General features: G+C 40.1%; 2 protein-coding genes and 1 pseudogene across 2 annotated transcripts in view; 1 reads left to right on the forward strand and 2 right to left on the reverse strand.

The window, feature by feature from the left end:
* Positions 1–2,461: 2,461 nt before the first annotated feature.
* LOC145946265 (uncharacterized) lies at positions 2,462–16,721 on the reverse strand. The gene is made up of 4 exons (XM_083055801.1): positions 16,294–16,721; positions 16,128–16,173; positions 4,964–5,188; positions 2,462–2,554 (listed from the first exon to the last, which is right to left on the reverse strand). Exons 1-4 carry the CDS (start codon positions 16,692–16,694, stop codon positions 2,462–2,464), a joined length of 765 nt encoding a protein of 254 aa, XP_082911927.1. The 5' UTR covers positions 16,695–16,721.
* Positions 16,722–28,867: 12,146 nt separating this feature from the next.
* LOC145946266 (uncharacterized) lies at positions 28,868–43,236 on the reverse strand (annotated as a pseudogene).
* Positions 43,237–63,011: 19,775 nt separating this feature from the next.
* The window catches only part of LOC145946267 (uncharacterized), a 14,036-nt gene continuing 4,958 nt past the window's right edge, over positions 63,012–72,089 (forward strand). Inside the window, exons 1-2 of the mRNA XM_083055802.1 lie at positions 63,012–63,439; positions 63,559–63,604. Of these exons, the coding sequence (XP_082911928.1) occupies positions 63,039–63,439; positions 63,559–63,604 (447 nt within the window). The 5' untranslated portion in view covers positions 63,012–63,038. The remainder of the gene's footprint in view (positions 63,440–63,558; positions 63,605–72,089) is intronic.

The raw sequence follows: 72,089 nt of genomic DNA on the forward strand, positions 1-72,089 counted from the left end.
CATTACCGTGTGCAAATATCAGCCGACCAATGTCGAGGATCAAGACACGCAGCGCCAAGTACTGATGCATTGGGATGCGTGGAATAAAATTCGATCGCGACACTTGTTGGAAAATCCTGCGAATCTGTACGTATCGTACGTAACGCGAGATGATCGTACCGTCACCGTTTCCATTAAGAATTTCACCACTATCTCGCAAATGATCTTTCGTCTATTCTCATTACCGTACACATCGTTAAACGGCTCGCGACATTTTGCCATGGTACCGAATTACGGAATTTTCGTCGATCGACATCTCACGTATCAGAATAATATGTGCAGTCTCGGTACTACGTGCCGCGAAGGTGTACAGACATACGGTAACGTGGCGACCGCGACGATCCTTCGTATGGACAAGGATCCTTCTACTTTAGAGAAAACACTCTTGATTCATACTACGAAACGATGCAACAGTACCTACTGTTTACGTACGGCGCTCAATTGGAATACTCCGTCGTTGAATCAGTCGCTGAAGCAGACGATATTTCCTCGTATCGGTGAGACGACGAGCATCGGGGCCGGGAGTGCGAAGACAGCGACGCCGTTAGCATCTATCGTGTAAAGAGCGGAAAATAAAATAATTTTTCACATACATAATTAATCGAATAATCTGCAGTAGTTTTTTTCACCTCCTTCTCATTCTCATCATTAACGATCGATGTATCGTCGCGTTTGCCATTATCGCGTGATTCACTAGCAACCCTCAATAAGTCGGATGACGAGCGAAAGACCGACGAACGAAGGGCAGTCGAGTGACGATCACGTCGCAATTCCGTAAATAATAGCGCTGCCGCTTTAGCACTTTCGATATAACGCAAGGTGCTCGCGTGTCGCGTATTCACTGAATAAACGGTATCTATGTATCGCACAGCAGCAGTCTCGTCTCGCCTAATCGCATTGTCGACATTAGCAAAAGTGACATACGCGTTGTCGTTGAAATTCATTCTTTCGATTATATCTACAGCCGTATATCAATATGTGTTTTTTTCGCGCGAAATAATTAGATAGATTAAAATTTGCGAAAGACAGTTTTTTTTTATCAATGCTGCAGCTTCGCTTCCGTCCGCCTCCCGTTTATACGTTTCGTTCCATTCGACGAGCAAACACTTTGAGAGATAACGTTTAATAACCGAAACCTCGAAGCGATGAGAGAGAGAGTAATGTTTACGGTGGGAGAATCGGTTATATAAAAAACGAATGCGTAATCGAAGCGAGTGTGAGAAATTAACTATCGGGCCAATTAAACTGCGCGCCTCGGGGCCTACAGCGCAATGGAACGGCGTCGATGGCTCGAGTGGAGGGGAGCGAGCGTGTGCGACACGCATCGGACAGACGAGATATAGATATACTTACGACACGCAGATACGCGCGCGAAGCGAGTTTTGTCCATACGAGATAAAGAATAAAAGTCTATTTTTACGAACGAGAATTCAGTGGCTGTTACTTTTAGTATTTCTACGAACTTTCTTACACGAGCGTATAATAGTCCGAATATTTCAACTCGGAAGAAATGTCACTCTCGACGGAAAGAGAAAAATTCTCATCCGAATCACTGATAAGTGTTCGAACATTGTGCTTAAACCACAATATTTATGATCCAATTTTCAAAATCGGCGAATATTATCGCAAAGTATACTTTTGTTTCCCCCATAAAATATCAATTGCGATAAAACTATAATTGATATATATATATTTTTCAGTTCCAGCACATTACAACTCCAATGGCAAATAAAATTATTAATGTAATTTTACGGAACAACAATTGCAGGTCTAAATTTGACGACGAACATAACCCAATGTTCCATTGGTGGAAATCTGAGGAAACAATTACCTTTTGGCAACATGTACATTTTTTATTAATGGGTAAAGAAAAAGTTGGTAGCGACGACCTCTTCTTTCACGACGGCATTGATGCTCAATATATGATTTACATTCTGCCGGTAATTACAAAAGTGTCCGAATCCGTGAAAGAATCATTTTCACGTTACTTGAACAAGTATGAGAGGATATTTTCTTGCGCACAATTACGAGTTCACGATTACGTTTATATAAATGGTCGTTTAATATGGAGAGCGGCAAAAGTTTTACGACCGCATGACGCGCGCGCGACAACTCTGAACGTGCACGATTCATTATTGGATATGCTTTTTCACATCGGCGACTCGTACTATCACATTGGCTATTTGAAGAACCCATTAGCTGCGTATCTATGGTGTCAAAGCAGAACATCTGTTTCCTATCGTCTCGCGATTGAACGAATCCGAGATCTAACGACGAACGAGTGCAATAATTATAATACGTGTGCTATCGTACTCGAGACGCGATTACTGTTTCGCGCCTTCGTTAACTCAATAATACGTCAAAATGGTGCTTCCAAAGAGTTTAAAGAATTAACTACGTCGAAATTCGAGCACAGATGGTATTACATCTCTGCCGACGAATTATTGCGCGACGTATTGATATCCATGGACAACGCAATGTCGATATTATTGAATGAAACATCGAATTCGGATATCTGGCAAATTCGTGGGAAAATTGAGCTAGAAGAATTTAAGCACTGTGCCGAAACCTGTTCGCGAATAATTTCACGAGTACTTTATCATGCGATTATAAAAAACGACATTTCTACCGAAATGTTGAAAATTATCGAATTTTATTTCGTCAGATATATACGAGGGTGGAAGTTTGCGGTGGCGATGCCTTTTAGCTTTTTCGTTTCCGCAATGTGCTTGGAGCGTGAAATTGCATATCTTTTGCACCAAATAGCGATAGAAGATTATCGTCACAACGTTTTACATACAAACGAGAATTTTCTTCACAAGTACATAATGATAGGTTGAAACTTCGCAATATCGATGTACTACCGTGGCCACGAAAGTCCAACGTTTACCGCATTCCACTGATACTTGAATCGAAATGCATGAGTGAAAGAATTATTTTTAATATGACACCCAGTAACACATTTGAGACGGCAAGACGATTAAACATCACGTTTACAACCAACGAGTTCGACGAAAATTTATTATCTGCCGAAATTAGTAGTGACGAGGAAAGAGGATTAATACCTTCAACGCCAGTATTTGCCGAATTAGTTCGCGTAAATCAAATTTATATAGAAAAACGATGGTGTCGCGTAAAAGCGGCCATAGAATCATTTAATCGCTATATAAAAACTCGCGAAGATAAAATATCTAATACGTTGGACGAAACGCGTCAGGCGTTGCTGGATAAAGCCAAAGAGACAATTTTCCCAGATAAGGTTTCAATCGAGTCTGCAGAACTCGAACGTAATATTAAGTTTTTAATTGCTAAAATGTTCGATATCGATATAAGTAAATGCAACGTTTTACACAATATATTCTCTCGACGCGAAATTTTCACGATAAATTCAAACGTTATAATGTACGATGCGTGGCGTATTCACGGTTATCAGCCGGAATTTCACAACAAATATATTCTAGCTGATTTTTTTAAATCATGCGAAACTTTGTATACATATTAAATTTTACGATCAATGTGTAACAATAAATATTTAAATAATAGAAATTATGAGAGTAGTAATACTATGAGAGTTCTAACCCAGGGGCAATGAGGGGGGGTGAGGGGCGAGGGGAACCCAGGGCGCGGGGAATGACGTCACGCGGGGAGGGGGAGGCGTCCGCGGGGAGGGGGAAGCGTCCGCGATTTTGGTACCGGGTCCGCGAGGGGTCCGCGGGGAGGGGGAGGCGTCCGCGGGGAGGGGGAAGCGTCCGCGATTTTGGTACCGGGTCCGCGAGGGGTCCGCGGGGAGGGGGAGGCGTCCGCGAGGTTAGGGTCCGCGAGGGGTCCGCGGGGAGGGGGAGGCGTCCGCGAGGGTAGGGTCCGCGAGGGGTCCGCGGGGAGGGGGAGGCGTCCGCGAGGTTAGGGTCCGCGAGGGGTCCGCGGGGAGGGGGAGGCGTCCGCGAGGTTAGGGTCCGCGAGGGGTCCGCGGGGAGAGAGGAATCCGTGAAAGACCGCATGAAGCTTTATGGGTGAGGAGTCTGCGGGGAGAGAGGAACGCGAAGGAGAGCGCGAGGCGCACGCGAGAGAGATGACGCAAGAGCGAGAGAGATAGCGCGAGATGACGAGAGGTAGCGAGATGATGCGAAGGAGAGCGCGAGAGCTGATGCAGCGAAGGAGAGCACGAGAGGCGGACGCGAGAGAGACTTTTTTTTTTAATAATATTTATAGTAATTTTTAATTAATAATAAGATTTTAATAGGAGGAAGGGGAGAGGACTTATTCTAAAATAAATACATTTATTTAATATTTAAAATAATTTTTATTTTTAAAATGAGTATGTGTGTGCAATTATACAATTTTGTGTGTGTGAATTTAAAATTTAAAATATAATAATATAATATAAAAATATAATAATATAATATGAATATATAAGAAAAAATACAAATAATAAGATAAACAATATAAAATGTAAAATATAAAATGTAAAATATAATACAATAATTATAATATATAAAAATATAAAATATATAAAGCAGCGCGATGGTGGCTGCGAGGTGGTGTCGGCGGTGGCTGTGAGGCGAGGTGGATGCGGTTTCTACATAACAAAAAAAAAAAGTTTTTTTTATTAATTTAATAATTTTTAAATTTTAGAGTAAATTAACATGAATAAAAACTGATACTTACAATGCATACACACCGGACACATGTTGCATAACATTATTTGGTGCAACGGACCACCACAATCGCAACACCATTTTTTTAACATTACACCGTACATATTTGTTAAATGTTCACGTACTGCGTGAATAGATGTAAACAATTCCGCTATTCTTACGAAACAATGTGTACACAGTTTGAGATCATGTCCAGGGGTATAATAATAATATATAGCACACATCTTTATAGTTTCATTCACTGTTAAAATTTCTGATGTGCTTAATACTTGCTGGGATGTTTCAGCGAAGTCTTCACTACATTCACTATTATAGTCTGAATCTATGAAGGGTTCTACATCTGACCCTTCATCTAATCCTTCTATATCACTATTATCAGATTCTTCCGCAATATCTATCATCTCCACCTCATTGTCAATGTTGTCGATTATAATTACATCTTCATCATCACTATCAATCATAATAACTTCTCTCTCCATTTTGTCACTTCTAATCTTTACACCTCAAATATCATAAACTTTATGATGAACATCGCGAAGACAGATCCGTTCTCGGTAGAAACAGTAGGGGGTGTATGACATAATAGCTTGAACGCTTACTCGGCACATAAGATAAGAAAACAGATGGTCCGAGACAAAGATTCCATGATGAGAATAAGCATATGAATAATATTTAAAATTGAAACCACCTTCGAACGTCAATAGAACCATGTTCGAACCACCTTCGAACCACTTTCGAACCATGTTCAAACATCGATCGAACGTCAATCAACCACGTTCGTACCTCGATCAACCACGTTCAAACATCGATCGAACGTCAATCAACCACGTTCGTACCTCGATCAACCACGTTCAAACATCGATCGAACGTCAATCAACCACTTTCGAACCACGTTCGTACCTCGATCAACCACGTTCGAACATCAATCGAACGTCAATCAACCACTTTCGAACCACGTTCGTACCTCGATCAACCACGTTCGAACATCGATTGAACGTTAATCAACCACGTTCGAACATCGATCGAACCACCTTCGAACCTCGATCAACCACGTTCGAACATCGATTGAACGTTAATCAACCACGTTCAAACATCGATCGAACGTCAATCAACCACTTTCGAACCACGTTCGTACCTCGATCAACCACGTTCGAACATCAATCGAACATCAATCAACCACTTTCGAACCACGTTCGTACCTCGATCAACCACGTTCGAACATCGATTGAACGTTAATCAACCACTTTCGAACCACCTTCGAACCTCGATCAACCACGTTCGAACATCGATTGAACGTTAATCAACCACGTTCGAACATCGATCGAACCACCTTCGAACCTCGATCAACCACGTTCGAACATCGATCGAACGTCAATCAACCACTTTCGAACCTCAATCGACTATATTTAAAAAAATTATAACATAAGAATGCTGTCACATGATGAAATTAATACGAGCACGTGTGGACATATAATACTTGTATGCGTATGAGGAAAATGAGCGAACAAAGATAATATTATTTCAATATTAATTTATTCAAAAAAAGGGTGTGGCGAATCATTGTGATGATTTGACCACCAATTAAATATTTTAAATACATTTTCTAAAGCACAATTTTTTACATGTTTATCGCAACGTAGGCTATAGGTAGTATCTAAGTTGTTTAATGCAGGAATATCTTCATAGTTTGCATCCAAGGTCTCAATAATGAAACCGTTTCTCGCATCATCCATTATATTGGTCAACCATTCTCGCTTTTCATGGCCTTTTACGTACACAAGAGAGGATGTCTCTTCTTCTTCTTGTATCATACCAGCGATAGCTGTTGTAATCAAACGCTGAGCCATGCAGTATGGAACGCTTCCATCTTCCCATTGCAATCCATGATGATTTCGAGTCAACCATGAAGCTTGACGCCTCTCCGATTTTATGAGCACACCCCATGGTACGGGGCATGCGAAAAAATAATGTGAAACAACGAATCCTCTTCTCAGAATCGCCGCTTCCTTCACGATAAATCGTTTATTGAGAATAAATCCTTGCAGATCCACAAACTTCGGTACAACCATTTTGTTGCAAGAATGTTGGACGACTGATGCAGATTGTTAAAAATCTCAATCATTTATATTACATCGGAGGAGGGGATAATTGCTGATTATGTAATTTTACGAACTACGTTGGACAAAGGACAATATTCGACAACACGATCATGCAAGATGAGACAATATGCTGTAGTATTTGCCGGTACATCTTCCTTACATTCAAACTCTATTCTCACGTCCACGGTAGAATTTTTGACAGAATCATTTTGTCGCGAACAATCAATAACTGCGAGAGGACCGCAATGTAGAAATTTCGCGATAGTTAGTACATTCTCAATATCACACCCGTAATAAGATTTGCGAAAACGAGAGTACATATCAAACAAGAGTGCGAATCTATTTTTTTCAAAATCTAAATTTAAATCATCATAGGGATAAGATTCAGAGTTTAGATACAGCTTTACGTTGGCTAATTTACAATGATCGAATACAGTAACATCTTTTGTCATAATATTTTTTCTACCAGTCTGCAGTGCAAAGATCACATATCGCGGCTTTTCCAGCTGAGAAGCAGTTTTCACAGTCCATGAATGCTTGGTTGTACTATGTAGCAGAGGAAATTCGTATAGATCCCAAGCGCGAAAACTCATGTTTAAGAATTGCCCGCTTTCCAATGCTCGTAGCAAGGACAGTTTATTAACCTCATTCAATAGTACATGAGGCATACGCCATTGTATCTTGAATAATTCAATAGCAGCTTCAGCAGGTCCATACAAACAATTGTTGTCGTTGCGCGAACGTATCAAAATTAATTCATGGCGAGCATTAATCACAACACGTTTATAATCTTCGCAAAATCCCAATAGCATGTTGAGCGGCACGCAAAAGTTGAACATACAAATTTCATTACATGACCCATTATGTGTCATATCCCATCCAGCATTCTTCAAGATTTTACTTCTCTCGGTTGTTAAAGAAACATAATTTTTCATCGTTGAAGTTATTCCAACGTTTCTGTTGCGATCAATCTCCACACCATTGAGTTCATATCGAATTTCATCAAACATGAACGCAACACAATTATTTGTTAATATCATCGTTTCATTTGCATCTATTTTAGATGTTATCAACTTTCCCTCGACATACAAAAAGCTTTCGCACGGCAACGTGTACAAATCCTGGTGGTGTATAGGTATCCGTATCTCGTCGCTATGTCCAAGCGATGTGTTAGCATATGGATTGTATGTATGTGTCTCAACCTTGACGATACGATCATCAAAGACTGGTTCACCACCAATATTCAAAATATCAATCATCTTTTCGTACGATGAATCCCAATGATTTTAAAAATTCGCGATTCAATGCGCTGAGTTTCTTTTTAGTGTAACGAGATCTCTGATTATTGTCGCTCACTGCCGCAGTTGCTCTCGCAAAAGTATTGTCCCTCGTAATGTCCCTCGTAAAATTATTATCTCTCACGTGCTCCGTATCATTTAGCACGAGCATCACACGCTAATTTTGTCGACGCCGTACGTGCAATCTTACAGTAACTTCCTCTCCTCGAAAATCCAACAATCGTCCTTCTTGATCAACAATGCGTATCGTTAGATCAGTAATGCTCCGTACGACGATCGGGAGATAAATGATCTGTGCAGGCGTTTCCGATATCTTATATCCTGGCGGCACGCTCGGTGAAAATTCATGTATCGTGTGTACGCGCTTGTCATTACTGTACGCACCAGTGGTGACGCTACATTCTATACGGATAATATTCACGCTAATAATATTTATAGGTAAATCCGAATCATACCATTTGTGAGGTTGCAATATACGATTCGATGAGAATCCCAACAACGATCCTATATTGTGTGGTTTATTAAAGTTTATTCTATAGATGCATTTGATTTCGCTCTTTAGAGTATTATGATTGGCGCGAAGCGCTATTGCATCTTCATTCTGCTCTTTATTGGAAGGATATTGTGAAATTGCACGTCTCAGATACTCATCTATAGCATGTATTTCGTATGATCCTTCGGGTATTGTAATTTCCTTGTCATCGTTATCAAAGTAAAATTTATTATTCTTAGAATTTACATTCGGAATCGTATGATAAGTTTCAAAATCTGTTAAACCGAGCTCATAATCACCATTCGATAAATCTATAGCTGGAAAGTAGCTTACAGCGAGAACGCTACTTTTGCCAGTCAACGTTAGTGTTAGCGACATGTTGTCAAACTGAATCGTGATGATGGATTGACAGGTTTTATATCAACCGTTTGAAGAAATCGTAAACACAATTGTCCACAATTATTCTGATTATAATTTTGATAGGATGTGTGATTGTATTCTATTTTCGTAACATTTAAATATTGCACCAACTCTTTGGGTGGTCGTAGATTACCAAAACTATCGAAATATATTGATCGATTTCCCCTCTTTACATATGCTACCCAATGGGTACCGGAACCATCAACGTCATCCAAATTTACAATACCGCTCTCATTTTGTCGCACACCGTTTATTGGTAAATTATTGCGCATGAAAACACCTCTAAAGAATGGTATACGCATACGTCTTGCCAGTTGTTCTAATTGTACATTAGTTGTTACACCCACAGGCATTTTTAGCGTTTTTTTTTTTGACGTTTTTTTTTTTCTTAGTTGAGAATCCCTGTCCACGCTTGTATGGAGCGAGATAAACTCCACGACCTTCCATAGCGCGATTATGACGTTGCATTTCTTCAAGCTGACGTTGCGCAGCCTTGCTATCATTCACAGCCTTTGCGACTCCCGCTGCTCCACCGGCCAACGAACCGAGAACACCCAACAATGGTAAAATTGGCAAGATACCACCACGCTTCGCCACAGACAGTATTCGTTTCTTCTTCTTTTTCAAAGATTTTTTCGTCTTCATCCCCATACCGAATTTTGTCTTTGCTTTCATAGCTGCCCAAACAGTCGTAGCGGCTGCTCTTTCACCAAGAGTCGAATCTCTCGCAGTAATACGTTTTCGCGCTTTCGCAGCGAGTATATTATCAGCAACGTGTCGTTCTCTGAGGGCGTTGCTTTAAGAATATGCAATGTCGTGCTCGCGACACGCGGCATCCAATGGATTAATACCTCGATCACCTCTAGCCAATCGCTTTTCCAAATGAGTCCCCGGACCGCAAAACTGATAGCCGGGGATATGCAATTCGATCGGAAGTGCGTTTATCGCGCGATTAAAGAGACCACTACCTATTTTCGTTGACATTCGCTGCAATCCTTTATCATCGGCGCTGGACCGTCGATGTGCGTTTGCTGCCACGGTCGATTGTAATGTTTGAAACATCGACGACAGGTCTGAATCTCTGGATCCGCCTTTATGTGTTCCGGAAGCTTGTCCCACACGTAGTGGATGTGATTTTCATATCGCAATAAAAATGCTTTTGGTACAAATTGCAGCTGTTCGGCGCTTAAACCGTGAATATCGGAAGCACTTGTTAGCAGAACAAACATTTTTTCAATACTGAGTGATTCATGGTTCCGCACAGCTATAAATAGGCTCTCCATGACTCATTCATTCATTCGAGAGAAAACATGCGGTTCGTTCAGCAATCGACGATAATCAAAGTTACAAATTTCGACGATAAAACACGGTTGATGTCGGATAAAGAAATACGCAGACATGGAAACATACTACCGAATACTATACGCGGAATCATTTGCGGTCCTTCGAATTGTGGTAAAACTAACGCGTTGATTAGTTTGATTGAAAGCCCGCACGGCGTTTGCTTCGAGAACGTGTACGTATACTCGAAATCGCTTCAACAACCGAAATATCGATATTTGGAAAATTTGCTATCACCGATAGAAGAAATTGGTTATTTTACATTCTCTAATAATAGTGATGTCATTCCACCGAGTGATGCGCTTCCGAATTCCATTTTTATCTTTGATGACGTGGCATGTGACAAGCAAGATACGATAAGAGAGTACTTTGCAATGGGGCGACACTCGAGCGTCGACTGTTTCTATCTTTGTCAAACGTATGCCAAGATACCCAAGCATCTTGTACGTGACAATGCAAACTTATTAATTTTATTTAAACAAGATGGGACAAACTTGAAACATGTGTACAACGATCACGTAAATACAGATATGTCATACAATAATTTTCGCACATTTTGTCAGAAATGTTGGCAACATAAATATGGATTTGCAGCGATTGACAAGGACAGTCCGCTGACTAATGGACGATACAGAAAAGGATTTAATGAATTTGCAATACCACAAAGCACTTAGTCGCTTTCGATGCATTGATTGAGCAACGTCTAAATTGTAACATTATGAATAACGATCGTGAAAAGATTGTGTTAGAGATTGCGAAAACGAGCGATTCAATCCGTAAAAAATATCGTTTCTTGAAAACTGGTAAAATGGAGGAGGACGATGCATTGGAGAGGCATTTTAAACCAATCTCTGAACCTCTGAAACAGCTTGTTGAAAATACAGTTGGTGTTGAGTCTGGTGAAGAAAAGATTGAACCATTGAGTATGCTCGGAGAGAAAAAAGAGCTTAAAACAAAGCGATCAAATATATCATTGAGCGGTATAACTTCTACTCCAAAGCGAATCAAAAGCAGGCGAATGCAACAATTATTGGATGCAACTACTTCTACTCCGATACTAGATGTACAGCCAAGGCAATTATTGCATGATAAGACATCTATCGAGGAAATTTTCGAGACTTCACCTCAATCGCTTGTGACATCAATTCAACATTCATTACAAACATCCGATGGTCAAAATTCATTGCGAAATCACCTTGGTCCACTTGCTCAAAAATATGTGGCAGCTATATTGAGTCAAGATAAAAATTCCAAGATGGATTACGTATACGGTGTTAAATTTATCGACAAAGGAATGACGCTCGGTAATAAAAATTTCGATGTGGATAAAAATGATAATATAATTATCGATGGGTCAAAATACGTTGGAACAGCAGGTCTTTACGAGTTGGTTTTCAAGAGAATTCCCGACGATGAAATATATACTGCAAATGACTTGCAAAACTATAAAAGTATATTAATAAGAACAAATGCTCACAGACGAAATGGTAATGTGAATCAGCCTGTATTAGGTAACAAGGGATACAAATATAAATATATAATCGCACCATTATTCTCTGATAAAAAATCTGGAAAAGGTATACCACATGCTATGATCTTAAACAATAATAAGATTGATTACGTGCATTGGAATGATCCCAACGAGTTGGTAGATCGTTTGCGATTGCTCGAAGCTTCACGTCAAGCCGGCAACAACGCCCACAGCAATGAAATATTATCGATTATCGAGGAACTTTACGAAGCTCGTATTATTATAAAATAAGTTATACATCCACGATACGAGTCAGTCTGTCAATATTAGTGGTATCGAAATGTCGATTAATAAATTTGGATTATCACTTGGAACGTCGAATAATAATTCATATTATCAATGGGATGGATTACTAAGAAATTACGTGCGCGATAATACTCTGTGTCTAACAGCCTCCGGCTATGACGCAAGGTCGCGCAAGATACGGCGTGTAGCGCAACCAGAAGATGATAATGATGCAGCCAACAAACGATATGTCGAAGCGAGTGTCAAGCTTTTGAGAGATCAACAGAAAGAAATTGAGAAAAAAATAATCAGGCTTGAAAGGAATATGCAGGCGTTATTATTAACGCTGGATAAAATGGCTGTAACGCAGACTACATCAAAAGATACATAAAGAACTGTACGTGAAAATTATATCACATTATTATAAATATGCCTCGTTCAAACATCTCTGAAAAGCAGCTACTCGTGGAGGAATTGCACGCTCCAGCGAGAAGAAATTTTCCGCGTAGACGTGTCATAGTACATGGATACGACGACCTGTGGCAAGCTGACGTGGTCGAGATGCGTCCTTATGCAAGAGTCAACAAAGGATACAATTACATACTCACCGTCATCGATGTGTTGAGCAAGTATGCATGGGCCCTGCCGCTCAAGAATAAGAGCGGACGCGAAACAGCTGACGCTATCGCTGAGATAATTCGAGATAGCAAGAGATGTCCGAGAAACATGCAAACCGATAGAGGAAAAGAATTTTACAATGCAAATGTGCAGAAACTCGTAAAAAAACACAACATCAATCATTACTCGACGTATTCTGTTATGAAAGCCTCAGTAGTGGAACGATTTAATCGTACTTTAAAGAACAATATGTGGAAAATGTTTACACTTAATGGTAATTACAAGTGGATCGACGCGCTATCCCGACTCGTTGCAGAGTACAATGCGCGAAAACATCGCACTATCGGTATGAAACCTATCGATGTTACTCCGGAGATTGCCGAAAAACTTTTAAATACGGTATACAGTAACATAAAAATTGCTGCTCCAGCAAGATTCAAAGTAGGCTGTCAGGTACGCGTGAGTAAATTCAAGACCGTCTTCGAAAAAGGTTTTACACCAAATTGGACTACTGAAATATTTAAAATTATCAAAGTGCAGAAAACTAATCCTGCGACATATATACTTGAAGATTTGCGCGGAAATTCCGTCGCCGGAGGATTCTACGAGTATGAGCTACATCATGTTGCAAATCCCGATGTATATCTCGTGGAAAAGGTTTTGCGGAAAAAAGGCGATGATGTTTATGTGAAATGGTTGGGACTGGATAAATCTCACAACTCATGGATTCATAAAAATAATTTATTATAAACATTTATTTAAAATATTTGTACACTATTTATTTTACAATATATTTATCTAATAATTTTATAAATACAAATATACATATAATATACATATTTATATAAAATATACATATACAAAATATACAAAATATACATATTTTACAACAAATATTATTTACAAAGGTATTTTATAATGTCCCCATGGTAATGTATCAGTGGTTTCAGGTATGATATACCGCTTGTCATCGTGAGGACTTAGAGCAATTTTCGTCTCGCGAATGGTGTATACTTCATGCAATTTCGATCTTATACATGACTGACTACGAGCCATTTCAATCTCTTCATTCAAATACCGCGTGTAATCATCAAACGTTATCGTTCTCGCGACAACGTTACTCTTGACACCTTTTACTTTTTTGGTATCTTTCTTACCATCCACTCGTAATGCATACATTTTTGCTCTAAGCCCTACAAATTCGGTCATTATCGTACCGTTATTTTCATCTTTCATTAAACCTGGCACTTTTTTATTCACGAGCGGTATACCATACACATTGTCAGCAGCGTAATCGCTCGTATCAAATTTGCTTACGTCGCGCTTTATATTCTTATACACATCTTCACATTCGATGTGGTATATTAGGCTGTCTGTGTCTGTGTACATTACCCTGCATCTGTCGCGATATAGCGGTGACATGTACTCGTGATGAAATTCGTATAAACATGTTTTGGAGATGTCGAGTATGCACATGCCAACATAGATTGGTTTGTAAAATTTTACTTCGAGTTTACGTAATTCTACAGCGATTAGATTTTCTGAAAAGATGCTTCTACTGTGGAAATTTGGTTTCGCAATCATTGCCTCTGCACCGTATCTTCCTTCCCAATGTGTAATAAGTTTTACATCAACCCGATTACGCACATTTTCCATCGTTTTGCCGAATACTGCGTTATTCATCAATTTATATAAATTTTTTTCAAAATCATTTTTCGCGTGTGTTCTAAATTGCGTATTAAGTTCGATATAATTTCGAAGCCATGGAGATTGCGCGAATTGTAATATGCGATGTATTTTTGCAACGCGAAGGCCGTGACGCGTACATTGCTGCAGGTTGCGGTAGTGTATCACATATCGCTTCTTGTTGTATAGCGTTGCGAGAAGCTTATCTTCCCGCTTGCCTGGTGGTTTGTCGCGTGTCGGGCAAAACGGTAGGTCAGTGTGCGCATCGTGAAGACATTGTGGATATTCTAAATCTACTTCAAGGATGTAACCTGTATGCGAATCGAGCGCGATAGATGATAAATTGAAACTAGACATGTCATCGACCCATTGAAAATCAGCATAAGGCAATGGTTGACACATTGCCCATCCATACAAATTATTTACATCGAAATACATTAGATATGAAGATGGTTTCAATGGATCGTACGACTGCATATACTTGTTATTAGCGTGTGCATATCTGTTTGAACATTGACTCAGACCACCGCGTATACCCCGTTCTATAAACATTACCATGTCGATATCGGTAAGCAATTCAAACGTAATATTTGTATGTTTTAGCATCGCATCCCACGTATACCCGGGGAGAGTATAATAATACGCAGGGTCGAGCCCATAACTCTCGATGCAAGTGTCGCGGAAATTTTCAAAAATGTCGGCTAATAACAAGACATCAGTTTTTAAATATAAGTCGCTATATTCGCCCAGCGTTCGAATGGAGAACCGCTCCCATACGTTTTCAGCGTGCGCGTAATCGTTCTCGGATACAGTGTCGCCGGTCAAAGAACTGTAAAATGATTCGCGCGGCGGTAAACACGTATCTTGCAACTTGTCGACACAGTCAATGTATTCATATGGAAAGACACCTTTCCGTGTTAATAATTCGAAATTTTCGGTGGATAAATTTTGAAATTTCAATTGTAAATTTTTGAGTTTATCTTTACTTAGAAATGATGCCAATTTATCGAGACTAGTATTGAGAAATTTATATGAATCGATAAAACGTAATTTAATATTTCTGGATTTGTCTTCGGCAATTTGAACATTTTTTGTAAATGATATATATTTTTCTTTAGTTATTGGAAGTAATTCGATTCCTCCTTCGAACGCTGTAGCTATTTCCTTAATTATGAAATGTGAGTCGTAACCGGATAAATTATGAAATACTATTGGAATGCAAAAAGAGTTTTTATAATTTAAGTTGCAATTTGAGTGTGCTGGACCTCGGTACCGCCCGGTCAGATGGCAATGATCGCGTACGCGTGTATCGTCATCTTGCGTGAATGGTTTCTCACATATATGACAATGTGTCGCGCTATGAAATTTTTCCCACTCGTCTGATGTTAAATTTACCATGGGGACGTTAGTTGCTAAAATATTCTTTACGCGTATCGCTAAATTTTGTAGTTGTTCGGAAAACCACGAAACGCAATCTACACTACGACGAAAATAATACTCGGATAATGAATCGTTATATGAGCAATGTACATAATATGCTATACTAAATACTTGGTGATGTTGAAAGTTTTTTTCTTCTTCCGTCTTTGCTAGCACACATTCGAGATCTGCGTATACGATAAAAGGAAGTCGCTCTTTGCGATTAAAGTTGTTGAACGCGAGCCACTTGTCCTTATCGCTCGGTAACCGGATAGCGCAGTCATTCATCTTTCCGCAGTCTACCATATGTGACTGCAACTTGTCTTCCGAATGGAAGTAGTGTAAGCATCTGTAAAACAAATAATTAGTTTTTTTTTTCCACATATATAATTATATATATATATATATATATATATATATTACATTTTTATATATTTTATATATTGCGTTTTTAATTAAATATACGTACCGATCGCAGATATATTTTTGACCATTATGTTTGCCCAATTGCGAGCTCACGAGACGGGAGAGATTCTTGATCCATGTGAAATGTCCAATGTTGTTGCTGTCTTCCACGTACAGCAAGTTGACGTGTCTGTCTTTCTTCTGCTCACTGAGACGTATCGAGACAATATTCTTTTCTTCGATGCTGTACACATTTATCGAAATGTTGTTTGATAGTTCAAACTTTTTGATTTGATTCACAGTCACTGGAAACTCAATGTCTTGGAGATTCAGCACTGTCGAATAATGGGGATATGAAGATTCTCGTTCCACTTTTCTATCGGCGGGGTACAGAGCAGCGACCACCGCCCACGCGAAACATGCATTGTCTTTTGATTGCACATTAACCACTGCTCTTTTCATCATTATTTCTCGCGGTAATTTAACATGGCATCCCGCACGCATTGGATTATACTTGTTTATATTTACAGTTAAATTGTTTATTCGCGATAATGCCCAACCACTATCGCGTTCTTGAAACTCTTCTAGCGATGCTAGTGTGGGATCGATAACGCGGCGTTTGTACCAATCATGTAAATCGGAGGTGCGAAAGATTTCAAAGTTTTTCATATTGATACTTTTATTAGCACGCTTATCACCCGACACGAACTCGCCATTAAATATAGTGTTCACTTTCACACTAGTGTGTTTTTGCAACACTTTTTGCACGTGTCTGATCACAATGTCTTTGGCCTCCTCTAGAAATTGACGAGGTTCAATGTGATTATAGTTTATTACCGCACCAGTCAAGATGCGGCTCTCGAATGCCGTATCAATCTCTCGCCATATGAGTCCGATGTCTCGCGAACTGCTTCCGGCACCTGCATGTACAAAATGTCTACGTACCGAATTCTTCAACCCTTCGAGACGCGCGATTTGGGAGACAAGCGATTGTCGAACTCCGATCGGTAATCGTGGTCGTTTTATTCTACTTTGTTCTTCCAGTGATTCGATGTATTCGTCACATTGCTGCTCCCACACAATATATTCTTCCACCGAATTCACCCTTGCGGCTTGCTCCAACAAACTTGCTTCCAATTGTGCCATTTTTGAGATGCTCTTGCTGAACCTCTGACAATGATACTAACATGGTATGCCTCTTTACCATCCTTTTTATTTAATCGTAGAGATCATTGGCACTCGAGTATGTTGCACTTTGTGATTTTGTTACGTACGAATGATGCATCGACCTTGAAATTGATACATTTTTTGCACATTTCGCGAGATTCATCTCAAGATGAGAGCGGTCGTACATTGGCGCTCGAAAATTTTAATTATGTTGCATTTTCTTGTGATTTTGTTACATACGTTTTGAACACCTGGGGATGATATCATAGCAGCCGTACATTGGCGCTTGAAATTGATACATTTTGCACATTTTGACCTTGACAATAATTCTAACATTTCATTTGAGGATGATGTCATAGCAGCCGTACATTGGCGCTCGAAAATTTTAATTATGTTGCATTTTCTTGTGATTTTGTTACGTACGTTTTGAACACCTGGGGGATGACAGCAGCCGGTGCATTGACATTTGAATATGTTACATTTTGCACATTTTGACCTTGACAATAATTCTAACATTTCATTTGAGGATGATGTCATAGCAGCCGCGCATCGGCGCTTGAAATTTTGAATATGTTGCATTATTTTACATTTAATATTTCATTGAGGATGATGTCATAGCATTCGTACATTGACGCTTGAAATTTTGGATATGCTGCATTTTGCACATTTTGACCTTGACAATAATTCTAATATTTCGTTGAGGATGATGTCATAGCAGTCGTACATTGACGCTTGAAATTTTGGATATGTTGCATTATTTTACATTTAATATTTCGTTGAGGATGATGTCATAGCAGTCGTACATTGACGCTTTGATTGGTTGAAAATAATTTTGTGTCAGCAATAATCCCCACCCTATTGCTTTGTATCAATAAAAACTTGTAATAATGATTTAGTATTGTATCAATCACTTATGTGAAAGGTTCTTTTAAAAATGTACTCCGCCAGCATGAATTATTACGTTCCAGTACAAGAGAGCAATGTTTTGTACAAGAAGAAATGTGACAAGTAAGTTTCAATATTATCTGTTAAATGAATTTTTCAATAAACAACTTTTTTTTTTGTTGTTAAATAATTTTTGAAATATTGTTCTAATTATTTTTATAGCATTCAGCGTGCGACTCGTATACTTGGGCGAAGATATGCTCTAACCGCAACATCCTATAAATATTTGGAAATAGGAATCAGCGTTGGAGCTGTATCATATGTGGAATTAGCTCTTGGTGATAATCGAGGCAACCACATAATATTGCCTATTGAAACATGGATATCACTAATGCGGAAACGTGCGGACATTGAGCGATTTTTACAATCATCTCAAACTCCATTACGGATTCGAGATCTAACAATAGAAATTGTTAAAATATCGGATTCAAAAATTGTAAAATTAACATTATCCAATAATTTTTTATATATGAAGCCATCGACTCTATTACATTTATTTGAGTTTGAAAAATGTATAGATCATGTGTATTTCTGGCTATGTGAAAATACTCATCTTGTGAATGAAAAATTTAAACAATTTGCAACTATTTTACAACGCAATAATATTACTAATGTATGTGATGCTGTAAAAGCGATACGCGAAAGTGATGCATACGATAGTGAATCACTCATAGATTGTGAAATATTAACATGTGCTGTAAATGATATTCTTCACGATGTTTGTAACAAATAAAATATTTTTTATTGTTAATCTATGTTTAATTATTTCTTTCCCAATAAGATATAGCTAACAAAACTATTTCTTCGTTCTCTGGAGATTTAAAAAGTGATGAGCTAGCTGAGACATGATACTCCAGTTAGAACAAGAGAGATGTAGAATTAAAATCAAGAGGGGAGCAACATTATAATATGTGTCCCATCATAAAGTTTCAGATAGTCTTGAATGTAAAATGGGTAGAGAAGTTGTGATCGTGTCATAGAGTAGCAGACTTATACTCACATGCTCGTGCTGTGCGGTTGCATGAAACTGTAAGATATACTCTAATTGAAGGGAAAACGTGTTGTAAAGATGTTAACTCTGGAGGAATACATTGCATCGCTGGAAAAATATGTGTTAGAATTTGCTGCTCGGTTTGAAGAAAAAAATTTTGTAGGGCGTCCGACTGAAAGTGATAAAGTGAGTTATAGTAAATGGGAGTTGGAGTGCGATGGATGTATCGACTTGTTAGAAGGAAAATGCCCACAAGAACTAATGAGAATTTTCGTAATGAAAATCAACCCAAAGAAATTATTAATTGGAAATTTGCAGTCACGGATCGCTCGAATCGCGCGACTTGAAGAAATAAGAAGATCGCTACGCAGACGTTACTTAAGCGTAGATACCAATGTTCCAGCACTATCGACAAACACTCCAGTAAATTCAATCGTGCAGGCAATACACGTGAAATAGGTTTTAAAAAACGTCACACGAAAAACCTGTATGATTGCATCTTTACGCATAATTTGTATCATTCTCCACTCGACTATTTTGAATGGCGAGTTCAAAATTTCTGTGTAACAGAACTCAATCCTGGTTGTATGGCAAACAAGTTTTGTTTTTGGTAAGTCTCATTAATTTTATAATAAATAAATTAAATATTTAAAAATTATTAAATTAATAAAAAAACTTTTTTTTTTTGTTATGCAGAAACCGCATCCACCTCGCCCTGCAGCCTCGCAGCCACCGCCCCACCGCCACCTCGCAGCCATCACCTCACGCACCGCCTCATACCACAAGTGGTGATACATGGGTCAATCGTCATGGAATATCGACCCATGTGGTTCGATCATCATGGCGCTGCTTTATATATTTTATGTATAAGTATATGTATAAGTATATAATATTTTAAATTTTAAATTCACACATACACACACACAAACATTTTGTAAAATACACACACACACACACACACACACACACACACACACATACACATACACACAAACATTTTGTAAAATACACACACACATAGTTATATAATAAAAATTACTTTAAATATTTAAAAAAAATGTATTTATTTTAGAATAGGTCCTCACCCCTTCCTCATCCTAAAAATATTAATTTAAAAAAATATTTAAAAAATTCTCTCTCGCGTCCGCCTCTCGCGCTCTCCTTCGCTGCATCAGCTCTCGCGCTCTCCATCGCCGCATCGTCTCGCAACATCTCTCTCTCGCTCTTGTAATATCTCTCTCGCGTGCACCTCGCGCTCTCCTTCGCTGCATCAGCTCTCGCGCTCTCCTTCGCGTCATCTCGCTACCTCTCGTCATCTCGCGCTATCTCTCTCGCTCTTGCATATACGCCTCGCTGCAACACCTCGCACTCTCAATCGCCGCATCATCTCGCTACCTAACCATCTCGCACTATCTCTCTCGCTCTTGCATATACGCCTCGCTTGCGTCATCTCTCTCGCGTGCGCCTCGCGCTCTCCTTCGCGTTCCTCTCTCCCCGCAGACCCCTCACCCATAAAGCTTCATGCGGTCTTTCACGGATTCCTCTCTCCCCGCGGACCCCTCGCAGACCCTAACCTCGCGGACGCCTCCCCCTCCCCGCGGACCCCTCGCGGACCCTACCCTCGCGGACGCCTCCCCCTCCCCGCGGACCCCTCGCGGACCCTAACCTCGCGGACGCCTCCCCCTCCCCGCGGACCCCTCGCGGACCCGGTACCAAAATCGCGGACGCTTCCCCCTCCCCGCGGACGCCTCCCCCTCCCCGCGGACCCCTCGCGGACCCGGTACCAAAATCGCGGACGCTTCCCCCTCCCCGCGGACGCCTCCCCCTCCCGCGTGACGTCATTCCCCGCGCCCTGGGTTCCCCTCGCCCCTCACCCCCCCCCTTATTGCCCCTGGGTTAGAACTCTCATAGTATTACTACTTATGAGTAAAAATCGATACTTTCTATACCTGCTTGATAATAAAATGTCATTAAATTAAGAAAAATTATTTGAACAAAAAAAGAATGCTATGTCGGAGAAAAAATTAGCACGATTATTTGTTTTGTCATTTATAAAAATTTATTTCATTAATGAATTATATTATTTTGTTTGAAAAAAAACACTTATCGAAATGAGGTTAGTGATAAAAAAATAAATGTCACAGAATAAACATTACGAAAAATGTATATAAAAACAATACTAACTGAATATAGTTTAATTATTTTGCGACGATCGATACGAAAGTCGAAAAACGGATATAAAATTTAGAATGAAAAAAGGTATACGCTATGTAACAAAATGCACTCATCTTCATGTTCTTATAAAAATTATACAGACGCGACAATTGTGCGTCGACGGTCTGTGTGCGTTTGAGCGATATTATTGCAATCTAAAGGTCTAAATATCAGAATGACGCCAACTATCTATCCCCTCCGACCATATCGCTGTGCTGCCATCTTAGAATCACACATACACGATAAATCGTAATGGTGGGTAGTAATAGTGTGTGACAGTGCTCTGATATTGTTGATCGATTTGAATTGCGTAAGCCCGCCTACCAATCAAAAAAGCGGCACGAGTAGACACCTCTTTGATGTAAATGGAAGACCGCGACCATATTGGAATCATGACGTCAGAGGCGAGAAACAACACGTTGAGATTTCTTAGATTCCGACACGGTCGACAAGGTACCGGGAGCCTTAATAGCATTGGGCGTGGCTTGTATACACACTCCATATAGTTTTGACTATTCGTTACTTATTCTCTCGCCTATAGGCTTACAGCTCTCCCCTCTCTCACATCTCCTCACTACTCCGAGATATTGGCCCGCCCGCGTTTCGTCTTACATCACACTCTTTCGTATAGATCTACCATCTTAGAACATATAGAAATGGAGGGGGGATGCCTATCGTTTTCGGCAGAGAAACGAGTCCGAAGGAAGTGAGAAAGATAACACGATTCTCTCTCTCTCTCTCTCTCTCTCTCTCTCTCTCTCTCTCTCTCTCTCTCTCTATTTCTCTCATGATTCAGTTAGCGCACAATACACTTTGGAACAGCGTAACTCACGCGCAGAAAGAGAGAGAGATTACAATTTTTTTTCTTACCTTCCTCGGACACACCGTTTCAGCTTCCGATTATCAGTCCATTTAGTATATTCGCTATTTTCACCTATTTATAAATGTTATAGCCCTCAATAGCTATAATTACTTAAGTTACATCCGCTTGTCAACGCGCTGGCTACGAAAAAACTGCATACGCAGCGAGTCACGCGCGAAATATTAAAATTGCAAAAATGCAAGCGAAGCGAAGAAGACTTCGAATTTCCTTCGCTTGCACCCGGGACTTTGACCAAGAGGGCCTGTTACCAGGCACCCCCTCCGATCAAAAGACTCCAAAATCCGGCTATAAAACCGAATAATAGACGCGCTCGAGCAGTCGCAAATTAAGAACCGAATTAAGTGTAACGCCGTCGCTAAGATTATAATATACGCGACCCGCCTAACGTTCTAAACTATACGAACGTCACGGAACGACCGTAATCCTAAACCATTCAAGGATACGACGCGAGCGCGAGTACTCTAACTAAGATAAGAAAAGTGTAAACAGTTGAATTAAATAAAAGTGTAAACAGTTGAATAAAATCAAGTATATTTCTATGAAGATCTACAAGTTTATTTATATCCCGGACCGGACAACCCTGACATCCAGAGATCCCAATCTCAATTTCGACGCGACCCCTGTGCCTTACCCGAGGCACACAACATTATTGGTGGCAACGGTGGGATCGCGCCGAAGGACCGCCAGGATCAACCGGAACCAGAAGACCTGAAATAATACAAAAGTGTTAGAAATCAGGCACGTCGAAAATAATCGACGGAACAAGGACAACACAGAAGGCAGCATACTAAGACCTGCAACATATATATATACAATGTGTAGAAGCAGGCACGTCAGATAACAAAACAGCTGACGGACCAAGAGCATCGTACCGTACGTGCACCACGGTACGTCTCACACACACGGACAACGTATCAAGCAGAGTAGGCCGCCGTCCAAGGACCAACGCGACCTACGACACACCGAGGAGATCGCAGCGCAATCGAGCAACGACCCGCCGTATCAACTTACAATGCCGGGCCGCCAGCCATATCAACGCCGACGAGCAATGACCTGCAGCGTCAGCAGTCGAGCAGCACAGCGCACGATCATGCTAGCCGTAATACTGTAAGTCCGAAAATAATTACTGTAAAAATATTGCGTGAATGTCGGAAGGGAACAAAACACCCCCAAAACCGATAGCGAACAAATTTTGGCTACATAGCGACTCAGCCAAACAAGCGATTCAAGCGTTACCATTAACTGTAGAAAGACTCGAGCGAGTTCGAAGAAAATTAGAGAACGAATATTCAAGCGAAAGCGAAGTCGAATTACCCGCGAACGTCATCGTTAAACGCGAGTTCCCCTTCGATAGCTTTGACGAAAGCATACTAAAAGCGCGAACTGACGGTAATAACAAAAATAAAGAGGAAATTAAAATACGCGTGAGCAGATCCCCTAGCAACGCGTCGCAGAAAAGCGGATGGTCAACTACGTACGATAGTAGTGAATTTGATTCTAACGGAGACAGAATGTCGGTAATGCACACTCCACCCAATGGTGCAGCTGACGTATCCGAGGTGCTGTCGACCGCGAAATTGGTCACCTACGCGAAAATATAGCGCACGAAAACGCACAATGCGTAGAAGTTGACGTACATAGGACACCCGCCGAACATAGGATACCCATCGAAAACAACGCGAAAGAGGAAAACCCTTTGATGCGCGACGTATTACAAGGCCTACGAGACTTACGAATTGAAATGCGGACAGAAATAAACAAAATACGCGATTCGAGGTCACGCGGGGAGACATCAGACGACAGTCGTCGCAGCTCCCGCGAACGCACGCGAAATGGGGATACAAATAGACATCGCGATAATCGACGAAATCTCCGTGAACACACCCGTAATCAAGATGCGGAAGAGAGATATGACAGTCGGCAAGATTTACGCGAACTCACTCCCGAGCGAGACGTGGACAGACACAGAAATAATCAAAGGGATCACCGCAACCACCCTCGCGATCGAGACGCAGGAGATCGACGGAATTTACGCGGACATACACGCGAACAAGGAGCAGATAGGCGCTGCAATAGGCAGAGAAGATCCCGCGAACGCGATGGTGATCGAGATTCGGCCGAAGAACACGAGCCTCGTATGGCTTACGGACGAACCGAACGTGACATACGAAACCGGCGGAATCCCGCACAACGCTACATGTCATTAAAAGAAGCGCGAATAATGATACCGGAATTTGACGGTACAACGCGAACTCGATTACAAGAATTTTTAAATTCCTGTACTTACGCGATTAAAAATATTCATCCAGATGACGAGGAAGCGTTAATTCAGGGAATCTTATTTACGAAATTACGGGGAAAAGCCATGCAAGACTTCGAGACGCGAGATATCCAAACGTTCGAAGAATTAAGGAACCAACTCGAAAATTCTTACCAAAGTAAGCGGAGTACAGCGCATTTGCAAATCGAGTTCAATTCACTCAAACAAAAATTTAACGAATCAGCGCAAAGTTTCGGACAGCGCGTCGATAAATTCGCTAGGAAACTATATGGTTCGATGATTGAGGGAGAAAACCGTTCGAGCACGTATAAGCGTGCTATATTAGAGACCATACAAAGCCAAGCGTTACTGAATTTCCAATTCGGGTTACGCGACGAATTGAAAATACTTGTGCGGTCACAACGATATGCAACTCTCCAAGAAGCGATAACAGGCGCAACCGCGGAAGAAAAGCTTATGGGGCCTAACACGTCGCGAACAACAAATGCCTCGCAAAATAAAAACGGGCAACAACCGCGACAAAGTCAACGAACCAGCACGCAATGCTACAAATGCGGCAAATCAGGTCATTATGGGCGCAATTGTCATAGCAGCAAATACGCCCTACCGAAACCCGAGAAATCTTCCCGCGTAACCGCCATTGAAAAATTCTGTGACCATTGCAAAAAACGCGGACACAACCGTGAAGAATGCTGGTCTTTAAACGGGCGACCGAAAAGAAATACCGCGGAGAAAGCAAAGAAAACAAACGCGAAGATAGCCCAGATAGAGTCGGAGAAGGACGACCGAAAGAAAAGTAGGCCGCGACAAAATACATCCGACACCGAGAGCAGTAGCAACGAGGAAGACACGGGAGAGGAGACTCCGGCGCGCGCGATCGAATTTAGAGTATCGCACGTACGACGAACACAACAAGAGAGCGCGGGGTTAGATCTAATTACACTGCCGATGCGCGAAGCCCGAAATGGCACAGTTAAAATGCTGTTCGACTCAGGGGCCACAATATCATTAATGAAAGTTAAACATTTAAAAGACGATACACTAGTACATAGAGAAAAAATTACATAACAGGACATAAAGCACAGACAATAGGAAAAATACATGCAACAATCAACTTAAACAAGAGGAAAATAAAACATACAATTTATGTCATCAAAGATGACTTCCCCATGGAATATGAAGGAATTCTCGGGATGGATTTTTTGCGGAAACAGGGAGCCACCTGCGATTTTAAGAAACGGGAACTCACCATAGGAAACGCCGTGTTAAACCTACAACCGTACGATAAGATCCGGTTACAACCGCGCAGCGAAACGATAGTACGGGCCGCTACAAATCTAAATAGCATAGGAATCGTAAGAGCCGAGGAAATCACACCTAGAGTCTATATAGGGCGATGCTTAGTCGAACCGAAAAATTTTGAATGTCCGATTAGCGTCATTAATACCATCGACGAGATCGTCGAAATCAGAACACCATTAGTAACAATAGACGACATAAACATAACATCAACGCACGAAATAAATGATATAGGAACAGAAACTCCGAAGTATTCGTCCGAAAGAAACAAAAAAATATGACAATTACTAAGGACAGAGCACCTCAACTCAGAAGAACGAAAGGCAATACATGGGATATGCGAAGAATATAGCGATTTATTTTTTTTGAGCGGAGAGTCACTGAGCTGCACCGCGAGTGAAACACGAAATAGCCACGCGCGCTGACACATCATCGGTCAATGTACGACCGTATCGTCTGCCAGAGAAACACAAGGCGGAAGTAAACAAACAAGTGCAAGAAATGTTAGAGACCGGTATTATTCGGACAAGCGTTAGTCAATGGAACGCGCCATTACTAGTAGTACCGAAAAAAGCAGATACATCCGGAAAACCGAAATTAAGGGTAGTCGTAGACTTCAGGCGGTTAAATAATTTAACAATAGGCGACTCATTCCCGCTGCCAAATATCACAGATATATTAGATCAGCTGGGAAACGCCAAATATTTTACCACCTTGGATCTGGCATCAGGATACCACCAGATACAGATGGCGGAACAGGATAAAAGCAAGACAGCCTTCTCAACCCCCTACGAACATTACGAATTTAACCGAATGCCGTTTGGACTGAAGAATGCGCCAGCAACTTTCCAACGCCTGATGAATTCAGTACTTACTGGAATACAAGGGCTCAGATGTCTAGTCTACTTAGATGACATCGTTATCTACGGATCTAGCCTGGAGAATCATAACCGAAAACTCGTAGAAGTCCTGCAGAGACTACGAAGACACAACCTGAAGCTACAACCGGATAAATGTGAATTTCTGCGCAAGGAGGTAATATATCTGGGACACATTATCTCCGAAAATGGAATATTACCGGATCCATCAAAATTAACAGCGATAAAAGACTTTCCGACACCGAGAAAAGCAAAAGACATCCAGTCATTCATTGGACTAGCCGGATATTATCGTAAGTTTATACAAGATTTTTCAAGAACCGCGAAACCTCTAACAAAATTAAGAAAGAAAAGTGAAACATTCGCGTGGAATAACGAACAACAAATAGCATTCGATATATTAAAAGAAAAACTAATGACAGCACCAGTATTACAATATCCAGATTTCAATAAAGAATTTAATGTGACCACAGATGCTTCCGACTATGCAATCGGAGCTGTGCTGTCACAGGGACCGATAGGCAACGACCGACCCATCGCTTACGCAAGCAGAGTATTATCTCGCGCGGAGCAAAATTACAACACAACAGAAAAAGAATTACTAGCGATCGTATGGGCCGTGAAACATTTTAGACCATATGTCTATGGAACAAAATTTAAAATTATTACGGATCACAAACCCCTGATATGGCTTTTCAACGTAAACGATCCCGGATCAAGATTAATCCGCTGGAGGTTGAAACTAGAAGAATATGATTATGAAATCATACACAAGGCCGGACGAGCGAACGCAAACGCCGACGCGCTAAGTCGAAACGTAACCAGAGACGCCAACCAAAAGGAACAGAAAGAAGAGATCCACAAGTTAGAAAGGAAAGAAGAAAAAGACGATTCCGATAACGAAAAAGTATACACAGAAAAAGAAAAACGACAAATACTTTACGAATATCACAACGCGCCCATTGGAGGACATCAAGGAATCGAAAGAACAATTAAACGAATTCGCCTAAACCACAATTGGCCGGGTTTAACAAAAGATGTTGAACAATATATCGCAAAATGCGAATCATGCCAAAAAAAATAAATTATCACGAAAAAATAAAGTACCGCTAATAATTACGGATACGCCTAATCAACCGTTTGAAAAATGCGCGTTAGATATTGTAGGACCATTAACAGTAACTACAAATGGAAATAAATATTTGCTGACCTTTCAAGACAGTTTAACAAAATTCAGTAAAGCGATCCCGATACCGAATCAAGAAGCCGGAACAATCGCAAAAGAATTTGTAACCAAAATAATTTGCGAACACGGAATTCCGGATAGAATTTTAACAGACCAAGGGACGAATTTTCTCAGCGAGATATTTAAAAATACATGTAAACTATTAAAAATCGAAAAATTACAAACGACCGCGTATCACCCAGAAACAAACGGAGCGCTCGAACGATCACACAGGACGCTAGCCGAATACCTTCGTCATTATATTAACGCCGATCAGACTGACTGGGACGAATGGACGCCTTACGCAATGTTTGCATACAACACAACCCCACACACGGCAACGGGATACACACGTTTTGAGCTAATCTATGGACATAGAGCCGAACAACCGACGGCATTGACAAAACCACCGAGAACAACATACAATTACGACGACTACGCCCAAGAACTCAGGGAAAGATTGAGGGCCACCCAGAAGATCGCGAAGGACCGCATAAAGGAAGAAAAAATTAAAGCGAAAAAATATTACGATAAAGATACGAAAGAGACAAAATTCAAAGTCGGCGAAAAAGTGCTAATGCATGATGAAACGCTACGACGCGGACGGTCAAAGAAACTTGACGCGCTATGGACGGGACCGTACACGGTAATCGAAAAGAACTCCGACGTCAACTATACCATAAAAAAGGGAAGACGGACGATACGCATACATGCAAATAAATTAAAACCGTATATAGAAAATTAAGAAAGTAAACTTAAACATACCCATCCGCTGGTTCGTCCTGGACAACCGCTAGCTCCTCCTTGCAGCTGGCATGAGCGGAAGAAAGCAACACCCGCAGCAGGACCATGGACCAAGCATCCTCTGGCACAACCGGAGACAATCCTTCATAGGGGAGCAACGACGACGGCACACCCCCGTGATAAGGGAAGGATCGACCCTCCTCAACAGCCTGTAAGGCGCACCGAAGAGGAACATCGGCCACCCTCTCCCTGGGCACAGGCACAACTTCCTGAACCACACGTTCACCAATGGTAACGTCAAAGGATATACGTAACGAATACGGTGTATCGGAACATCGATACACCGCTTCGCAGGCCCGTAACATAGGGTCACTCGGCAACTCAGGCCCCACCACAGGCTTGCGATAACATAACTCACAAAGGGGAGTACACTGCCCCTCACAGAGAGATACGCCACACTCACAACAGGAATAAAATGAGCACATGATGCGATGAATAGTCAAGAAAAGACTAAGAAAAAATTTTCGCAGTAATATCCCATGAGGCGAAAAGAAATTGAAAACGCCCCACTTAAAACCAGTAATAGGATCCCATATAAAGATAGAATAAGAAGAATTATATCATTACAGGATGCTCATATTCAGTGCCAACGCAGCGTTAATAAGACAGCCAGAACAAGAGCAGGACTATGAAATCGAAAAATTCATCAACAACCCAGGAGTGTATTTTGAAAAATAGGTCAGTTACATCACTCCACAAAAAAATGGAAGTTAGTAATAAAATTGGACTTAACAACAATAAACCGCAGACAGGAACAAGTAAAGAATTATTTACAACAAACAAAAACATTATGCGACACAATGGAATTTCAAAACGAATATCATAAAGAAACTTGCATCAATTTAAATAATATTATAAAAAGAGAATTGACGTACTTACAAAATATTATGACGCAAATAAATTCCATATATAAAACGCCAATTAACAGACGCAGAGGACTGATAGACGGAATAGGTACAATAGCAAAAACATTATTCGGAACAATGGACGCGAACGACGAAAAACATTAACGAACAGCTATACATACTTCAAACACAACAGCAAATCACTCAACACGCAGTACGAAATAAGAGTATTAAATGACACAGTATCATCTCGATAAATTAGAAGATATAATTGACCGAAACGAAAAATTATTACAAAAACGCGTAACCGAATATATAAATCACGAGGAAATCATAGAACATTTTATAACCATTATAGCAATTATGACAGACCTAATACGAGACATAGAAAATATAATAGAATATCTCACGTACATACGTAAAGGGATGTTACATCCAAAATTAATGCCAATCGATAGTATCATTATTTATTTAAAAGAAGCATCAACTCAGCTATCGCAAGGAGAATATTTTCCGTTTAGAATTGAAGAAACAGGGAAGATTGGTTAGAAATAGAGGAAAATATAGTAATAACCGCATACTGCGATAAAACAAATGTATATACTATTTTAAGCTTTCCTATAATTACGCAACCTACATATGATATAATAAAAACGATTGAATTCCCCACACCTTCATATAAAAATGTATTTAGTCATATAGAAATTAATAATAAGATAATCGCGATAGATAAGGAAAAATTAACGTATTTAGCCGTAATAGAAAACGACTTACAAAAATGTAATAAAATAAACTCACATTATATATGCGAACAAAGTACGCCAGTATATCGAATAAACTCGAATGCGCCATGCGAAGTACAAATATATACACAACAATCGAAATATCAGCACTTTTGTAATATAAGACATTACGCTTCGACCCATATGATATGGATCACATTACAGCAACCCCAGACTTGGTTATACTCTACCGCCACGGAACGAACAATCCGAAAAAAGAGAAATAATAAAAAATACGGGTAAAATTACTCTAAGAGGGGAATGCAAACTAACAACGACAGACATGACGATACAGACAAAGAAGCAAACTATGGAATAAAAATAGAAACCTATTTACCCGAAATTAATATAACGTTAACACAGGACAATAACATGACAATATACGAACATGACAAATTAGAAAGTACACAATACCATGCAGAATTAGTAAAACTCAAGGCCAAATTAGAAAATATAGACAACGATCTACAAAACAATGAACAAAACTTTTATACACAAAAACAATTTATTTACCCTATGGCGTCTAGTGGAATAATCATAGTGTTAATAACAGCATTTTTAATATGGATTATTGTTAAAAGTAAGAACAAACAAGAAAATAAAATCGGGAAGCGACCATCTGTCGTCTTCGATGACGAGTGAAGAGTACCAAGATCCATATTGAAAAGAAGCCAAAGCACGCGTTTCTAGAATTAAGAAACGATTATAATTATATTGTACACGGGAAAATATATTGTATATTATATTATTAAGCGAAAAACTACGTAACTCCGTTTTTCTTTTCCAACGGGGGAGGGGTGTTATAGCCCTCAATAGCTATAACTACTTAAGTTACATCCGCTTGTCAACGCGCTGGCTACGAAAAAACCGCATACGCAGCGAATCACGCGCGAAATATTAAAATTGCAAAAATGCAAGCGAAGCGAAGGAGACTTCGAATTTCCTTCGCTTGCACCCGGGACTTTGACCAAGAGGGCCTGTTACCAGGCACCCCCTCCGATCAAAAGACTCCAAAATCCGGCTATAAAACCGAACAATAGACGCGCTCGAGCAGTCGCAAATTAAGAACCGAATTAAGTGTAACGCCGTCGCTAAGATTATAATATACGCGACCCGCCTAACGTTCTAAACTATACGAACGTCACGGAACGACCGTAATCCTAAACCATTCAAGGATACGACGCGAGCGCGAGTACTCTAACTGAGATAAGAGTTAAATAAAAGTGTAAACAGTTGAATAAAATCAAGTATATTTCTACGAAGATCTACAAGTTTATTTATATCCCGGACCGGACAACCCTGACATCCAGAGATCCCAATCTCAATTTCGACGCGACCCCTGTGCCTTACCCGAGGCACACAACAATAAAAAAAAATTTTTTTTCTCTAAAACGTAAAATAAAATTTAAGCTCTTTTTTTTTATTATTGTAAGGATTTGAAAAAAATAACGATACGTTATTTTGAGTAACATATATCTTTATTCAGTGTTTCGCATTCGAAAATGTTTCACATTTGCAAATGCAATAGCCAAAAAATAAACAATGCGGACATACAATTCTCTCTTCGTAACTCGATCCGTGTAATATCATACAACGTATTTCGCAACAATGTGTAACAGATGATACATCAGTTGTCAACAAGGGTACAATATGTTCCTGAGCAATACGTAACTTCTCTTCCATTGGCTTCTTGTACGACATACATTTGCAGTGGCAAAAAGAATAGGTGAGACATTTCGAGCACGCTCGTCCATCTACTTGACTCTCCGGAACGATGAAACATCTCTTCTCGCAACAAAATGTTGGAAGCCCCTTTTTCGCCATCCAGGTTATGCACGAGCAACGGCAATAGCAATACGATTGACAAATATTACAAGCCATTCCGTCGACCATGGTACGCGGCTGCAGCATACATCTTCGTTCGCAGCAATGTACGCCCAATGAGGAATAGCTTTGAGCCGTATGGGACATTTTTTTACGAATTATCTAAAACGCATATTAATTTGTAATTAATTGCTATTTTTATGACAACGAACAAAGTTGAAGAGATAAGAAAAAAAATTAGTATCGACGATCGTCGTAGTATACATTCTGCTCGCGCCATATGCTCGAAGGCGTTATAGCGACGATATCACATTTCGCGAAACATTCAAATTATTAGATTCAATGTTAGTATTTTCGGAGAGAATACAAAAGATTACGGTTATGTAAATTATATACTACGCGATAATTGGAGCATACTAAAATGTCGTGTATAAAGGTATGGAAAACTCACCGCGTTATCCGTTTAAAAATATTTAGCTATCCTTCCTTCGATCTGCAATATACAATGTGCAGTATCTTTACGATGAATTCTCAACACTATGGTAGACAAAGCTTGACCGCGCGCGTAACACTGATCGCAAAAAGTAGTTATAACCTCGCTCAAGCGTAACTCGATTGCTAATACTGAAAGAAGTGGGGATCGATGAAGAAATAGGGAGGAGAGAGAATGAATAAAGCGAATATATAACGTCATAGATTTATATATCAATATCTCTACAGTATCGTTTCACGCCGAGGTTTCTTCGTTATTATATTCTTAATATCGTATAAGCATTTTATATCGAGTAGAAACACAAAGGTGGGAGAATGAAGTAATAACAGTATACGCACGAGTATTTATCACATTCTGTCACGTTACGTATAAATACGGTGAACGGTCTTCGATAAATAGTAGTAATACTAGGCCGGTTCTAACTCAGGGGCAATGAGGGGGGGGGGGGGTGAGGGGCGAGGGGAACCCAGGGCGCGGGGGGATGACGTCACGCGGGGAGGGGGAATGACGTCACGCGGGGAGGGGGAATGACGTCACGCGGGGAGGGGGAATGACGTCACGCGGGGAGGGGGAAGCGTCCGCGATTTTGGTGCTGGTCCGCGAGGGGGAGGCGTCCGCGAGGTTAGGGTCCGCGAGGGGGCCGCGGGGAGGGGGAAGCGTCTGCGATTTCGGTGACGGGTCCGCGAGGGGTCCGCGGAGAGGGGGAAGCGTCCGCGATTTTAGGGTCCGCGAGGGGTCCGCGGGGAGGGGGAGGCGTCCGCGAAAGACCGCATGAAGCTTTGTTGGTGAGGGGTCTGCGGGGAGAGGGGAATCCGCGAAAGACCGCATGAAACTTTTTGGGTAAGGGGTCCGCGGGGAGAGAGGAATGTGAAGGATAGCGCGAGGCGAACGCGAGAGAGAGAGATGTCGCGAGAGAGACGTTCGCGAAAGAGAGATAGCGGTAGCGAGATGATGCGGCGATTGAGAGCGCGAGGTGTTGCAGCGAGGCGTATATGCAAGAGCGAGAGAGATAGCGCGAGATGACGAGAGGTAGCGAGATGACGCGAAGGAGAGCGCGAGAGCTGATGCAGCGAAGGAGAGCGCGAGGTGCACGCGAGAGAGATATCACAAGAGCGAGAGAGAGATGTTGCGAGACGATGCGGCGATGGAGAGCGCGAGAGCTGATGCAGCGAACGAGAGCGCGAGAGGCGGACGCGAGAGAGACTTTTTTTTTTTAATAATATTTTTTTTTAATTAATATTTTTAGGATGAGGAAGGGGAGAAGATCTAATCTAAAATAAACTATATATTTTTAATATTTAAAATAATTTTTATTATATAACTATGTGTGTGTATGTGTGTATTTTACAAAATGTTTGTGTGTGTGTGTGTGTGTGTGTGTGTGTGTGTGTGTGTGTGTGTGTGTGTGTGTGTGTGTGTGTGTAAAAATATAAGAATGAAAATATAATAATAATATAAAAATATAAAATGTATAGGGGGATGTGGGGCGGTGTTGAGCGATGGTGATCGAACCACATGGGTCGATATGATATTCCGTGACGATCGACCCATGTATCACCACTTGTGGTACGAGGCGGTGCGTGAGGTGGTGGCTGCGAGGTGGTGGTGGCTGCGAGGCGGCAGGGCGGAACTCCTGCATAACAGAAATTTTTATTAAATATATTTATTTTATTAATCAATTTATTATTTTAATAATTTATAAATGAAAAGAAATACTTACATGTATTGCACACTGGACACATATTCCGTGTGAACATTTGGTCCAGCGGGTTATTGCACTCGCTGCACCATCTCCCCAAAAGTTGTTCAAATCTCCCGGTCCTGTGAATGCGGACGACGTCAATCTCCACATACAGATCTCGCAATCTAATGAAACACCTTGTACACAACATGAGTCCATCCCATGGACAATAATAAATATGTATCGCACACATTCTAGTACTATCATCCATGGCGATGATGTCAGCTGTGCACAAGCTGTGCACTCTTGTATCGCGAGTAACGTCGTCGCACTCACTATCATAATCGGAATCGGTCGCGGGCTCAATTTCAACGTCCGAGCCCATTTCAACGTCTGATATATCATCAACGTCTGATATATCATCAATCACCATCATCTCACCATCATTCACCACATCATCATCATCCACCACATCTTTTCTATCCATCACAACTTCTCTACCCATTTTACATTCAAGACTATCTGAAACTTTATGATGGGACACATATTATAATGTTGCTCCCCTCTTGATTTTAATTCTACATCTCTCTTGTTCTAACTGGAGTATCATGTCTCAGCTAGCTCATCACTTTTTAAATCTCCAGAGAACGAAGAAATAGTTTTGTTAGCTATATCTTATTGGGAAAGAAATAATTAAACATAGATTAACAATAAAATAATTTATTTGTTGCAAGCATTATAAATAATTTCATTTATAGCACAAGTTATCAATTCACAATCTATAAGTGATTCGCTATTAAACATATTACTATCACGTATCGCCTTTGCGGCATTGCTCACATCGTGGATATTATCACATTGTAAAATATTTACAAATTGCTTAAATTTTTCATTAACACTATGAGTATTCTCACACAGCCAGGAATACATATGATCAATACATTTGTCGAAATCGAATAAATGTAGTAACGTTGATGGTTTCATGTACAAAGAATTATCAGATGAAGTAATTTTTATAATTTTTGAAGTATACATGTTAACCGCTTTGAGTGTTAGATCACTAATCCATAGCGGAGTTTCAGTTAGCTGCTCAATGTCTGCTCGTTTCCGCATTAGAGATTTCCATGTTTCAATGGGTAATATTATTTGATTGCCTCGATTATCACCGAGAGCCAATTCCACATAGGATATTATTCCGACGCTGATTCTTATTTCCAAATATTTATAGGATGTTGCGGTTAGAGCATATCTTCGCTCAAGTATACGAGTCGCACGCTGAATGCTATAAAAATAATTAGAACAATATTTAAAAAATTATTTAAAAATCATTATTTAAAAATCTTTATTTTGACAAAAAAAAGAATCGAAACTTACTTGTCACTTGTATTCTTAGACATTTCTTGTTTTGGAACGTAATAATTCATGCTGGCGGAGTACATTTTTAAAAAAACCTTTCACATAAGTGATTGATACAATACTAAATCATTATTACAAGTTTTTATTGATACAAAGCAATGGGGTGGGGATTATTGCTGACACAAAATTATTTTTAACCAATCATCAAAGCGCCGATGCACGACTACTATGACATCATCCTCAATGAAATATTAAATGTAAAATAATGCAACATATCCAAAATTTCAAGCGTCAATGTACGACTGCTATGACATCATCCGCAATGAAATATTAAATGTAAAATAATGCAACATATTCAAAATTTCAAGCGCCGATGCATGGCTGCTATGACATCATCCTCAATGAAATATTAAATGTAAAATAATGCAACATATCCAAAATTTCTAGCGTCAATGTACGACTGCTATGACATCATCCTCAATGAAATATTAAATGTAAAATAATGCAACATATTCAAAATTTCAAGCGCCGATGCATGACTGCTATAACATCATCCTCAATGAAATATTAAATGTAAAATAATGCAACATATCCAAAATTTCAAGCGTCAATGTACGACTGCTATGACATCATCCTCAATGAAATATTAAATGTAAAATAATGCAACATATTCAAAATTTCAAGCGTCAATGTACGGCTGCTATGATATCATCCCCAGATGTTCAAAACGTATGTAACAAAATCACAAGAAAATGCAACATAATTAAAATTTTCGAGCGCCAATGTACGGCCGCTCTCATCTTGAGATGAATCTCGCGAAATGTGCAAAAAATGTATCAATTTCAAGGTCGATACATCATTCGTACGTAACAAAATCACAAAGTGCAACATACTCGAGTGCCAATGATCTCTACGATTAAATAAAAATGATGGTAAAGAGGCATACTATGTCAATATCTTTGTCAGAGGTTCAAGAAGTACATCTCAAGTAAAGAAATATGGCACAATTGGAAGCAAGTTTGTTGGAGCAATCCGCAAGGGTGAATTCGGTGGAAGAATATATTGTGTGGGAGCAGCAATGTGACGAATACATCGAATCACTGGAAGAACAAAGTCGAATAAAACGTCCACGATTACCGATCGGAGTTCGACAATCGCTTGTCTCCCAAATCGCGCGTCTCGAAGGGTTGAAGAATTCGGTACGCAGACGTTTTATACACGCAGGTGCTGGAAGCAGTTCGCGAGACGTCGGACTCATATGGCGAGAGATTGATACGGCGTTCGAGAGCCGCATCTTGACTGGTGCGGTGATAAACAGCAATCGAACCTCGTCAATTTCTAGAGGAGGCCAAAGACATTGTGATCGGACACGTGCAAAAAGTGTTGCAAAAACACACTAGTGTGAAAGTGAACATTATGTTTAATGGTGAGTTTGTGTCGGGTGATAAACGCGCTAATAAAACTATCAATACGAAAAACTGTGAAATCTTTCGCACGTCTGATTTGCGCGAATGGTACGATCAACGCGCTATGGAGACCACGCTAGCATCTCTCGAAGAGTTTCAAGAACATGATAGTGGTTGGGCAGTGTCGCGAATAATCAATTTAATTGTAAATATAAACAAGTATAATCCAATGCGTGCGGGATGTCACATTAAATTACCGCGAGAAATAATGATGAAGAGAGCAGTGATTAACGTGAAATCAAAAGACACTGCATGTTTTGCGTGGGCTGTGGTCGCTGCACTGTATCCCGCTGAAAGAGACGCGGATCGCAAATCTATGTATTGTTGTGCCTCTCAGGGTACAACGGGATTTGTAGGATACTTTGAGGGGTCCGTTCGTCTTAGGAGTTAGGACTCCGAGTGTCGAGGGTGATGAAAAGAACACTTTGGTCACAAGAGAAGAGTTTATTACAACTCACGTGTACAATTCTTTGGTATGTCGAATCGCAGCGCGTCCTCACAATAGATTAGCTGTAATTACTTGTCGCCCTCGGTTCGGAATACGGCCCCGAGGAGTTAATCAGGCGCGCTTATATTACCCGAAAGTAGGTTTTGTTTTTCGGTTAATGTGTCGCCTGTATGCAATCGGTTTTGCATCGTCTGCGTTTTACGATCTCGAATATGTCGCGATGTCTTAACGCGTGTATGCAATCGGTTGCGTTTTTGATTTCGAGGCGCGCGCTATATCTTTTGAAATGCTGATTCTGCGTTCTCTTTTGTGGGTTTTTAGGTCGTGGTTGGGTCATAGTGTTTACGGTTACAACAGTATCCACATTACACAACAGTGCTGAATCTCCAGGACATTGAGTTTCCGATGACGTTGAACCAAATTAAAAAATTTGAACATCATAATGACATTTCGATAAATGTGTACAGTATCGAAGAAAAGAACATTGTCCCGATACGTCTCTCGGAGGAAAAGAAAGACACATCAACTTGTTGTACATGCAAGACAGCAATAGCGTTGAACATTTCGCCTGGATAAAGAATCTATCCCGGCTTGTCAGCTCGCAATTGAGCAAACATGGTCACAAGACATATATCTGTGATCGGTATGTATATTTATTGCAAATTATATATTAAATAATATTTTATTACTCTGTATTAATACTCTGTATTAATTCAGTCTTATACTGATATCTCCTAACCCTAACCTCCTACAAGCAATGACGCTATTCGTTAATTCGCGCTTGCGGACGAATGTAACAATCCACCTTCGAACCTCGATCAACCACCTTCGAATCACTTTCGAACCACGTTCGTACCTCGATCAACCACTTTCGAACCACTTTCGAACCACCTTCGAACCTCGATCAACCACCTTCGAACCACTTTCGAACCACGTTCGTACCTCGATCAACCACCTTCGAACCACTTTCGAACCACGTTCGTACCTCGATCAACCACCTTCGAACCACTTTCGAACCACGTTCGTACATCGATCAACCACCTTCGAACCACATTCGTACCTCGATCAACCACCTTCGAACCACTTTCGAACCACGTTCGTACCTCGATCAAGGCGATGATGTTTATGTGAAATGGTTGGGACTGGATAAATCACACAACTCATGGATACATAAAAATAATGTATTATAAACATTTATTTAAAATATCTGTACACTGTTTATTTTACAAATAATATATTGTAAAAACATCTAACGCATAATCTTTATAAATAATACAATTTTATATTTTACATGGTATACATACTAATATACATATAATATACATACATACAATATACAGTTTTTACATATTTTACAAAATATACATATTTACAAAAATATATATCTATTATTTACAATAGTATTTTATAATGTCCACGGTAATGTATCAGTGGTTTCAGGTATGATGTACCGCTTGTCGTCGTACGGACTTAGAGCAATTTTTGTCTCGCGAATGGTGTATACTTCGTGCAATTTCGATCTTATACAAGATTGACTACGTGTCATTTCAATATCATCATTCAAACACCGTGTATAATCGTCAAACGTTATCGTTCTCGCGACGACGTTACTCTTGACACCTTTTACTTTTTTTTTGGTATCTTTCTTGCCATCCACTCGCAAGGCATACATTTTTGCTCTAAGCCCTACAAATTCGGTCATTATCGCGCCGTTGTTTTCATCTTTCATTAGACCGGGTACCTTTTTATTCACGAGCAGTATACCGTACGCATTGTCCACAGCGTAATCGCTCGTATCAAATTTGCTCACGTCGCGCTTCATATTCTCATATACATCTTCGCATTCAATGTGATATATTAGGCTGTCTGTGTCGGTGTACATTACCCGGCATCTGTCACGATACAGCGGTGACATGTACTCGTGATGAAATTCGTATAAACATGTTTTGGAGATGTCGAGTACGCACATGCCGACATAGATTGGTTTATAAAATTTTACCTCGAGTTTGCGTAATTCGACAGCGATTAGATTTTCAGAAAAAATGCTTCTACTGTGAAAATTTGGTTTCGCAATCATTGCCTCTGCACCGTATCGTCCATCCCAATGTGTGATGAGTTTTACATCGACATGATTATGCACATTTTCCATCGTCTTGCCAAATACCGCATTATTCATTAATTTGTATAAATTTTTTTTCAAAATCATTTTTCGCGTGTGTTCGAAATTTTGTATTAAGTTCGATATAATTTCGGACCCATGGAGATTGAGTGAATTGTAATACGCGATGTATTTTTGTAACGTGAAGGCCGTGTCACATACATTGCTGCAGGTTGCGGTAGTGTATGACATAACGCTTCTTATCATATAGCGTTGCGAGAAGCTTATTTTCCCGCTTGCCGGGCGGTTTGTCATGTGTCGGGCAAAACGGTAGGTCAGTGTGCGTGTCGTGAAGATGTTGTGGATACTTTAAATCTACTTCGAGGATATAGCCTGTATGCGAATCGAGCGCTATTGACGAGATGTTGAAATTAGATACGTCGTCGACCCATCGAAAATCTGCATATGGCAATGGTTGGCACATTGCCCATTTGTATAAATTATTTACATCAAAATACATGAGATATGATGATGGATCGTACGACTGCATGTACTTGTTATTAGCATGAGCGTATCTGTTGGAACATTGACTTAGACCGCCGCGTATACCACGTTCGATAAACATAACCATGTCGATATCGGTTAGCAATTCGAACGTAATATTTGTATGTTTTAACATGGCGTCCCATGTATACCCGGGAAGAGTATGATAATACGCGGGGTCGAGTCCATAGCTTTTGATACAACTATCGCGAAAATTTTCAAAAATATCTGCTAATAACAAGACATCAATTTTTAAATATAAGTCGCTATATTCGCCTAGCGTTCGAAGGGAGAATCGGTTCCAGACGTTCTCGGCGTGCGCGTAATCGCTCTCGGATACTGTGTCACCGGTCAAGGAACTGTAGAATGATTCACGCGGCGGTAAACACGTATCTTGCAACTTGTCGACACAGTCTATATATTCGTACGGAAAGACGCCCTTCCGTGTTAATAGATTGAAATTTTCAATCGGTAAATTTTGAAATTCCGAATGTACAATTTTGAGTTTGTCTTTATCCAAAAAAAGATGTCAATTTATCGAGACTTGTCGTGAGAGATTTATATGAATCGATGAATCGTAATTTTATGCAAGCTTTCCAATCTTTGTCATCGTTGGTACTATTGACAGTTTTTGTGAATGATATATATTTTTCTTTAGTTATCGGAAGTAATTCAATGCTCCCTTCAAACGCTGTAGCTATATCCTCGATAATGAAATGTGTGTCATAACTTGATAAATTGTGAAAAACTATCGGAATACAAAAAGATTCTTTATAATTTAGATTACAATTTGAGTGCGCGGGACCTCTGTACCGCCCGGTCAGATGGTAATGATCGCGTACGCGTGTATCGTCATCTTGCATGAATGGTTTCTCACATATATGACAATGCGTCGCGCTATGAAATTTTTCCCACACGTCAGATGTTAAATTTACGATGGGGACGTTAGTTGCTAAAATATTCTTTACGCGTATCGCTAAATTTTTAAGTTGTTCGGAAAACCACGAAATGCAATCTACACTACGGCGAGAATAATACTCGGATAACGAATCGTCATATAAGCAATGTACATAATATGCTATACTAAATACTTGGTGATGTTGGTATACATTCTTTTCTTCTTCCTTCTTATTCGTCTTTGTCAGCACACATTCGAGGTCTGCGTATACGACAAAAGGAAGTCGTTCTTTGCGATTAAAGTTGTTGAACGCGAGCCACTTGTCCTTATCGCTCGGTAACCGGATAGCGCAGTCATTCATCTCTCCGCAGTCTACCATATGTGTCTGCAACTTGTCCTCATACCCGAAATAATGCAAGCATCTGTAAAAGATAATAGCAATTATAAACACTTTATAATTATTTTATGATTATTTAATATATAATTTGCAATAAATATACATACCGATCACAGATATATGTCTTGTGACCATGTTTGCTCAATTGCGAGCTGACAAGCCGGGATAGATTCTTTATCCAGGCGAAATGTTCAACGCTATTGCTGTCTTGCATGTACAACAAGTTGATGTGTCTTTCTTTTCCTCCGAGAGACGTATCGGGACAATGTTCTTTTCTTCGATACTGTACACATTTATCGAAATGTCATTATGATGTTCAAATTTTTTAATTTGGTTCAACATCATCGGAAACTCAATGTCCTGGAGATTCAGCACTGTTGTGTAATGTGGATACATAGATTTGCGATCCGCGTCTCTTTCAGCGGGATACAGTGCAGCGACCACAGCCCACGCAAAACATGCAGTGTCTTTTGATTTCACGTTAATCACTGCTCTCTTCATCATTATTTCTCGCGGTAATTTAATGTGACATCCCGCACGCATTGGATTATACTTGTTTATATTTACAATTAAATTGATTATTCGCGACACTGCCCAACCACTATCATGTTCTTGAAACTCTTCGAGAGATGCTAGCGTGGTCTCCATAGCGCGTTGATCGTACCATTCGCGCAAATCAGACGTGCGAAAGATTTCACAGTTTTTCGTATTGATAGTTTTATTAGCGCGTTTATCACCCGACACAAACTCACCATTAAACATAATGTTCACTTTCACACTAGTGTGTTTTTGCAACACTTTTTGCACGTGTCCGATCACAATGTCTTTGGCCTCCTCTAGAAATTGACGAGGTTCGATTGCTGTTTATCACCGCACCAGTCAAGATGCGGCTCTCGAACGCCGTATCAATCTCTCGCCATATGAGTCCGACGTCTCGCGAACTGCTTCCAGCACCTGCGTGTATAAAACGTCTGCGTACCGAATTCTTCAACCCTTCGAGACGCGCGATTTGGGAGACAAGCGATTGTCGAACTCCGATCGGTAATCGTGGACGTTTTATTCGACTTTGTTCTTCCAGTGATTCGATGTATTCGTCACATTGCTGCTCCCACACAATATATTCTTCCACCGAATTCACCCTTGCGGATTGCTCCAACAAACTTGCTTCCAATTGTGCCATATTTCTTTACTTGAGATGTACTTCTTGAACCTCTGACAAAGATATTGACATAGTATGCCTCTTTACCATCATTTTTATTTAATCGTAGAGATCATTGGCACTCGAGTATGTTGCACTTTGTGATTTTGTTACGTACGAATGATGTATCGACCTTGAAATTGATACATTTTTTGCACATTTCGCGAGATTCATCTCAAGATGAGAGCGGCCGTACATTGGCGCTCGAAAATTTTAATTATGTTGCATTTTCTTGTGATTTTGTTACATACGTTTTGAACATCTGGGGATGATATCATAGCAGCCGTACATTGACGCTTGAAATTTTGAATATGTTGCATTATTTTACATTTAATATTTCATTGAGGATGATGTCATAGCAGTCGTACATTGACGCTTGAAATTTTGGATATGTTGCATTATTTTACATTTAATATTTCATTGAGGATGATGTTATAGCAGTCATGCATCGGCGCTTGAAATTTTGAATATGTTGCATTATTTTACATTTAATATTTCATTGAGGATGATGTCATAGCAGTCGTACATTGACGCTAGAAATTTTGGATATGTTGCATTATTTTACATTTAATATTTCATTGAGGATGATGTCATAGCAGCCATGCATCGGCGCTTGAAATTTTGAATATGTTGCATTATTTTACATTTAATATTTCATTGCGGATGATGTCATAGCAGTCGTACATTGACGCTTGAAATTTTGGATATGTTGCATTATTTTACATTTAATATTTCATTGAGGATGATGTCATAGTAGTCGTGCATCGGCGCTTTGATGATTGGTTAAAAATAATTTTGTGTCAGCAATAATCCCCACCCCATTGCTTTGTATCAATAAAAACTTGTAATAATGATTTAGTATTGTATCAATCACTTATGTGAAAGGTTTTTTTAAAAATGTACTCCGCCAGCATGAATTATTACGTTCCAAAACAAGAAATGTCTAAGAATACAAGTGACAAGTAAGTTTCGATTCTTTTTTTTGTCAAAATAAAGATTTTTAAATAATGATTTTTAAATAATTTTTTAAATATTGTTCTAATTATTTTTATAGCATTCAGCGTGCGACTCGTATACTTGAGCGAAGATATGCTCTAACCGCAACATCCTATAAATATTTGGAAATAAGAATCAGCGTCGGAATAATATCCTATGTGGAATTGGCTCTCGGTGATAATCGAGGCAATCAAATAATATTACCCATTGAAACATGGAAATCTCTAATGCGGAAACGAGCAGACATTGAGCAGCTAACTGAAACTCCGCTATGGATTAGTGATCTAACACTCAAAGCGGTTAACATGTATACTTCAAAAATTATAAAAATTACTTCATCTGATAATTCTTTGTACATGAAACCATCAACGTTACTACATTTATTCGATTTCGACAAATGTATTGATCATATGTATTCCTGGCTGTGTGAGAATACTCATAGTGTTAATGAAAAATTTAAGCAATTTGTAAATATTTTACAATGTGATAATATCCACGATGTGAGCAATGCCGCAAAGGCGATACGTGATAGTAATATGTTTAATAGCGAATCACTTATAGATTGTGAATTGATAACTTGTGCTATAAATGAAATTATTTATAATGCTTGCAACAAATAAATTATTTTATTGTTAATCTATGTTTAATTATTTCTTTCCCAATAAGATATAGCTAACAAAACTATTTCTTCGTTCTCTGGAGATTTAAAAAGTGATGAGCTAGCTGAGACATGATACTCCAGTTAGAACAAGAGAGATGTAGAATTAAAATCAAGAGGGGAGCAACATTATAATATGTGTCCCATCATAAAGTTTCAGATAGTCTTGAATGTAAAATGGGTAGAGAAGTTGTGATGGATAGAAAAGATGTGGTGGATGATGATGATGTGGTGAATGATGGTGAGATGATGGTGATTGATGATATATCAGACGTTGATGATATATCAGACGTTGAAATGGGCTCGGACGTTGAAATTGAGCCCGCGACCGATTCCGATTATGATAGTGAGTGCGACGACGTTACTCGCGATACAAGAGTGCACAGCTTGTGCACAGCTGACATCATCGCCATGGATGATAGTACTAGAATGTGTGCGATACATATTTATTATTGTCCATGGGATGGACTCATGTTGTGTACAAGGTGTTTCATTAGATTGCGAGATCTGTATGTGGAGATTGACGTCGTCCGCATTCACAGGACCGGGAGATTTGAACAACTTTTGGGGAGATGGTGCAGCGAGTGCAATAACCCGCTGGACCAAATGTTCACACGGAATATGTGTCCAGTGTGCAATACATGTAAGTATTTCTTTTCATTTATAAATTATTAAAATAATAAATTGATTAATAAAATAAATATATTTAATAAAAATTTCTGTTATGCAGGAGTTCCGCCCTGCCGCCTCGCAGCCACCACCACCTCGCAGCCACCACCTCACGCACCGCCTCGTACCACAAGTGGTGATACATGGGTCGATCGTCACGGAATATCATATCGACCCATGTGGTTCGATCACCATCGCTCAACACCGCCCCACATCCCCCTATACATTTTATATTTTTATATTATTATTATATTTTCATTCTTATATTTTTACACACACACACACACACACACACACACACACACACACAAACATTTTGTAAAATACACACATACACACACATAGTTATATAATAAAAATTATTTTAAATATTAAAAATATATAGTTTATTTTAGATTAGATCTTCTCCCCTTCCTCATCCTAAAAATATTAATTAAAAAAAAATATTATTAAAAAAAAAAAGTCTCTCTCGCGTCCGCCTCTCGCGCTCTCGTTCGCTGCATCAGCTCTCGCGCTCTCCATCGCCGCATCGTCTCGCAACATCTCTCTCTCGCTCTTGTGATATCTCTCTCGCGTGCACCTCGCGCTCTCCTTCGCTGCATCAGCTCTCGCGCTCTCCTTCGCGTCATCTCGCTACCTCTCGTCATCTCGCGCTATCTCTCTCGCTCTTGCATATACGCCTCGCTGCAACACCTCGCGCTCTCAATCGCCGCATCATCTCGCTACCGCTATCTCTCTTTCGCGAACGTCTCTCTCGCGACATCTCTCTCTCTCGCGTTCGCCTCGCGCTATCCTTCACATTCCTCTCTCCCCGCGGACCCCTTACCCAAAAAGTTTCATGCGGTCTTTCGCGGATTCCCCTCTCCCCGCAGACCCCTCACCAACAAAGCTTCATGCGGTCTTTCGCGGACGCCTCCCCCTCCCCGCGGACCCCTCGCGGACCCTAAAATCGCGGACGCTTCCCCCTCTCCGCGGACCCCTCGCGGACCCGTCACCGAAATCGCAGACGCTTCCCCCTCCCCGCGGCCCCCTCGCGGACCCTAACCTCGCGGACGCCTCCCCCTCGCGGACCAGCACCAAAATCGCGGACGCTTCCCCCTCCCCGCGTGACGTCATTCCCCCTCCCCGCGTGACGTCATTCCCCCTCCCCGCGTGACGTCATTCCCCCTCCCCGCGTGACGTCATCCCCCCGCGCCCTGGGTTCCCCTCGCCCCTCACCCCCCCCCCCCCTCATTGCCCCTGAGTTAGAACCGGCCTAGTATTACTACTATTTATCGAAGACCGTTCACCGTATTTATACGTAACGTGACAGAATGTGATAAATACTCGTGCGTATACTGTTATTACTTCATTCTCCCACCTTTGTGTTTCTACTCGATATAAAATGCTTATACGATATTAAGAATATAATAACGAAGAAACCTCGGCGTGAAACGATACTGTAGAGATATTGATATATAAATCTATGACGTTATATATTCGCTTTATTCATTCTCTCTCCTCCCTATTTCTTCATCGATCCCCACTTCTTTCAGTATTAGCAATCGAGTTACGCTTGAGCGAGGTTATAACTACTTTTTGCGATCAGTGTTACGCGCGCGGTCAAGCTTTGTCTACCATAGTGTTGAGAATTCATCGTAAAGATACTGCACATTGTATATTGCAGATCGAAGGAAGGATAGCTAAATATTTTTAAACGGATAACGCGGTGAGTTTTCCATACCTTTATACACGACATTTTAGTATGCTCCAATTATCGCGTAGTATATAATTTACATAACCGTAATCTTTTGTATTCTCTCCGAAAATACTAACATTGAATCTAATAATTTGAATGTTTCGCGAAATGTGATATCGTCGCTATAACGCCTTCGAGCATATGGCGCGAGCAGAATGTATACTACGACGATCGTCGATACTAATTTTTTTTCTTATCTCTTCAACTTTGTTCGTTGTCATAAAAATAGCAATTAATTACAAATTAATATGCGTTTTAGATAATTCGTAAAAAAATGTCCCATACGGCTCAAAGCTATTCCTCATTGGGCGTACATTGCTGCGAACGAAGATGTATGCTGCAGCCGCGTACCATGGTCGACGGAATGGCTTGTAATATTTGTCAATCGTATTGCTATTGCCGTTGCTCGTGCATAACCTGGATGGCGAAAAAGGGGCTTCCAACATTTTGTTGCGAGAAGAGATGTTTCATCGTTCCGGAGAGTCAAGTAGATGGACGAGCGTGCTCGAAATGTCTCACCTATTCTTTTTGCCACTGCAAATGTATGTCGTACAAGAAGCCAATGGAAGAGAAGTTACGTATTGCTCAGGAACATATTGTACCCTTGTTGACAACTGATGTATCATCTGTTACACATTGTTGCGAAATACGTTGTATGATATTACACGGATCGAGTTACGAAGAGAGAATTGTATGTCCGCATTGTTTATTTTTTGGCTATTGCATTTGCAAATGTGAAACATTTTCGAATGCGAAACACTGAATAAAGATATATGTTACTCAAAATAACGTATCGTTATTTTTTTCAAATCCTTACAATAATAAAAAAAAAGAGCTTAAATTTTATTTTACGTTTTAGAGAAAAAAAATTTTTTTTTATTGTTGTGTGCCTCGGGTAAGGCACAGGGGTCGCGTCGAAATTGAGATTGGGATCTCTGGATGTCAGGGTTGTCCGGTCCGGGATATAAATAAACTTGTAGATCTTCGTAGAAATATACTTGATTTTATTCAACTGTTTACACTTTTATTTAACTCTTATCTCAGTTAGAGTACTCGCGCTCGCGTCGTATCCTTGAATGGTTTAGGATTACGGTCGTTCCGTGACGTTCGTATAGTTTAGAACGTTAGGCGGGTCGCGTATATTATAATCTTAGCGACGGCGTTACACTTAATTCGGTTCTTAATTTGCGACTGCTCGAGCGCGTCTATTGTTCGGTTTTATAGCCGGATTTTGGAGTCTTTTGATCGGAGGGGGTGCCTGGTAACAGGCCCTCTTGGTCAAAGTCCCGGGTGCAAGCGAAGGAAATTCGAAGTCTCCTTCGCTTCGCTTGCATTTTTGCAATTTTAATATTTCGCGCGTGATTCGCTGCGTATGCGGTTTTTTCGTAGCCAGCGCGTTGACAAGCGGATGTAACTTAAGTAGTTATAGCTATTGAGGGCTATAACACCCCTCCCCCGTTGGAAAAGAAAAACGGAGTTACGTAGTTTTTCGCTTAATAATATAATATACAATATATTTTCCCGTGTACAATATAATTATAATCGTTTCTTAATTCTAGAAACGCGTGCTTTGGCTTCTTTTCAATATGGATCTTGGTACTCTTCACTCGTCATCGAAGACGACAGATGGTCGCTTCCCGATTTTATTTTCTTGTTTGTTCTTACTTTTAACAATAATCCATATTAAAAATGCTGTTATTAACACTATGATTATTCCACTAGACGCCATAGGGTAAATAAATTGTTTTTGTGTATAAAAGTTTTGTTCATTGTTTTGTAGATCGTTGTCTATATTTTCTAATTTGGCCTTGAGTTTTACTAATTCTGCATGGTATTGTGTACTTTCTAATTTGTCATGTTCGTATATTGTCATGTTATTGTCCTGTGTTAACGTTATATTAATTTCGGGTAAATAGGTTTCTATTTTTATTCCATAGTTTGCTTCTTTGTCTGTATCGTCATGTCTGTCGTTGTTAGTTTGCATTCCCCTCTTAGAGTAATTTTACCCGTATTTTTTATTATTTCTCTTTTTTCGGATTGTTCGTTCCGTGGCGGTAGAGTATAACCAAGTCTGGGGTTGCTGTAATGTGATCCATATCATATGGGTCGAAGCGTAATGTCTTATATTACAAAAGTGCTGATATTTCGATTGTTGTGTATATATTTGTACTTCGCATGGCGCATTCGAGTTTATTCGATATACTGGCGTACTTTGTTCGCATATATAATGTGAGTTTATTTTATTACATTTTTGTAAGTCGTTTTCTATTACGGCTAAATACGTTAATTTTTCCTTATCTATCGCGATTATCTTATTATTAATTTCTATATGACTAAATACATTTTTATATGAAGGTGTGGGGAATTCAATCGTTTTTATTATATCATATGTAGGTTGCGTAATTATAGGAAAGCTTAAAATAGTATATACATTTGTTTTATCGCAGTATGCGGTTATTACTATATTTTCCTCTATTTCTAACCAATCTTCCCTGTTTCTTCAATTCTAAACGGAAAATATTCTCCTTGCGATAGCTGAGTTGATGCTTCTTTTAAATAAATAATGATACTATCGATTGGCATTAATTTTGGATGTAACATCCCTTTACGTATGTACGTGAGATATTCTATTATATTTTCTATGTCTCGTATTAGGTCTGTCATAATTGCTATAATGGTTATAAAATGTTCTATGATTTCCTCGTGATTTATATATTCGGTTACGCGTTTTTGTAATAATTTTTCGTTTCGGTCAATTATATCTTCTAATTTATCGAGATGATACTGTGTCATTTAATACTCTTATTTCGTACTGCGTGTTGAGTGATTTGCTGTTGTGTTTGAAGTATGTATAGCTGTTCGTTAATGTTTTTCGTCGTTCGCGTCCATTGTTCCGAATAATGTTTTTGCTATTGTACCTATTCCGTCTATCAGTCCTCTGCGTCTGTTAATTGGCGTTTTATATATGGAATTTATTTGCGTCATAATATTTTGTAAGTACGTCAATTCTCTTTTTATAATATTATTTAAATTGATGCAAGTTTCTTTATGATATTCGTTTTGAAATTCCATTGTGTCGCATAATGTTTTTGTTTGTTGTAAATAATTCTTTACTTGTTCCTGTCTGCGGTTTATTGTTGTTAAGTCCAATTTTATTACTAACTTCCATTTTTTTGTGGAGTGATGTAACTGACCTATTTTTCAAAATACACTCCTGGGTTGTTGATGAATTTTTCGATTTCATAGTCCTGCTCTTGTTCTGGCTGTCTTATTAACGCTGCGTTGGCACTGAATATGAGCATCCTGTAATGATATAATTCTTCTTATTCTATCTTTATATGGGATCCTATTACTGGTTTTAAGTGGGGCGTTTTCAATTTCTTTTCGCCTCATGGGATATTACTGCGAAAATTTTTTCTTAGTCTTTTCTTGACTATTCATCGCATCATGTGCTCATTTTATTCCTGTTGTGAGTGTGGCGTATCTCTCTGTGAGGGGCAGTGTACTCCCCTTTGTGAGTTATGTTATCGCAAGCCTGTGGTGGGGCCTGAGTTGCCGAGTGACCCTATGTTACGGGCCTGCGAAGCGGTGTATCGATGTTCCGATACACCGTATTCGTTACGTATATCCTTTGACGTTACCATTGGTGAACGTGTGGTTCAGGAAGTTGTGCCTGTGCCCAGGGAGAGGGTGGCCGATGTTCCTCTTCGGTGCGCCTTACAGGCTGTTGAGGAGGGTCGATCCTTCCCTTATCACGGGGGTGTGCCGTCGTCGTTGCTCCCCTATGAAGGATTGTCTCCGGTTGTGCCAGAGGATGCTTGGTCCATGGTCCTGCTGCGGGTGTTGCTTTCTTCCGCTCATGCCAGCTGCAAGGAGGAGCTAGCGGTTGTCCAGGACGAACCAGCGGATGGGTATGTTTAAGTTTACTTTCTTAATTTTCTATATACGGTTTTAATTTATTTGCATGTATGCGTATCGTCCGTCTTCCCTTTTTTATGGTATAGTTGACGTCGGAGTTCTTTTCGATTACCGTGTACGGTCCCGTCCATAGCGCGTCAAGTTTCTTTGACCGTCCGCGTCGTAGCGTTTCATCATGCATTAGCACTTTTTCGCCGACTTTGAATTTTGTCTCTTTCGTATCTTTATCGTAATATTTTTTCGCTTTAATTTTTTCTTCCTTTATGCGGTCCTTCGCGATCTTCTGGGTGGCCCTCAATCTTTCCCTGAGTTCTTGGGCGTAGTCGTCGTAATTGTATGTTGTTCTCGGTGGTTTTGTCAATGCCGTCGGTTGTTCGGCTCTATGTCCATAGATTAGCTCAAAACGTGTGTATCCCGTTGCCGTGTGTGGGGTTGTGTTGTATGCAAACATTGCGTAAGGCGTCCATTCGTCCCAGTCAGTCTGATCGGCGTTAATATAATGACGAAGGTATTCGGCTAGCGTCCTGTGTGATCGTTCGAGCGCTCCGTTTGTTTCTGGGTGATACGCGGTCGTTTGTAATTTTTCGATTTTTAATAGTTTACATGTATTTTTAAATATCTCGCTGAGAAAATTCGTCCCTTGGTCTGTTAAAATTCTATCCGGAATTCCGTGTTCGCAAATTATTTTGGTTACAAATTCTTTTGCGATTGTTCCGGCTTCTTGATTCGGTATCGGGATCGCTTTACTGAATTTTGTTAAACTGTCTTGAAAGGTCAGCAAATATTTATTTCCATTTGTAGTTACTGTTAATGGTCCTACAATATCTAACGCGCATTTTTCAAACGGTTGATTAGGCGTATCCGTAATTATTAGCGGTACTTTATTTTTTCGTGATAATTTATTTTTTTTGGCATGATTCGCATTTTGCGATATATTGTTCAACATCTTTTGTTAAACCCGGCCAATTGTGGTTTAGGCGAATTCGTTTAATTGTTCTTTCGATTCCTTGATGTCCTCCAATGGGCGCGTTGTGATATTCGTAAAGTATTTGTCGTTTTTCTTTTTCTGTGTATACTTTTTCGTTATCGGAATCGTCTTTTTCTTCTTTCCTTTCTAACTTGTGGATCTCTTCTTTCTGTTCCTTTTGGTTGGCGTCTCTGGTTACGTTTCGACTTAGCGCGTCGGCGTTTGCGTTCGCTCGTCCGGCCTTGTGTATGATTTCATAATCATATTCTTCTAGTTTCAACCTCCAGCGGATTAATCTTGATCCGGGATCGTTTACGTTGAAAAGCCATATCAGGGGTTTGTGATCCGTAATAATTTTAAATTTTGTTCCATAGACATATGGTCTAAAATGTTTCACGGCCCATACGATCGCTAGTAATTCTTTTTCTGTTGTGTTGTAATTTTGCTCCGCGCGAGATAATACTCTGCTTGCGTAAGCGATGGGTCGGTCGTTGCCTATCGGTCCCTGTGACAGCACAGCTCCGATTGCATAGTCGGAAGCATCTGTGGTCACATTAAATTCTTTATTGAAATCTGGATATTGTAATACTGGTGCTGTCATTAGTTTTTCTTTTAATATATCGAATGCTATTTGTTGTTCGTTATTCCACGCGAATGTTTCACTTTTCTTTCTTAATTTTGTTAGAGGTTTCGCGGTTCTTGAAAAATCTTGTATAAACTTACGATAATATCCGGCTAGTCCAATGAATGACTGGATGTCTTTTGCTTTTCTCGGTGTCGGAAAGTCTTTTATCGCTGTTAATTTTGATGGATCCGGTAATATTCCATTTTCGGAGATAATGTGTCCCAGATATATTACCTCCTTGCGCAGAAATTCACATTTATCCGGTTGTAGCTTCAGGTTGTGTCTTCGTAGTCTCTGCAGGACTTCTACGAGTTTTCGGTTATGATTCTCCAGGCTAGATCCGTAGATAACGATGTCATCTAAGTAGACTAGACATCTGAGCCCTTGTATTCCAGTAAGTACTGAATTCATCAGGCGTTGGAAAGTTGCTGGCGCATTCTTCAGTCCAAACGGCATTCGGTTAAATTCGTAATGTTCGTAGGGGGTTGAGAAGGCTGTCTTGCTTTTATCCTGTTCCGCCATCTGTATCTGGTGGTATCCTGATGCCAGATCCAAGGTGGTAAAATATTTGGCGTTTCCCAGCTGATCTAATATATCTGTGATATTTGGCAGCGGGAATGAGTCGCCTATTGTTAAATTATTTAACCGCCTGAAGTCTACGACTACCCTTAATTTCGGTTTTCCGGATGTATCTGCTTTTTTCGGTACTACTAGTAATGGCGCGTTCCATTGACTAACGCTTGTCCGAATAATACCGGTCTCTAACATTTCTTGCACTTGTTTGTTTACTTCCGCCTTGTGTTTCTCTGGCAGACGATACGGTCGTACATTGACCGATGATGTGTCAGCGCGCGTGGCTATTTCGTGTTTCACTCGCGGTGCAGCTCAGTGACTCTCCGCTCAAAAAAAATAAATCGCTATATTCTTCGCATATCCCATGTATTGCCTTTCGTTCTTCTGAGTTGAGGTGCTCTGTCCTTAGTAATTGTCATATTTTTTTGTTTCTTTCGGACGAATACTTCGGAGTTTCTGTTCCTATATCATTTATTTCGTGCGTTGATGTTATGTTTATGTCGTCTATTGTTACTAATGGTGTTCTGATTTCGACGATCTCGTCGATGGTATTAATGACGCTAATCGGACATTCAAAATTTTTCGGTTCGACTAAGCATCGCCCTATATAGACTCTAGGTGTGATTTCCTCGGCTCTTACGATTCCTATGCTATTTAGATTTGTAGCGGCCCGTACTATCGTTTCGCTGCGCGGTTGTAACCGGATCTTATCGTACGGTTGTAGGTTTAACACGGCGTTTCCTATGGTGAGTTCCCGTTTCTTAAAATCGCAGGTGGCTCCCTGTTTCCGCAAAAAATCCATCCCGAGAATTCCTTCATATTCCATGGGGAAGTCATCTTTGATGACATAAATTGTATGTTTTATTTTCCTCTTGTTTAAGTTGATTGTTGCATGTATTTTTCCTATTGTCTGTGCTTTATGTCCTGTTATGTAATTTTTTCTCTATGTACTAGTGTATCGTCTTTTAAATGTTTAACTTTCATTAATGATATTGTGGCCCCTGAGTCGAACAGCATTTTAACTGTGCCATTTCGGGCTTCGCGCATCGGCAGTGTAATTAGATCTAACCCCGCGCTCTCTTGTTGTGTTCGTCGTACGTGCGATACTCTAAATTCGATCGCGCGCGCCGGAGTCTCCTCTCCCGTGTCTTCCTCGTTGCTACTGCTCTCGGTGTCGGATGTATTTTGTCGCGGCCTACTTTTCTTTCGGTCGTCCTTCTCCGACTCTATCTGGGCTATCTTCGCGTTTGTTTTCTTTGCTTTCTCCGCGGTATTTCTTTTCGGTCGCCCGTTTAAAGACCAGCATTCTTCACGGTTGTGTCCGCGTTTTTTGCAATGGTCACAGAATTTTTCAATGGCGGTTACGCGGGAAGATTTCTCGGGTTTCGGTAGGGCGTATTTGCTGCTATGACAATTGCGCCCATAATGACCTGATTTGCCGCATTTGTAGCATTGCGTGCTGGTTCGTTGACTTTGTCGCGGTTGTTGCCCGTTTTTATTTTGCGAGGCATTTGTTGTTCGCGACGTGTTAGGCCCCATAAGCTTTTCTTCCGCGGTTGCGCCTGTTATCGCTTCTTGGAGAGTTGCATATCGTTGTGACCGCACAAGTATTTTCAATTCGTCGCGTAACCCGAATTGGAAATTCAGTAACGCTTGGCTTTGTATGGTCTCTAATATAGCACGCTTATACGTGCTCGAACGGTTTTCTCCCTCAATCATCGAACCATATAGTTTCCTAGCGAATTTATCGACGCGCTGTCCGAAACTTTGCGCTGATTCGTTAAATTTTTGTTTGAGTGAATTGAACTCGATTTGCAAATGCGCTGTACTCCGCTTACTTTGGTAAGAATTTTCGAGTTGGTTCCTTAATTCTTCGAACGTTTGGATATCTCGCGTCTCGAAGTCTTGCATGGCTTTTCCCCGTAATTTCGTAAATAAGATTCCCTGAATTAACGCTTCCTCGTCATCTGGATGAATATTTTTAATCGCGTAAGTACAGGAATTTAAAAATTCTTGTAATCGAGTTCGCGTTGTACCGTCAAATTCCGGTATCATTATTCGCGCTTCTTTTAATGACATGTAGCGTTGTGCGGGATTCCGCCGGTTTCGTATGTCACGTTCGGTTCGTCCGTAAGCCATACGAGGCTCGTGTTCTTCGGCCGAATCTCGATCACCATCGCGTTCGCGGGATCTTCTCTGCCTATTGCAGCGCCTATCTGCTCCTTGTTCGCGTGTATGTCCGCGTAAATTCCGTCGATCTCCTGCGTCTCGATCGCGAGGGTGGTTGCGGTGATCCCTTTGATTATTTCTGTGTCTGTCCACGTCTCGCTCGGGAGTGAGTTCGCGTAAATCTTGCCGACTGTCATATCTCTCTTCCGCATCTTGATTACGGGTGTGTTCACGGAGATTTCGTCGATTATCGCGATGTCTATTTGTATCCCCATTTCGCGTGCGTTCGCGGGAGCTGCGACGACTGTCGTCTGATGTCTCCCCGCGTGACCTCGAATCGCGTATTTTGTTTATTTCTGTCCGCATTTCAATTCGTAAGTCTCGTAGGCCTTGTAATACGTCGCGCATCAAAGGGTTTTCCTCTTTCGCGTTGTTTTCGATGGGTATCCTATGTTCGGCGGGTGTCCTATGTACGTCAACTTCTACGCATTGTGCGTTTTCGTGCGCTATATTTTCGCGTAGGTGACCAATTTCGCGGTCGACAGCACCTCGGATACGTCAGCTGCACCATTGGGTGGAGTGTGCATTACCGACATTCTGTCTCCGTTAGAATCAAATTCACTACTATCGTACGTAGTTGACCATCCGCTTTTCTGCGACGCGTTGCTAGGGGATCTGCTCACGCGTATTTTAATTTCCTCTTTATTTTTGTTATTACCGTCAGTTCGCGCTTTTAGTATGCTTTCGTCAAAGCTATCGAAGGGGAACTCGCGTTTAACGATGACGTTCGCGGGTAATTCGACTTCGCTTTCGCTTGAATATTCGTTCTCTAATTTTCTTCGAACTCGCTCGAGTCTTTCTACAGTTAATGGTAACGCTTGAATCGCTTGTTTGGCTGAGTCGCTATGTAGCCAAAATTTGTTCGCTATCGGTTTTGGGGGTGTTTTGTTCCCTTCCGACATTCACGCAATATTTTTACAGTAATTATTTTCGGACTTACAGTATTACGGCTAGCATGATCGTGCGCTGTGCTGCTCGACTGCTGACGCTGCAGGTCATTGCTCGTCGGCGTTGATATGGCTGGCGGCCCGGCATTGTAAGTTGATACGGCGGGTCGTTGCTCGATTGCGCTGCGATCTCCTCGGTGTGTCGTAGGTCGCGTTGGTCCTTGGACGGCGGCCTACTCTGCTTGATACGTTGTCCGTGTGTGTGAGACGTACCGTGGTGCACGTACGGTACGATGCTCTTGGTCCGTCAGCTGTTTTGTTATCTGACGTGCCTGCTTCTACACATTGTATATATATATGTTGCAGGTCTTAGTATGCTGCCTTCTGTGTTGTCCTTGTTCCGTCGATTATTTTCGACGTGCCTGATTTCTAACACTTTTGTATTATTTCAGGTCTTCTGGTTCCGGTTGATCCTGGCGGTCCTTCGGCGCGATCCCACCGTTGCCACCAATAATGTTGTGTGCCTCGGGTAAGGCACAGGGGTCGCGTCGAAATTGAGATTGGGATCTCTGGATGTCAGGGTTGTCCGGTCCGGGATATAAATAAACTTGTAGATCTTCATAGAAATATACTTGATTTTATTCAACTGTTTACACTTTTATTTAATTCAACTGTTTACACTTTTCTTATCTTAGTTAGAGTACTCGCGCTCGCGTCGTATCCTTGAATGGTTTAGGATTACGGTCGTTCCGTGACGTTCGTATAGTTTAGAACGTTAGGCGGGTCGCGTATATTATAATCTTAGCGACGGCGTTACACTTAATTCGGTTCTTAATTTGCGACTGCTCGAGCGCGTCTATTATTCGGTTTTATAGCCGGATTTTGGAGTCTTTTGATCGGAGGGGGTGCCTGGTAACAGGCCCTCTTGGTCAAAGTCCCGGGTGCAAGCGAAGGAAATTCGAAGTCTTCTTCGCTTCGCTTGCATTTTTGCAATTTTAATATTTCGCGCGTGACTCGCTGCGTATGCAGTTTTTTCGTAGCCAGCGCGTTGACAAGCGGATGTAACTTAAGTAATTATAGCTATTGAGGGCTATAACATTTATAAATAGGTGAAAATAGCGAATATACTAAATGGACTGATAATCGGAAGCTGAAACGGTGTGTCCGAGGAAGGTAAGAAAAAAAATTGTAATCTCTCTCTCTTTCTGCGCGTGAGTTACGCTGTTCCAAAGTGTATTGTGCGCTAACTGAATCATGAGAGAAATAGAGAGAGAGAGAGAGAGAGAGAGAGAGAGAGAGAGAGAGAGAGAGAGAGAGAGAGAGAATCGTGTTATCTTTCTCACTTCCTTCGGACTCGTTTCTCTGCCGAAAACGATAGGCATCTCCCCTCCATTTCTATATGTTCTAAGATGGTAGATCTATACGAAAGAGTGTGATGTAAGACGAAACGCGGGCGGGCCAATATCTCGGAGTAGTGAGGAGATGTGAGAGAGGGGAGAGCTGTAAGCCTATAGGCGAGAGAATAAGTAACGAATAGTCAAAACTATATGGAGTGTGTATACAAGCCACGCCCAATGCTATTAAGGCTCCCGGTACCTTGTCGACCGTGTCGGAATCTAAGAAATCTCAACGTGTTGTTTCTCGCCTCTGACGTCATGATTCCAATATGGTCGCGGTCTTCCATTTACATCAAAGAGGTGTCTACTCGTGCCGCTTTTTTGATTGGTAGGCGGGCTTACGCAATTCAAATCGATCAACAATATCAGAGCACTGTCACACACTATTACTACCCACCATTACGATTTATCGTGTATGTGTGATTCTAAGATGGCAGCACAGCGATATGGTCGGAGGGGATAGATAGTTGGCGTCATTCTGATATTTAGACCTTTAGATTGCAATAATATCGCTCAAACGCACACAGACCGTCGACGCACAATTGTCGCGTCTGTATAATTTTTATAAGAACATGAAGATGAGTGCATTTTGTTACATAGCGTATACCTTTTTTCATTCTAAATTTTATATCCGTTTTTCGACTTTCGTATCGATCGTCGCAAAATAATTAAACTATATTCAGTTAGTATTGTTTTTATATACATTTTTCGTAATGTTTATTCTGTGACTTTTATTTTTTTATCACTAACCTCATTTCGATAAGTGTTTTTTTTCAAACAAAATAATATAATTCATTAATGAAATAAATTTTTATAAATGACAAAACAAATAATCGTGCTAATTTTTTCTCCGACATAGCATTCTTTTTTTGTTCAAATAATTTTTCTTAATTTAATGACATTTTATTATCAAGCAGGTATAGAAAGTATCGATTTTTACTCATAAGTAGTAATACTATGAGAGTTCTAACCCAGGGGCAATAAGGGGGGGGTGAGGGGCGAGGGGAACCCAGGGCGCGGGGAATGACGTCACGCGGGAGGGGGAGGCGTCCGCGGGGAGGGGGAAGCGTCCGCGATTTTGGTACCGGGTCCGCGAGGGGTCCGCGGGGAGGGGGAGGCGTCCGCGAGGTTAGGGTCCGCGAGGGGTCCGCGGGGAGGGGGAGGCGTCCGCGAGGGTAGGGTCCGCGAGGGGTCCGCGGGGAGGGGGAGGCGTCCGCGAGGTTAGGGTCTGCGAGGGGTCCGCGGGGAGAGAGGAATCCGTGAAAGACCGCATGAAGCTTTATGGGTGAGGGGTCTGCGGGGAGAGAGGAACGCGAAGGAGAGCGCGAGGCGCACGCGAGAGAGATGACGCAAGCGAGGCGTATATGCAAGAGCGAGAGAGATAGTGCGAGATGGTTAGGTAGCGAGATGATGCGGCGATTGAGAGTGCGAGGTGTTGCAGCGAGGCGTATATGCAAGAGCGAGAGAGATAGCGCGAGATGACGAGAGGTAGCGAGATGACGCGAAGGAGAGCGCGAGAGCTGATGCAGCGAAGGAGAGCGCGAGGTGCACGCGAGAGAGATATTACAAGAGCGAGAGAGAGATGTTGCGAGACGATGCGGCGATGGAGAGCGCGAGAGCTGATGCAGCGAAGGAGAGCGCGAGAGGCGGACGCGAGAGAGAATTTTTTAAATATTTTTTTAAATTAATATTTTTAGGATGAGGAAGGGGTGAGGACCTATTCTAAAATAAATACATTTTTTTTAAATATTTAAAGTAATTTTTATTATATAACTATGTGTGTGTGTATTTTACAAAATGTTTGTGTGTATGTGTATGTGTGTGTGTGTGTGTGTGTGTGTGTGTGTGTGTGTGTGTATTTTACAAAATGTTTGTGTGTGTGTATGTGTGAATTTAAAATTTAAAATATTATATACTTATACATATACTTATACATAAAATATATAAAGCAGCGCCATGATGATCGAACCACATGGGTCGATATTCCATGACGATTGACCCATGTATCACCACTTGTGGTATGAGGCGGTGCGTGAGGTGATGGCTGCGAGGTGGCGGTGGGGCGGTGGCTGCGAGGCTGCAGGGCGAGGTGGATGCGGTTTCTGCATAACAAAAAAAAAAAGTTTTTTTATTAATTTAATAATTTTTAAATATTTAATTTATTTATTATAAAATTAATGAGACTTACCAAAAACAAAACTTGTTTGCCATACAACCAGGATTGAGTTCTGTTACACAGAAATTTTGAACTCGCCATTCAAAATAGTCGAGTGGAGAATGATACAAATTATGCGTAAAGATGCAATCATACAGGTTTTTCGTGTGACGTTTTTTAAAACCTATTTCACGTGTATTGCCTGCACGATTGAATTTACTGGAGTGTTTGTCGATAGTGCTGGAACATTGGTATCTACGCTTAAGTAACGTCTGCGTAGCGATCTTCTTATTTCTTCAAGTCGCGCGATTCGAGCGATCCGTGACTGCAAATTTCCAATTAATAATTTCTTTGGGTTGATTTTCATTACGAAAATTCTCATTAGTTCTTGTGGGCATTTTCCTTCTAACAAGTCGATACATCCATCGCACTCCAACTCCCATTTACTATAACTCACTTTATCACTTTCAGTCGGACGCCCTACAAAATTTTTTTCTTCAAACCGAGCAGCAAATTCTAACACATATTTTTCCAGCGATGCAATGTATTCCTCCAGAGTTAACATCTTTACAACACGTTTTCCCTTCAATTAGAGTATATCTTACAGTTTCATGCAACCGCACAGCACGAGCATGTGAGTATAAGTCTGCTACTCTATGACACGATCACAACTTCTCTACCCATTTTACATTCAAGACTATCTGAAACTTTATGATGGGACACATATTATAATGTTGCTCCCCTCTTGATTTTAATTCTACATCTCTCTTGTTCTAACTGGAGTATCATGTCTCAGCTAGCTCATCACTTTTTAAATCTCCAGAGAACGAAGAAATAGTTTTGTTAGCTATATCTTATTGGGAAAGAAATAATTAAACATAGATTAACAATAAAAAATATTTTATTTGTTACAAACATCGTGAAGAATATCATTTACAGCACATGTTAATATTTCACAATCTATGAGTGATTCACTATCGTATGCATCACTTTCGCGTATCGCTTTTACAGCATCACATACATTAGTAATATTATTGCGTTGTAAAATAGTTGCAAATTGTTTAAATTTTTCATTCACAAGATGAGTATTTTCACATAGCCAGAAATACACATGATCTATACATTTTTCAAACTCAAATAAATGTAATAGAGTCGATGGCTTCATATATAAAAAATTATTGGATAATGTTAATTTTACAATTTTTGAATCCGATATTTTAACAATTTCTATTGTTAGATCTCGAATCCGTAATGGAGTTTGAGATGATTGTAAAAATCGCTCAATGTCCGCACGTTTCCGCATTAGTGATATCCATGTTTCAATAGGCAATATTATGTGGTTGCCTCGATTATCACCAAGAGCTAATTCCACATATGATACAGCTCCAACGCTGATTCCTATTTCCAAATATTTATAGGATGTTGCGGTTAGAGCATATCTTCGCCCAAGTATACGAGTCGCACGCTGAATGCTATAAAAATAATTAGAACAATATTTCAAAAATTATTTAACAACAAAAAAAAAAGTTGTTTATTGAAAAATTCATTTAACAGATAATATTGAAACTTACTTGTCACATTTCTTCTTGTACAAAACATTGCTCTCTTGTACTGGAACGTAATAATTCATGCTGGCGGAGTACATTTTTAAAAGAACCTTTCACATAAGTGATTGATACAATACTAAATCATTATTACAAGTTTTTATTGATACAAAGCAATAGGGTGGGGATTATTGCTGACACAAAATTATTTTCAACCAATCAAAGCGTCAATGTACGACTGCTATGACATCATCCTCAACGAAATATTAAATGTAAAATAATGCAACATATCCAAAATTTCAAGCGTCAATGTACGACTGCTATGACATCATCCTCAACGAAATATTAGAATTATTGTCAAGGTCAAAATGTGCAAAATGCAGCATATCCAAAATTTCAAGCGTCAATGTACGAATGCTATGACATCATCCTCAATGAAATATTAAATGTAAAATAATGCAACATATTCAAAATTTCAAGCGCCGATGCGCGGCTGCTATGACATCATCCTCAAATGAAATGTTAGAATTATTGTCAAGGTCAAAATGTGCAAAATGTAACATATTCAAATGTCAATGCACCGGCTGCTGTCATCCCCCAGGTGTTCAAAACGTACGTAACAAAATCACAAGAAAATGCAACATAATTAAAATTTTCGAGCGCCAATGTACGGCTGCTATGACATCATCCTCAAATGAAATGTTAGAATTATTGTCAAGGTCAAAATGTGCAAAATGTATCAATTTCAAGCGCCAATGTACGGCTGCTATGATATCATCCCCAGGTGTTCAAAACGTATGTAACAAAATCACAAGAAAATGCAACATAATTAAAATTTTCGAGCGCCAATGTACGACCGCTCTCATCTTGAGATGAATCTCGCGAAATGTGCAAAAAATGTATCAATTTCAAGGTCGATGCATCATTCGTACGTAACAAAATCACAAAGTGCAACATACTCGAGTGCCAATGATCTCTACGATTAAATAAAAAGGATGGTAAAGAGGCATACCATGTTAGTATCATTGTCAGAGGTTCAGCAAGAGCATCTCAAAAATGGCACAATTGGAAGCAAGTTTGTTGGAGCAAGCCGCAAGGGTGAATTCGGTGGAAGAATATATTGTGTGGGAGCAGCAATGTGACGAATACATCGAATCACTGGAAGAACAAAGTAGAATAAAACGACCACGATTACCGATCGGAGTTCGACAATCGCTTGTCTCCCAAATCGCGCGTCTCGAAGGGTTGAAGAATTCGGTACGTAGACATTTTGTACATGCAGGTGCCGGAAGCAGTTCGCGAGACATCGGACTCATATGGCGAGAGATTGATACGGCATTCGAGAGCCGCATCTTGACTGGTGCGGTAATAAACTATAATCACATTGAACCTCGTCAATTTCTAGAGGAGGCCAAAGACATTGTGATCAGACACGTGCAAAAAGTGTTGCAAAAACACACTAGTGTGAAAGTGAACACTATATTTAATGGCGAGTTCGTGTCGGGTGATAAGCGTGCTAATAAAAGTATCAATATGAAAAACTTTGAAATCTTTCGCACCTCCGATTTACATGATTGGTACAAACGCCGCGTTATCGATCCCACACTAGCATCGCTAGAAGAGTTTCAAGAACGCGATAGTGGTTGGGCATTATCGCGAATAAACAATTTAACTGTAAATATAAACAAGTATAATCCAATGCGTGCGGGATGCCATGTTAAATTACCGCGAGAAATAATGATGAAAAGAGCAGTGGTTAATGTGCAATCAAAAGACAATGCATGTTTCGCGTGGGCGGTGGTCGCTGCTCTGTACCCCGCCGATAGAAAAGTGGAACGAGAATCTTCATATCCCCATTATTCGACAGTGCTGAATCTCCAAGACATTGAGTTTCCAGTGACTGTGAATCAAATCAAAAAGTTTGAACTATCAAACAACATTTCGATAAATGTGTACAGCATCGAAGAAAAGAATATTGTCTCGATACGTCTCAGTGAGCAGAAGAAAGACAGACACGTCAACTTGCTGTACGTGGAAGACAGCAACAACATTGGACATTTCACATGGATCAAGAATCTCTCCCGTCTCGTGAGCTCGCAATTGGGCAAACATAATGGTCAAAAATATATCTGCGATCGGTACGTATATTTAATTAAAAACGCAATATATAAAATATATAAAAATGTAATATATATATATATATATATATATATAAATTATATATGTGGAAAAAAAAAACTAATTATTTGTTTTACAGATGCTTACACTACTTCCATTCGGAAGACAAGTTGCAGTCACATATGGTAGACTGCGGAAAGATGAATGACTGCGCTATCCGGTTACCGAGCGATAAGGACAAGTGGCTCGCGTTCAACAACTTTAATCGCAAAGAGCGACTTCCTTTTATCGTATACGCAGATCTCGAATGTGTGCTAGCAAAGACGGAAGAAGAAAAAAACTTTCAACATCACCAAGTATTTAGTATAGCATATTATGTACATTGCTCATATAACGATTCATTATCCGAGTATTATTTTCGTCGTAGTGTAGATTGCGTTTCGTGGTTTTCCGAACAACTACAAAATTTAGCGATACGCGTAAAGAATATTTTAGCAACTAACGTCCCCATGGTAAATTTAACATCAGACGAGTGGGAAAAATTTCATAGCGCGACACATTGTCATATATGTGAGAAACCATTCACGCAAGATGACGATACACGCGTACGCGATCATTGCCATCTGACCGGGCGGTACCGAGGTCCAGCACACTCAAATTGCAACTTAAATTATAAAAACTCTTTTTGCATTCCAATAGTATTTCATAATTTATCCGGTTACGACTCACATTTCATAATTAAGGAAATAGCTACAGCGTTCGAAGGAGGAATCGAATTACTTCCAATAACTAAAGAAAAATATATATCATTTACAAAAAATGTTCAAATTGCCGAAGACAAATCCAGAAATATTAAATTACGTTTTATCGATTCATATAAATTTCTCAATACTAGTCTCGATAAATTGGCATCATTTCTAAGTAAAGATAAACTCAAAAATTTACAATTGAAATTTCAAAATTTATCCACCGAAAATTTCGAATTATTAACACGGAAAGGTGTCTTTCCATATGAATACATTGACTGTGTCGACAAGTTGCAAGATACGTGTTTACCGCCGCGCGAATCATTTTACAGTTCTTTGACCGGCGACACTGTATCCGAGAACGATTACGCGCACGCTGAAAACGTATGGGAGCGGTTCTCCATTCGAACGCTGGGCGAATATAGCGACTTATATTTAAAAACTGATGTCTTGTTATTAGCCGACATTTTTGAAAATTTCCGCGACACTTGCATCGAGAGTTATGGGCTCGACCCTGCGTATTATTATACTCTCCCCGGGTATACGTGGGATGCGATGCTAAAACATACAAATATTACGTTTGAATTGCTTACCGATATCGACATGGTAATGTTTATAGAACGGGGTATACGCGGTGGTCTGAGTCAATGTTCAAACAGATATGCACACGCTAATAACAAGTATATGCAGTCGTACGATCCATTGAAACCATCTTCATATCTAATGTATTTCGATGTAAATAATTTGTATGGATGGGCAATGTGTCAACCATTGCCTTATGCTGATTTTCAATGGGTCGATGACATGTCTAGTTTCAATTTATCATCTATCGCGCTCGATTCGCATACAGGTTACATCCTTGAAGTAGATTTAGAATATCCACAATGTCTTCACGATGCGCACACTGACCTACCGTTTTGCCCGACACGCGACAAACCACCAGGCAAGCGGGAAGATAAGCTTCTCGCAACGCTATACAACAAGAAGCGATATGTGATACACTACCGCAACCTGCAGCAATGTACGCGTCACGGCCTTCGCGTTGCAAAAATACATCGCATATTACAATTCGCGCAATCTCCATGGCTTCGAAATTATATCGAACTTAATACGCAATTTAGAACACACGCGAAAAATGATTTTGAAAAAAATTTATATAAATTGATGAATAACGCAGTATTCGGCAAAACGATGGAAAATGTGCGTAATCGGGTTGATGTAAAACTTATTACACATTGGGAAGGAAGATACGGTGCAGAGGCAATGATTGCGAAACCAAATTTCCACAGTAGAAGCATCTTTTCAGAAAATCTAATCGCTGTAGAATTACGTAAACTCGAAGTAAAATTTTACAAACCAATCTATGTTGGCATGTGCATACTCGACATCTCCAAAACATGTTTATACGAATTTCATCACGAGTACATGTCACCGCTATATCGCGACAGATGCAGGGTAATGTACACAGACACAGACAGCCTAATATACCACATCGAATGTGAAGATGTGTATAAGAATATAAAGCGCGACGTAAGCAAATTTGATACGAGCGATTACGCTGCTGACAATGTGTATGGTATACCGCTCGTGAATAAAAAAGTGCCAGGTTTAATGAAAGATGAAAATAACGGTACGATAATGACCGAATTTGTAGGGCTTAGAGCAAAAATGTATGCATTACGAGTGGATGGTAAGAAAGATACCAAAAAAGTAAAAGGTGTCAAGAGTAACGTTGTCGCGAGAACGATAACGTTTGATGATTACACGCGGTATTTGAATGAAGAGATTGAAATGGCTCGTAGTCAGTCATGTATAAGATCGAAATTGCATGAAGTATACACCATTCGCGAGACGAAAATTGCTCTAAGTCCTCACGATGACAAGCGGTATATCATACCTGAAACCACTGATACATTACCATGGGGACATTATAAAATACCTTTGTAAATAATATTTGTTGTAAAATATGTATATTTTGTATATTTTGTATATGTATATTTTATATAAATATGTATATTATATGTATATTTGTATTTATAAAATTATTAGATAAATATATTGTAAAATAAATAGTGTACAAATATTTTAAATAAATGTTTATAATAAATTATTTTTATGAATCCATGAGTTGTGAGATTTATCCAGTCCCAACCATTTCACATAAACATCATCGCCTTTTTTCCGCAAAACCTTTTCCACGAGATATACATCGGGATTTGCAACATGATGTAGCTCATACTCGTAGAATCCTCCGGCGACGGAATTTCCGCGCAAATCTTCAAGTATATATGTCGCAGGATTAGTTTTCTGCACTTTGATAATTTTAAATATTTCAGTAGTCCAATTTGGTGTAAAACCTTTTTCGAAGACGGTCTTGAATTTACTCACGCGTACCTGACAGCCTACTTTGAATCTTGCTGGAGCAGCAATTTTTATGTTACTGTATACCGTATTTAAAAGTTTTTCGGCAATCTCCGGAGTAACATCGATAGGTTTCATACCGATAGTGCGATGTTTTCGCGCATTGTACTCTGCAACGAGTCGGGATAGCGCGTCGATCCACTTGTAATTACCATTAAGTGTAAACATTTTCCACATATTGTTCTTTAAAGTACGATTAAATCGTTCCACTACTGAGGCTTTCATAACAGAATACGTCGAGTAATGATTGATGTTGTGTTTTTTTACGAGTTTCTGCACATTTGCATTGTAAAATTCTTTTCCTCTATCGGTTTGCATGTTTCTCGGACATCTCTTGCTATCTCGAATTATCTCAGCGATAGCGTCAGCTGTTTCGCGTCCGCTCTTATTCTTGAGCGGCAGGGCCCATGCATACTTGCTCAACACATCGATGACGGTGAGTATGTAATTGTATCCTTTGTTGACTCTTGCATAAGGACGCATCTCGACCACGTCAGCTTGCCACAGGTCGTCGTATCCATGTACTATGACACGTCTACGCGGAAAATTTCTTCTCGCTGGAGCGTGCAATTCCTCCACGAGTAGCTGCTTTTCAGAGATGTTTGAACGAGGCATATTTATAATAATGTGATATAATTTTCACGTACAGTTCTTTATGTATCTTTTGATGTAGTCTGCGTTACAGCCATTTTATCCAGCGTTAATAATAACGCCTGCATATTCCTTTCAAGCCTGATTATTTTTTTCTCAATTTCTTTCTGTTGATCTCTCAAAAGCTTGACACTCGCTTCGACATATCGTTTGTTGGCTGCATCATTATCATCTTCTGGTTGCGCTACACGCCGTATCTTGCGCGACCTTGCGTCATAGCCGGAGGCTGTTAGACACAGAGTATTATCGCGCACGTAATTTCTTAGTAATCCATCCCATTGATAATATGAATTATTATTCGACGTTCCAAGTGATAATCCAAATTTATTAATCGACATTTCGATACCACTAATATTGACAGACTGACTCGTATCGTGGATGTATAACTTATTTTATAATAATACGAGCTTCGTAAAGTTCCTCGATAATCGATAATATTTCATTGCTGTGGGCGTTGTTGCCGGCTTGACGTGAAGCTTCGAGCAATCGCAAACGATCTACCAACTCGTTGGGATCATTCCAATGCACGTAATCAATCTTATTATTGTTTAAGATCATAGCATGTGGTATACCTTTTCCAGATTTTTTATCAGAGAATAATGGTGCGATTATATATTTATATTTGTATCCCTTGTTACCTAATACAGGCTGATTCACATTACCATTTCGTCTGTGAGCATTTGTTCTTATTAATATACTTTTATAGTTTTGCAAGTCATTTGCAGTATATATTTCATCGTCGGGAATTCTCTTGAAAACCAACTCGTAAAGACCTGCTGTTCCAACGTATTTTGACCCATCGATAATTATATTATCATTTTTATCCACATCGAAATTTTTATTACCGAGCGTCATTCCTTTGTCGATAAATTTAACACCGTATACGTAATCCATCTTGGAATTTTTATCTTGACTCAATATAGCTGCCACATATTTTTGAGCAAGTGGACCAAGGTGATTTCGCAATGAATTTTGACCATCGGATGTTTGTAATGAATGTTGAATTGATGTCACAAGCGATTGAGGTGAAGTCTCGAAAATTTCCTCGATAGATGTCTTATCATGCAATAATTGCCTTGGCTGTACATCTAGTATCGGAGTAGAAGTAGTTGCATCCAATAATTGTTGCATTCGCCTGCTTTTGATTCGCTTTGGAGTAGAAGTTATACCGCTCAATGATATATTTGATCGCTTTGTTTTAAGCTCTTTTTTCTCTCCGAGCATACTCAATGGTTCAATCTTTTCTTCACCAGACTCAACACCAACTGTATTTTCAACAAGCTGTTTCAGAGGTTCAGAGATTGGTTTAAAATGCCTCTCCAATGCATCGTCCTCCTCCATTTTACCAGTTTTCAAGAAACGATATTTTTTACGGATTGAATCGCTCGTTTTCGCAATCTCTAACACAATCTTTTCACGATCGTTATTCATAATGTTACAATTTAGACGTTGCTCAATCAATGCATCGAAAGCGACTAAGTGCTTTGTGGTATTGCAAATTCATTAAATCCTTTTCTGTATCGTCCATTAGTCAGCGGACTGTCCTTGTCAATCGCTGCAAATCCATATTTATGTTGCCAACATTTCTGACAAAATGTGCGAAAATTATTGTATGACATATCTGTATTTACGTGATCGTTGTACACATGTTTCAAGTTTGTCCCATCTTGTTTAAATAAAATTAATAAGTTTGCATTGTCACGTACAAGATGCTTGGGTATCTTGGCATACGTTTGACAAAGATAGAAACAGTCGACGCTCGAGTGTCGCCCCATTGCAAAGTACTCTCTTATCGTATCTTGCTTGTCACATGCCACGTCATCAAAGATAAAAATGGAATTCGGAAGCGCATCACTCGGTGGAATGACATCACTATTATTAGAGAATGTAAAATAACCAATTTCTTCTATCGGTGATAGCAAATTTTCCAAATATCGATATTTCGGTTGTTGAAGCGATTTCGAGTATACGTACACGTTCTCGAAGCAAACGCCGTGCGGGCTTTCAATCAAACTAATCAACGCGTTAGTTTTACCACAATTCGAAGGACCGCAAATGATTCCGCGTATAGTATTCGGTAGTATGTTTCCATGTCTGCGTATTTCTTTATCCGACATCAACCGTGTTTTATCGTCGAAATTTGTAACTTTGATTATCGTCGATTGCTGAACGAACCGCATGTTTTCTCTCGAATGAATGAATGAGTCATGGAGAGCCTATTTATAGCTGTGCGGAACCATGAATCACTCAGTATTGAAAAAATGTTTGTTCTGCTAACAAGTGCTTCCGATATTCACGGTTTAAGCGCCGAACAGCTGCAATTTGTACCAAAAGCATTTTTATTGCGATATGAAAATCACATCCACTACGTGTGGGACAAGCTTCCGGAACACATAAAGGCGGATCCAGAGATTCAGACCTGTCGTCGATGTTTCAAACATTACAATCGACCGTGGCAGCAAACGCACATCGACGGTCCAGCGCCGATGATAAAGGATTGCAGCGAATGTCAACGAAAATAGGTAGTGGTCTCTTTAATCGCGCGATAAACGCACTTCCGATCGAATTGCATATCCCCGGCTATCAGTTTTGCGGTCCGGGGACTCATTTGGAAAAGCGATTGGCTAGAGGTGATCGAGGTATTAATCCATTGGATGCCGCGTGTCGCGAGCACGACATTGCATATTCTTAAAGCAACGCCCTCAGAGAACGACACGTTGCTGATAATATACTCGCTGCGAAAGCGCGAAAACGTATTACTGCGAGAGATTCGACTCTTGGTGAAAGAGCAGCCGCTACGACTGTTTGGGCAGCTATGAAAGCAAAGACAAAATTCGGTATGGGGATGAAGACGAAAAAATCTTTGAAAAAGAAGAAGAAACGAATACTGTCTGTGGCGAAGCGTGGTGGTATCTTGCCAATTTTACCATTGTTGGGTGTTCTCGGTTCGTTGGCCGGTGGAGCAGCGGGAGTCGCAAAGGCTGTGAATGATAGCAAGGCTGCGCAACGTCAGCTTGAAGAAATGCAACGTCATAATCGCGCTATGGAAGGTCGTGGAGTTTATCTCGCTCCATACAAGCGTGGACAGGGATTCTCAACTAAGAAAAAAAAAAAACGTCAAAAAAAAAAACGCTAAAAATGCCTGTGGGTGTAACAACTAATGTACAATTAGAACAACTGGCAAGACGTATGCGTATACCATTCTTTAGAGGTGTTTTCATGCGCAATAATTTACCAATAAACGGTGTGCGACAAAATGAGAGCGGTATTGTAAATTTGGATGACGTTGATGGTTCCGGTACCCATTGGGTAGCATATGTAAAGAGGGGAAATCGATCAATATATTTCGATAGTTTTGGTAATCTACGACCACCCAAAGAGTTGGTGCAATATTTAAATGTTACGAAAATAGAATACAATCACACATCCTATCAAAATTATAATCAGAATAATTGTGGACAATTGTGTTTACGATTTCTTCAAACGGTTGATATAAAACCTGTCAATCCATCATCACGATTCAGTTTGACAACATGTCGCTAACACTAACGTTGACTGGCAAAAGTAGCGTTCTCGCTGTAAGCTACTTTCCAGCTATAGATTTATCGAATGGTGATTATGAGCTCGGTTTAACAGATTTTGAAACTTATCATACGATTCCGAATGTAAATTCTAAGAATAATAAATTTTACTTTGATAACGATGACAAGGAAATTACAATACCCGAAGGATCATACGAAATACATGCTATAGATGAGTATCTGAGACGTGCAATTTCACAATATCCTTCCAATAAAGAGCAGAATGAAGATGCAATAGCGCTTCGCGCCAATCATAATACTCTAAAGAGCGAAATCAAATGCATCTATAGAATAAACTTTAATAAACCACACAATATAGGATCGTTGTTGGGATTCTCATCGAATCGTATATTGCAACCTCACAAATGGTATGATTCGGATTTACCTATAAATATTATTAGCGTGAATATTATCCGTATAGAATGTAGCGTCACCACTGGTGCGTACAGTAATGACAAGCGCGTACACACGATACATGAATTTTCACCGAGCGTGCCGCCAGGATATAAGATATCGGAAACGCCTGCACAGATCATTTATCTCCCGATCGTCGTACGGAGCATTACTGATCTAACGATACGCATTGTTGATCAAGAAGGACGATTGTTGGATTTTCGAGGAGAGGAAGTTACTGTAAGATTGCACGTACGGCGTCGACAAAATTAGCGTGTGATGCTCGTGCTAAATGATACGGAGCACGTGAGAGATAATAATTTTACGAGGGACATTACGAGGGACAATACTTTTGCGAGAGCAACTGCGGCAGTGAGCGACAATAATCAGAGATCTCGTTACACTAAAAAGAAACTCAGCGCATTGAATCGCGAATTTTTAAAATCATTGGGATTCATCGTACGAAAAGATGTTTGATATTTTGAATATTGGTGGTGAACCAGTCTTTGATGATCGTATCGTCAAGGTTGAGACACATACATACAATCCATATGCTAACACATCGCTTGGACATAGCGACGAGATACGGATACCTATACACCACCAGGATTTGTACACGTTGCCGTGCGAAAGCTTTTTGTATGTCGAGGGAAAGTTGATAACATCTAAAATAGATGCAAATGAAACGATGATATTAACAAATAATTGTGTTGCGTTCATGTTTGATGAAATTCGATATGAACTCAATGGTGTGGAGATTGATCGCAACAGAAACGTTGGAATAACTTCAACGATGAAAAATTATGTTTCTTTAACAACCGAGAGAAGTAAAATCTTGAAGAATGCTGGATGGGATATGACACATAATGGGTCATGTA

This window comes from Prenolepis imparis, unplaced genomic scaffold (assembly GCF_030444845.1).
Source record: "Prenolepis imparis isolate NDT839.2.m4 unplaced genomic scaffold, iyPreImpa1.0 SCAF_15, whole genome shotgun sequence".
Classification (NCBI taxonomy): domain Eukaryota; kingdom Metazoa; phylum Arthropoda; class Insecta; order Hymenoptera; family Formicidae; genus Prenolepis; species Prenolepis imparis.

Bases quoted from the DNA above. Each gene is read 5' to 3' on its own strand.
- LOC145946265 (XM_083055801.1), bottom strand. From the start codon at position 16,694: ATGATGAAAAGAGCAGTGGTTAATGTGCAATCAAAAGACAATGCATGT. The intron at 5,189-16,127 runs GTAGACTGCGGA...TGAGGTGTAAAG, and splicing joins ACAAGTTGCAGTCACATATG to ATTAGAAGTGACAAAATGGA. The intron at 2,555-4,963 runs GTATTAAGCACA...CGAATTTGCCAG, and splicing joins TCGCTGAAACATCCCAGCAA to ATATCCGAATTCGATGTTTC.